Genomic DNA, 53,036 nt, shown 5'->3' with positions numbered 1-53,036 from the left:
GAAGCCGAAGTAATATTCTTATACTTAGCGGCATCAGATCAAACCATCAGCGCGGTGCTTGTACGAGAAGAAGGCCTAAAGCAGTTTCCCATCTACTTTACAAGCCGAGCATTAAGAGGTCCAGAAACAAGGTATCAACCTCTGGAAAAAATTGCTCTGGCGTTAGTAAATGCAGCAAGGAGACTGCGGCCATACTTCTATGCTCACAAGGTATGTGTCTTAACCGATCTGCCTCTTCGGCAAGTTTTGACCAAGCCAGAAGCATCAGGCAGAATCGCCAAATGGGCCATAGAGCTGGGAGAACACTCGATCGAGTACCTACCTCGGAAAGCCATCAAGGGACAAGCCTTGGCAGATTTTCTTACAGAGGCCAAGTTCGATCAAGCAATCCCTGTCATTGCCGAACAGAAAAAGTCTGCCAATGCCGAACTTGCACAGCCCTTGGAATCCGAAGTAGAGCCGCCAAACTGCTGGAGCGGATTCGTAGATGGAGCTTCAAACAAGATGGGAAGTGGAGCTGGTATTTTACCTCGTCGCTCCCGACGGACACGAGGTAACCTACTCACTTCGGTTCCTATTCCCCACTACTAATAATGAAGCCGAGTACGAAGCCCTCCTGGCCGGACTTCAGTTAGCGCAAAGTCTGCTCGTCAAATCTCTCAAAGTCCATTGTGATTCACAAGTCATAGTAAATCACATGTTGGGTACCAGTGAAGCCCGTGACGAGAGAATGAAGAAGTATTTGGACAAAGCGCAAAGCATCAGCCGAAGTTTCTCCTATTTTCGGATAATCCGCGTTCCCAGAACGGAAAATAGCCGAGCAGATACCTTAAGTAAGTTGGCCTCAGATCCGAGCTCAAAGGCGGAAGAATTAATGCATCGAAGCATTGATGAAGCCGAGGTACATTCAATATCCAGCTCGCCGAACTGGATGACGCCGATCTTGCAGTATCTGGATCAAAGACAATTGCCCGAAGATAAGAGAGAAGCTCGGAAGATCACGGGCCGAGCACTTCGGTACGAACTTCATGAAGGAGTCCTCTTTAGAAAGTCTTACCTCCAGCCGTTATTGCGGTGCGTAGGACCAGAAGAGACGGACTACATCCTCAGAGAAGTTCATGAAGGGTCGTGCGGTAGCCACATCGGAGCTAGAGCTTTAGCTAAAAAAGTTCTAAGATGGGGATATTATTGGCCAACCTTGGTACAAGAAGCAGTGCAGCTCGTCAAGACATGCCCGAAGTGCCAAATCCATGCAAATATCCCAAGAATGCCGCAGACCGATCTATCCACTATGCAAAGCCCTTGGCCTTTCATGCAATGGGGCATAGACATAGTGGGACCACTTCCTCAAGCTCCTCGGCAAATGAAATTCCTAGTCGTTGCCGTGGACTACTTTACGAAGTGGGTGGAAGCTGAACCATTAGCTACGATAACGAGCTCGAAGGCATTGGATTTCGTCTGGAAGAACATAGTGTGCCGATTTGGCATACCCCACATCCTCATCTCGGATAACGGGACTCAGTTCACCGACAAGACGTTCAAGAATTGGTGCCAAGAGCTGAATATTCAACAGCGGTTCACTTCGGTCTCTCATCCACAAGCAAACGGACAAACGGAGGTAACAAATCGTATCCTGGTGAAAGGGTTAAAAGCTCGGTTAGAACAAGCCAAAGGACAATGGGTAGAAAATCTCCCTCAAGTCCTATGGTCCTACCGAACTACACCCACAACCTCCAATGGTGAAACTCCATACAGTCTGGTGTACGGCACTGAAGCCGTAATTCCGGTGGAGATCGGCGTACCCAGTCCCCGAACTCTAAATTTCTCCTCAGAAATGAATGACGACGGACTGAGAGCCGAGCTAGATCTTGCCGAAGAAAGAAGAGAATTGGCATGCATAAAAGCAGCCAAGTACAAGGAGCAAGTAGCCCGGTATTACAACCAAAGGGTGAAGAAGCTGCAATTTCAAGTGGGAGATCTCGTCCTGAGAAACAACGAAGTAAGCCGAGCAGAAAAGCTGGGCAAGCTCGAACCCACATGGGAAGGTCCGTATCGGGTATCAGAAGTCCTCGGCAAAGGGTCTTACAAATTGGCTCACATGTCAGGAGAACAGGTACCCCGAACATGGCACATTTCCAACCTCAAAAAGTTCCATTTGTAAGAGACAGTCCGGTCAGTCAGTCTTGAGTCCTGTTTGCTCAATGTGCTTTATTTGGTTTACTTGGTCTTTATTTGTCTCTGTGCGTTTTGTTTGTGTGTTTTGTCTGTCTCTGTGCGTGTCGTCTCTTACAAATGTTACTGAGGTATCTTGTTCTTCGAAGACTGATCCCCTTCTTAGAACATATACAAGCTAAACAATTGTGAGTCAAAGCTTCTACAGAAGATACAAGACCACAATTCAGCTTAAACAAGCAGTTCGTCTGAAACGAGCTGCAACAAGCCCACGATTGTGCGTCAAAGCTTCTAAAGAGGATACAAGACCACAATTCAGCTTAAACAAGCAGTTCGTCTGAAACGAGCTGCAACAAGCCCACGATTGTGCGTCAAAGCTTCTAAAGAGGATACAAGACCACAATTCAGCTTAAACAAGCACTTCGTCTGAAACGAACTGCAACAAAAGTCCAATTCTCGCGATAAAACTTGCCTGAATTAGGACTAGGGAAAGTCCGATCCACGCGATAAAACTCGCCGAATTAGGACAAGGGAAAGTCCGATCCCCAAATTAGGACAAGGGAAAGTCCGATCCCCAAATTAGGACAACGGAAAGTCCGATCCGAGCGATAAAACTCGCCAAATTAGGACACAAACCAAGTCCGGTCAAAGAAGAGTTCACTTCATGAGACCGTGGACAAACATCAACTTACCCCATACTTTTTTCCAGAATGCCGAAGTGATTCACTTCGCTTTTCGGGGGGGGTAGTGATGGAGTACGTACTAAACAAGCCCAACAGCAGTAAAGCCCAAGACAGAGTATCAGTTCGGCATGACTAAAGAGTATCAGTCCGGCGTGACTAAAGAGTTCAGTTCGGCACAACCAAAGAGTTCGGCCCCAGCCTACAGCTCGGTGAAAGCCAACTCATCAAGCTCTGCTCTCAGGTCGGCATCAAGCTCTACTCTCAGATCGGCAAAAGCTGCTCGGCAATAATTCAGCAGTTCGGTCTCAGTATTCGACCGAACTAGGAGATAATGGACTCATGCAAGATTTCCACCTCCACTACACCGACGATCTATTTAGTGGTGTCAAGCAGTCATTAACTCATGCAGGATAGTGGACCCATGCAAGGTCGCCACGATCTCCACGACATCCACTACCTAATAAATGCTGCATGCCACGATCTTAGTTCACTGTATAAATAGAACCTAGGTCAGATAGATAAGGGCTTCTGCTTCTTCTTTTAAACTCTAAAAAAGCTCTCTAGAGAGAATATCATAAAGCAGGCCAGTGTTGTAAGCTGTAATTCGCAGATCAAGCAATACAAACCTGCCCCCATTTCTCCCCGTGGACGTAGATTTACCTCAGTAAATCGAACCACGTAAAACCTCTGTGTCGTAATTTATTTTTACGTGCATTAATTACCATCGAAAATTCGCCGCTTCATCAATTAGATTTGAACAATTTCCAAAACTTCAACAAATTGATTGCCATTGGAAGCAACCTTTATAAAATTGAAAAGATATATTAGTAAATTACCAATTATTCGTTGAAACAATGATTAAATTGGTCTACAAATAAAATAAATTAATAATAGTAGGGTAAGGGTGTGAAGAAAAGTCAACGAAATTTAGGCTCAAAGATATTTTGAAATTTAATTTGGTCGAATTTGAATTAGTATTGGTGGTACATACCTTTGTGTCGGTAATTTTATGGACCACGTGACTTTAATAAACTAATGAAAGGGTCTATAATTCTCGTCTTTGTCCAAAAAAATTTATAAGCTGAATATATTAAAAAATATACATACAGTCAAATTTAATTATATGTTGAGCTATCGTCATACGACACATTAACTCAAATACAGAGTTTTAGATAAACTTTCTGATGCTTGTTAAAGTTAAGTACTACTAATACTCATAAAATATAAAAATAAACATTGTTGTATAAACTCATTTTTTACATCGAATGAAATTTTCTATCCCCGCGAAATAATTATGTGCGCGTTCCACTTGTAACTGTTTATTTTAATAATATTTATTATAACAAAGTTTTATTTTTACCAACAGATGATTAACATTTATAAATTACTTTTTACCAATAAATGATCAATCAAAATAATTTTTAAAAATTTAACTGTTTATTTTATACTGATACATGATATTTTTCTTAAATTAATAAACAATCACTAAAAAAAAGACAATGACATTCTTTAATTCGTTTTGGGAGGCTAAATTGTACACTATTTACCAGATTATCCCCGTCGAACCTCACAGGCATCGAATTCTCTTTATCTTGTTATTTTCCGTTTATCGGTTCGTTAGGAATTTAGGTTCTTAACAACTGGTGCTCAGAAAATAACAGGATAAAGAGAATCCGACGCCCGTGAGGGTCGGCGGGGAAAAGAATCTGGGCGGCTGTGCGTGGGGTCCAACCCGTCGGGCAACGGCTACAGATCAGATATATGTTTCCGGCTATGCTTCAAACACCGTTCTCATTTTTTATATCCCAACTAAAATTAAAGGATGTAAGTAGAAGCGTCCCCCATAAAAATTAAGACGTAGTTAAGAACGATTCTCATTGTGTGCTAAATTTTAGATTTTTTCCAAAAAATTTTAATACAAATAATTGGGTCCAATATTTTTTTTCCTTGATGAATTTATTGTAATCATTTTCTCAATACAATGTTATGTTTCAATGTTTGTGTACATTTTTTTCTTGCCAAGATCAAAGGTGAGGCACCGAAGTAATATCTCATTAGCTAATTAAAGTTTCACCGATGTACAAATTGTTTTCATAATTGGATATTTCGTCCAGTCCATTAATTATTGTCCATACCTGCTAGATTTTTTATTTTGATATATTTGAGCTTTTAGCTAGTACGTAGCTAATTAAACGAAATTGGTAATATCAATTTGAGTTGATGGTACCTTAGTATCATAAAAACTTTATATGTATGGTTCTCATGGTTTGCTTTACAACAAGATATATGAGTACATATCTTTACCAGCATATTACATCAAGATTATCAATGTTCACACGGCGGACTTGCTGCCTCAATTCTCACCATATAACCAAACAAATATAAATATTACTGTGTGCTATATTTAGTCCACGTTCAGATTAATATTTTTTTTATTTGATTTAATTGTAGCTTACAATTAATATAAATGGATAAAACTAAAAAAACTAATGTAGATTAGTGAGAAAGGTGGTCGCGGATGGGGCTACTATTTTCAAATTTAGGTAGTACTATATTATATAATTGGTAGTGAGAGAAATTCAAAGTTGATTTATATAATAAGGTTTTGGACAAGTCTTAGTCCACGAAAGGTAGTGTGTCATTCTTGATCTCGATCTTGAGCACGATGGGTTGTGATTCAACAATATATAGAGTGATTGGACTACTATTAATTGGACCCATGCCATGACTTAGAGTTCTAATAATTGCCCCTTTTTGTATAGTACCCTACAACAACTTAATTGTTGAAAATATTATACATTTTCTAAGGTGTGCCACTCGATTTTGTCTTCAACGTGACACTACTTTTGGAAACTAAATGAAGGACATTTTATCCCTAACTTTGTTTGATCTTAACTTTTTCAACATGTTCTTGAATCTTCCTCAAAATTGAGTCACTCAACTACATTAGTTGGTTATTAAGCCTAGTCGATTAGAGACCGAGTTATCATCGATTGAGAATTTGATTAATAAGCTTACATTATTTGGTCTAATATAATTTTTTTCATAATGTAGAAACTATAAAGTAAATCTAAACTAGTACTCCGTATATGTTATACTGCAAAAATATGTTTCGTGTTGCTTTGTATTTATAAATCTTTATATAGAAAAAAATATTTGTTTTTAACTAAATTTACAGAAATTAAGTACTTTGTATGTAATAATTAAATAAACGAATCTTTCTTCTATAAACTAATAGATTAACTCGTGTTTATAGAAAATCCTTCAGTCAGTTTATTGTACAAGTGATTGTGATTGAATAATAATCGTGATGGAGTACGTACTAAACAAGCCCAACAGCAGTAAAGCCCAAGACAGAGTATCAGTTCGGCATGACTAAAGAGTATCAGTCCGGCGTGACTAAAGAGTTCAGTTCGGCACAACCAAAGAGTTCGGCCCCAGCCTACAGCTCGGTGAAAGCCAACTCATCAAGCTCTGCTCTCAGATCGGCAAAAGCTGCTCGGCAATAATTCAGCAGTTCGGTCTCAGTATTCGACCGAACTAGGAGATAGTGGACTCATGCAAGATTTCCACCTCCACTACACCGACGATCTATTTAGTGGTGTCAAGCAGTCATTAACTCATGCAGGATAGTGGACCCATGCAAGGTCGCCACGATCTCCACGACATCCACTACCTAATAAATGCTGCATGCCACGATCTTAGTTCACTGTATAAATAGAACCTAGGTCAGATAGATAAGGTCTTCTGCTTCTTCTTTTAAACTCTAAAAAAGCTCTCTAGAGAGAATATCATAAAGCAGGCCAGTGTTGTAAGCTGTAATTCGCAGATCAAGCAATACAAACCTGCCCCCATTTCTCCCCGTGGACGTAGATTTACCTCAGTAAATCGAACCACGTAAAACCTCTGTGTCGTAATTTATTTTTACGTGCATTAATTACCATCGAAAATTCGCCGCTTCATCACTGGCGCCGTCTGTGGGAAACAGAGAACCAAATTTGTGATAAAGCGAGTTTTTGATCCTCTTCTACCAAAAAAAAAAAAATGCATACCAGATCACATAACACCCGTGCCTCCGTCCGTGATAACCATGAGGAAGCTAATCCAGCAGCCCATAGGCCTGGAAAGCAGCCTCGTGAAAAATCTACTTCCAGTTCTCACGGAGAAGGAGCAAGCCGCTCAAAAGGTCCACACACCGAGTCTTCCCAACAGCCTGATTTAAATGAGGCTGTCAAGCTGTTCTTGGCCGAGAAGCAGGAGGAGTTCTTAACCTTCCTGCAGAAGAGCCAACAGTCGGAGAAGACAACGGCGGATTCTCCCTCCTCATCCAGACATGAAAGTCACTACCGCAGTAGTGACGTGTCTTCCAGGAGAAAGAATCCTCAACCCCGACATGTTCCTCCTCGGTACCGGAACCACAGGAGAACTCCATCTCCTCCGTACCGAAGAGATGTCGGGTTCGCCATGTACGGAGCATTAAAGACTCCATTCTCGGACGACATCACCCGGACTCCTTTGCCGCGGAACTACCGGACACCGTCAATGACTTATGACGGGCTAGAGGATCCTCATGACTTCTTGGGACGCTATCAATATAATATGGCGAACCAGGGTCTCAATGAGGTCCACATGTGCAAGCTGTTCCCCGAGTTGCTCATCGGGAACGCCAGAAGGTGGTTCGACAGCCTTCCTCAAGGCAGCATCAGATCCTACCGAGATCTCATGGATGCTTTCCACAGGAGGTTCTTTCAGAAAGCGGAAGCCCGAATCACTTCGGCTCAGCTGCTTTCTATACGTCAAGGTCGCGACGAAAAGATCAGCGACTTCCTGACGAGATTCCATAAGGAATGCCTACAAGTAGATAATCTCAATGATCTACTTGTCATCTCGGCATTCCAAAATGGAATCCTGCCCGGAGCTCTCTACAGAAAGCTCGTGGAGTGCGGTCCGCAAACAGCTCAAGAAATGTGGGACATTGCGGACCAGTTTTCTCGTGCGGATGAGGCAGACCGTCGAAAACGGTCGTTAGACAGCTCATCCCAAGGAGACAAAAGGAAGCCCGATCAAAGCGACCAGGTGCTTCCTCGCCGAACTCCTTTTGAAAGAATTCAAAGGGCACCAGTACAAGGCAGATTGGGACCACGTCTCAATCCTGAGAAGCCGCCCGCTCAGTTCGTACCATTAAACAAGTCAAGAGCGGAAATTTTCGAACTACATTCCGATATGTTCGAAAAACCAAAGCGGATGACGAAATCAGCCGCACGGCGACTTCAGGATCAATATTGCTCCTTCCATCAAACCCACGGTCACGATACCGAGGAGTGCCGAGATTTGGCTGCAGGTATTGACGTTCTTGTGAAAACAGGAACGTTAAAAAAATACCAAAGCAAGCAGCCGAAAAAGAACAAAAGGCAGAGAAGTGCGAACTGCAATCCTCAGGATCCGAAAAGACATGAGGATCCCGAAGACGACGACGAGCCGCAATACGATGGAGTAATCCTGACTATTGATGCTCTCCCAGCCGGGAAGACTAAGTCGTCCCTAAAAGCAGAACGCAGAGGTTCCAATCAAGAGGAACCAACACATAAAAGGCTGAAGAAAGACGAAGTGATTACATTTTCAGATGCCGATCCCGTCCCAGCCATCTCTCCTCACCAAGACGCTATTGTCATCCAAGCCGGGGTGGCAAACAAACTGGTCCACAGAGTATTTGTGGATACAGGAGCGTCAGTCAGCATTCTTTTTAAAGAATGTTTCGATAAAATGGAAGTGGATCCAGCTCGGCTCAGTCCGGCTCCACTTCCTCTGAAAAGTTTCGCCCAGGAGGACACCCGCCCTGAAGGTATTATCAGCCTTCCGATCACGGTGGGAAAAGCGCCTACAAGCTCCAATACGATGATCGAGTTCTTTGTGGTGAAAGCTCGGTCTCCGTACAACATCATCCTGGGGAGGGACTGGCTCAACACAGTTCGGGCCGTTTGCTCTACTTATCACCTCACCATCAAGATTCCCACTAAAAATGGGATAGCGGTCATCCGAGGTGATCAAAAGAGAGCAAAAGAATGTCTGCAGATTGCGCTTAAAAGTGCCGAGCAATCAGTTCGGCACCATCAAGCATAGCAATCACAGCAACCGGAGTCGGAGGCAAGCGAGATGACCGAAGTCACTTCAGAGCCGAACTCAATGACCGTTCAGTTATACGAAGATGATCCATCCAGAACGGTCAACGTCGGCTTCGCAGGAACGCCTCTACTCCGGGAAAAGACCATTCAGCTCCTCAAGGAGTACAAAGATGTCTTTGCATGGTCTCCGTTGGACATGACCGGAGTGCCCCCCGAGGTAATCACTCATCGGTTAAATATTGATCCTTCAATCCGGCCAGTAAAACAGAAGCAAAGACTCTTTGCGGCAGAAAGAAGCCAAGTCATCCATGACGAAGTCCGCCAATTACTAAAAGCGGATGTACTATTCGAGGTGAAATATCCTTCTTGGGTGGCCAATCCTGTGATGATCAAGAAAAAAGGAGGAGGATGGCGGATGTGCATAGATTTTACCGATCTAAACAAGCACTGTCCAAAAGATTGCTATCCCCTTCCGAATATAGATAAAAAAGTAGAAGCTTTGATCGGCTTCGAAATTTTCTGTTTTCTTGATTTATACAAAGGATATCACCAAGTGTTGATGGATGAGAGTGACGCTCCGAAAACAGCTTTCATCACCGATTTCGGCATTTTCGCTTATAAAAAGATGCCATTCGGTTTAAAGAATGCCGGAGCCACTTATCAAAGGATGGTAGACAAGCTTTTTCGGCACCTAATCGGGAAACAGGTTGAAGTGTATGTCGACGACATAGTTGTCAAAAGCAAAAGCACTTCGGAGTACGAAGACAACCTCAAATCCACTCTCGACGTGCTCCGGAAAGCCAACCTCAAACTCAACCCCCAAAAATGTACCTTTTTGGTAGATTCAGGAAAATTTCTGGGTTGTTGGGTTTCAAAGGACGGACTCAAGGCAAACCCTTCAAAAGTTCAAGTCATTCAAAACATGGCAATGCCGAAGTCCATACATGACGTGCAAAGGCTAACCGGATGTCTAGCCGCACTGAATCGATTCCTTTCCCAAGCAGCCGAAAAGCAACTGCCGTTCTTCAAAGTGTTGAAAAAAGCACCAAAGTTCGAGTGGGGAGCCGAGCAGAAAAAGGCCTTTGACGAGCTCAAAAGTTATCTAGCCGAGCTTCCTATTCTCTCTGCTCCAACCGAAGCCGAAGTAATATTCTTATACTTAGCGGCATCAGATCAAACCATCAGCGCGGTGCTTGTACGAGAAGAAGGCCTAAAGCAGTTTCCCATCTACTTTACAAGCCGAGCATTAAGAGGTCCAGAAACAAGGTATCAACCTCTGGAAAAAATTGCTCTGGCGTTAGTAAATGCAGCAAGGAGACTGCGGCCATACTTCTATGCTCACAAGGTATGTGTCTTAACCGATCTGCCTCTTCGGCAAGTTTTGACCAAGCCAGAAGCATCAGGCAGAATCGCCAAATGGGCCATAGAGCTGGGAGAACACTCGATCGAGTACCTACCTCGGAAAGCCATCAAGGGACAAGCCTTGGCAGATTTTCTTACAGAGGCCAAGTTCGATCAAGCAATCCCTGTCATGGCCGAACAGAAAAAGTCTGCCAATGCCGAACTTGCACAGCCCTTGGAATCCGAAGTAGAGCCGCCAGACTGCTGGAGCGGATTCGTAGATGGAGCTTCAAACAAGATGGGAAGTGGAGCTGGTATTTTACTCGTCGCTCCCGACGGACACGAGGTAACCTACTCACTTCGGTTCCTATTCCCCACTACTAATAATGAAGCCGAGTACGAAGCCCTCCTGGCCGGACTTCAGTTAGCGCAAAGTCTGCTCGTCAAATCTCTCAAAGTCCATTGTGATTCACAAGTCATAGTAAATCACATGTTGGGTACCAGTGAAGCCCGTGACGAGAGAATGAAGAAGTATTTGGACAAAGCGCAAAGCATCAGCCGAAGTTTCTCCTATTTTCGGATAATCCGCGTTCCCAGAGCGGAAAATAGCCGAGCAGATACCTTAAGTAAGTTGGCCTCAGATCCGAGCTCAAAGGCGGAAGAATTAATGCATCGAAGCATTGATGAAGCCGAGGTACATTCAATATCCAGCTCGCCGAACTGGATGACGCCGATCTTGCAGTATCTGGATCAAGGACAATTGCCCGAAGATAAGAGAGAAGCTCGGAAGATCACGTGCCGAGCACTTCGGTACGAACTTCATGAAGGAGTCCTCTTTAGAAAGTCTTACCTCCAGCCGTTATTGCGGTGCGTAGGACCAGAAGAGACGGACTACATCCTCAGAGAAGTTCATGAAGGGTCGTGCGGTAGCCACATCGGAGCTAGAGCTTTAGCTAAAAAAGTTCTAAGATGGGGATATTATTGGCCAACCTTGGTACAAGAAGCAGTGCAGCTCGTCAAGACATGCCCGAAGTGCCAAATCCATGCAAATATCCCAAGAATGCCGCAGACCGATCTATCCACTATGCAAAGCCCTTGGCCTTTCATGCAATGGGGCATAGACATAGTGGGACCACTTCCTCAAGCTCCTCGGCAAATGAAATTCCTAGTCGTTGCCGTGGACTACTTTACGAAGTGGGTGGAAGCTGAACCATTAGCTACGATAACGAGCTCGAAGGCATTGGATTTCGTCTGGAAGAACATAGTGTGCCGATTTGGCATACCCCACATCCTCATCTCGGATAACGGGACTCAGTTCACCGACAAGACGTTCAAGAATTGGTGCCAAGAGCTGAATATTCAACAGCGGTTCACTTCGGTCTCTCATCCACAAGCAAACGGACAAACGGAGGTAACAAATCGTATCCTGGTGAAAGGGTTAAAAGCTCGGTTAGAACAAGCCAAAGGACAATGGGTAGAAAATCTCCCTCAAGTCCTATGGTCCTACCGAACTACACCCACAACCTCCAATGGTGAAACTCCATACAGTCTGGTGTACGGCACTGAAGCCGTAATTCCGGTGGAGATCGGCGTACCCAGTCCCCGAACTCTAAATTTCTCCTCAGAAATGAATGACGACGGACTGAGAGCCGAGCTAGATCTTGCCGAAGAAAGAAGAGAATTGGCATGCATAAAAGCAGCCAAGTACAAGGAGCAAGTAGCCCGGTATTACAACCAAAGGGTGAAGAAGCTGCAATTTCAAGTGGGAGATCTCGTCCTGAGAAACAACGAAGTAAGCCGAGCAGAAAAGCTGGGCAAGCTCGAACCCACATGGGAAGGTCCGTATCGGGTATCAGAAGTCCTCGGCAAAGGGTCTTACAAATTGGCTCACATGTCAGGAGAACAGGTACCCCGAACATGGCACATTTCCAACCTCAAAAAGTTCCATTTGTAAGAGACAGTCCGGTCAGTCAGTCTTGAGTCCTGTTTGCTCAATGTGCTTTATTTGGTTTACTTGGTCTTTATTTGTCTCTGTGCGTTTTGTTTGTGTGTTTTGTCTGTCTCTGTGCGTGTCGTCTCTTACAAATGTTACTGAGGTATCTTGTTCTTCGAAGACTGATCCCCTTCTTAGAACATATACAAGCTAAACAATTGTGAGTCAAAGCTTCTACAGAAGATACAAGACCACAATTCAGCTTAAACAAGCAGTTCGTCTGAAACGAGCTGCAACAAGCCCACGATTGTGCGTCAAAGCTTCTAAAGAGGATACAAGACCACAATTCAGCTTAAACAAGCACTTCGTCTGAAACGAACTGCAACAAAAGTCCAATTCTCGCGATAAAACTTGCCTGAATTAGGACTAGGGAAAGTCCGATCCACGCGATAAAACTCGCCGAATTAGGACAAGGGAAAGTCCGATCCCCAAATTAGGACAAGGGAAAGTCCGATCCCCAAATTAGGACAACGGAAAGCCCGATCCGAGCGATAAAACTCGCCAAATTAGGACACAAACCAAGTCCGGTCAAAGAAGAGTTCACTTCATGAGACCGTGGACAAACATCAACTTACCCCATACTTTTTTCCAGAATGCCGAAGTGATTCACTTCGCTTTTCGGGGGGGGTAGTGATGGAGTACGTACTAAACAAGCCCAACAGCAGTAAAGCCCAAGACAGAGTATCAGTTCGGCATGACTAAAGAGTATCAGTCCGGCGTGACTAAAGAGTTCAGTTCGGCACAACCAAAGAGTTCGGCCCCAGCCTACAGCTCGGTGAAAGCCAACTCATCAAGCTCTGCTCTCAGATCGGCAAAAGCTGCTCGGCAATAATTCAGCAGTTCGGTCTCAGTATTCGACCGAACTAGGAGATAGTGGACTCATGCAAGATTTCCACCTCCACTACACCGACGATCTATTTAGTGGTGTCAAGCAGTCATTAACTCATGCAGGATAGTGGACCCATGCAAGGTCGCCACGATCTCCACGACATCCACTACCTAATAAATGCTGCATGCCACGATCTTAGTTCACTGTATAAATAGAACCTAGGTCAGATAGATAAGGTCTTCTGCTTCTTCTTTTAAACTCTAAAAAAGCTCTCTAGAGAGAATATCATAAAGCAGGCCAGTGTTGTAAGCTGTAATTCGCAGATCAAGCAATACAAACCTGCCCCCATTTCTCCCCGTGGACGTAGATTTACCTCAGTAAATCGAACCACGTAAAACCTCTGTGTCGTAATTTATTTTTACGTGCATTAATTACCATCGAAAATTCGCCGCTTCATCAAATCACAACCTAAATAGATGTAGGTAATCTATCGTGAACTGATGCAGTGACGACTCTGAAGTGAGTTTCCATTTTGGATGACAGAAAACATCTGGTGTGATATACTTAACATTCAATTGGTTCACAAAGAAACAAGTACATCTATGTTGGTTAAACTAAATGTGCGGTCTCAGCAATTATTCATGTTGGAATGAGAAAATTAATTGATTGGAGAATAAGAAGGCAATGGATGAAATTATGGCAAGAATATCGAAGGAAATCAATTAAAGATTATGGAAAATCAAATAAAAGGATATTAGTATAATTAGAATATATTTTCCATGTATAGCTAGAATTAGAGCCTATAAAAGGTTGTGTAATCATTGAAAGAATAAAATTAAAAGTCATTCACAATGTAGTCTTTAAAGTTCTCTCTATCTTTTACTTTCTGCAATAATCTTTTATTTTCTGCATTGTATTTTCTAACATGGTATCAGAGCCCTGGTTCAGGGGCTGGGCCTGTGTGGCTCGGGGTTCGGTGGGTTGCGCTTGCAAGTTCTTCGATGTCTCTGCGTGAGCTCGACCAAGACCTGTGGTGACCTGGTGACCTGTAACATGGGGCACAGACATGTGGTCTTGGTCTGGTGGTCTTGGTTTGAGGAGAGGATTGTGGTGAAGCAAACCATATCCCACATCGGAGAATGGACTGCAAGCATATAAATGGGCTATCCCAACTCCATTAGTATGAGGCCTTTTGGGGAGTACTCCAAGAGCAAAACCGTGAGAGCTTTGCCCAAAGCGAACAATATAATACTAATGTGGAGTTTGGGTGTGCACCACCGGGTCCCAACAGTGGTATCAGAGCAGGTTCGATCATAGGAATCGACAGTGTCTCTATATATATATATAAAAACCCAAAAAAAACCAAAAAAAAACCTCAAAAAAAATCTCCTCTCTCACAATCGATCAAATTCTAAGAGATGGGTCGCGGCAAACTGAAGATGGAGTTGATTGAGGAGGAGAAATCAAGAATCCTTACTATGAAGAAGCGAAAGAAATGGCTAATCAAGAAACTCCACCAACTCACCACGCTCTGCGACGTCCCCCCATGCATGATCTTCCACGACCCCACCACCAATTCCACCTCAGTCTGGCCGGAGGAGGATCCCGACCAGGTCTGCAGCCTCATCGAAGCCTACAAGGCCAAGAAAAATGACTCCAGTGGCGGAGTAAGGGAGTACTTGCTGTCGAATTTCTTCGACCAGTGGCAGAGGCAAGCCGAGGAGAAGCTCGAGAAGTTGCGGAAGAAGAATGTGGAGGGCATGTTTCCGACATGGGACGATCGCCTCAACTTCATGGATGAGGCCTAGTTGAGGGAATTGGCTGCCACAGCGCACGGCAAGGCTGAGAACCACAGCTAGCAGAGGAGGAGAGAAAGGAAGCATTGTGGCGAAGGAGGTGGAGCCAGTAGCAAGGCCGCAATGGCTGATAGAGAAGCATTGATCGGCGCAAGAAGCCAACCACGGAGGAACAGAGCAAAGGCTCCATGGAGTTCAGCGATTACTCGCTGATTTGGAGGTGGCAGCGAGCCCTAGATCCGTAGATAAAATCTGAATTCACGGTTTGTCCGGCCGAGGGGGAGAGGAAGAATGCGACCGAACAACTCCTTTCCAAATCGATGATGGTCGTGATGGCCAAAGATGACCGATGATGAGAGGGCGAGAAAGCTGCAAAGGCGCAGGCCACATGTCGATGGAGCCAGGAAAGATTGGTAGCAAGACAACCCGGAAAGGTAAAGTAGTCGAAGAATTATCCGGCAGAGGGAGAGAGACAATACCCTGCCGGAAGAGATGGAGTTGCCAAGAGGGCGAGTAGTAATAGGGCAAGACGAAAAGAGATGGAGGTCCATAAAGGTGAGAGGTAATTCCAGTTCCGTCCACCCCATTAGAATGTGTGAGGATAAAAAATCTTGATTATGATATCACCTCGAGCTTTGAGGTCCATAAAGGAGAGAGGTTGCTGAACCATTCCATATCAAGATCATTCTCGAGGTCAATGTCATCAAAATGGAACGATGCAGAGAAGTGGATTATGAACAAGAAAAATGCGCAATCCAATATCTCAAAGAATGCCAACATCCAATATCAGGTGAACAGACAACCAGCTGCGAAAATGGTGAGAGTTGTGCCAGAGCCATCGGTGAAGAGTGTCAATTTTTGCCAACCTGCTTCGCAGACAGGACCAGGGAAATTCGCATTGATGGATGATTCAAATATGCCTTGCACCAAGAGTGTAATCGACGAAACAATAGATCCTGCCATACGATCAGTATCAATGAGAGACATCGGAATAGAAGTGACTCCTGTTCCGAGCCAAGAGCCGTCAAGGAGTTCTGATTGAGATAGAGGCTTGGGAGTTGCCGTGAAGAATGACAAAAAAAGAAATCTAATGATAGGAGTGACTGTAAATTAAATTCACTCCAAAGAAGAATTAGCTCATCGACATGAGTCAAAACTGTCTGATGGCTCCTAGATATGAGTTAAAACTATCTAAGATGGCTCCTGGATACGAGCTAAAACTATCTAAGATAGCTCCTAAATATGAGTAAAAATTGTTTAGACAAGCTCCGGGACACGAGTTAAAACTGTCTAGATTGGCTCCTTGACACGAGTTAAAATCGTCAACAAAATTGAAGAACTCCTTGATAAGAGCCTAAACTTTCAATGAAGAAAAATTGAAGAACTCCTTGAAACGAGTTAAAACTTTCAAAGATGAATAAAGAGCTCCTTGAAACAAGTCTAAACTTTCAATAACTCTTTGATACGAGTATAAATTATCAATGATGAATTGAAGAAACTCTATGATACGAGTATAAGCTGTCAATGGAAATTGAAGAACTTTTAAATACGAGTATAAACTATTTATCAAACTAAAGATAGTGCAAGTTAAGTGTCGAAAAACTCGATACTCAACTTGAGGGGGAGTGTTGGAATGAGAAAATTAATTGATTGGAGAACAAGAAGGCAATGGATGAAATTATGGCAAGAATATTGAAGGAAATCAATTAAAGATTATGGAAAATCAAATAAAATGATAATAGTATAATTAGAAGATATTTTCCATGTATAGCTAGAATTAGAGCCTATAAAAGGTTGTGTAATCATTGAAAGAATAAAATTAAAAGTCATTCACAATGTAGTCTTTAAAGTTCTCCCCATCTTTTACTTTCTGCAATAATCTTTTATTTTCCGCATTGTATTTTCTAACAATTCATTTTAAATATTTACCAATAAGATTGAGCTTATGGTAATGGTTCTACACTACTACTTTTAACTTATTAGATGGTAGTATACATATACTTTTGCAACCATGTATTTTTATTTCTTTGGGTAGTGGTAATTGGTATACGAGAAACACTACTATTGGTATACTTCATTGAAACGTGTTTGAGTGTGCTATATGACTTTGTTCCTAAGAGATGGTTAGACAAGACGTTATTATACATAAACTTAGCTCGTTGAAAACTTGAAATATATTCTTATATACGTAGTAATAAATAAAGACTTCAGAGCTCTAATTGTCACATGCATATTGTCTAACTTTAATAATAGATATTGTTGTCATGCGTGTACATTTTAGTTCTTGGTTAAGAGTCCGCAAATGGTGCATACATACATTCCTCAGCTCATTAAATAATTGAAATAAGATTATTAACATCATAACTGAAGAAACTTATAGTTGAGATTTATAAATGGAGTGAAAAATATAACGAGGATGAAGATGAAAAATGTAAAAAATGAAGTTCGGTGAAGGAGGTATTTATATGTGGCAATAAAGGGTGTTGGGAAGCTTAAAAAAGTACACTAAAAAAATATATATATAAAAAAAAGAGGCAAAATTCGATCGGGTTACTATATTAGAGAGGGAAGGTATTTTTTTGATTAGAAATTTTATAATTATTCAAATATAATAAAAACTAATTAAAAAACATTTAATAATAATAATAATAAATAAAAAACATTATTCAAATCATCCTAATCACTCTCCTGTATATGCATAAATTACTTCATAGTACATATACTACTAATAATTAAGATGGTGACGACGTCAACGTTTGGGAAGTAAATTTAGTTGCTATAGGTTGCCTTTGCCTCTGAAAATTGACAAGTGCATGCATGGTATACATACGTTAGAATTAAAATATACGGGGTAGTCGTTATTTATAATATTAAATGATTAAGCATTCATCAGTCATTATTTATAATATTAAATGATTAAGATTTCATCAGTCATTAACTATATACCTAGATGGCGAAGAGTAATAACCTCAAATTTAAAAGCCCATGTGTGTATGAATTAGTGCGAGCTCAATTAGATAAGCCCAAAGAGCTAGTTTCCCAATAAATAATGAATCAACCACAAGGGATGAGAGGCTAGTCCCATTTGCAATTGAAAAACAACCAATTTATGTAATTTCAATGTCTTTCAGAGAAATAATAGAAAATTCTAGCTTAGAGTGTATAATCAATGAAGATACATTGCATGCTGACCTTATTCTCATGATGAGCATCAAAATCATACTTGGCAACCACCATGTGTAGAACTCCAAGCTTTTCCACAGGCATAGCAGAACTCATACCTACACCTGTTGAGGCCTTTTCAATTTTAGAAACGGAAAACATAAATAAACAAGAACACATATTTTAGGTTGTATAATTAACCTGCACGTAATGTGCAGGCATCCTTCATTTTTCTCGACGTAGAAGTTGCAGCCGGGGCATCTCCGCCACTTGTTGGACTTGGCAAGATCATGCACCATCAAATCCGCTTCCTCTCTCTCGTCCTTCCCTAGCTTCGCGAACCCCTCGCAGTCCACCCCGGCGTGCCACGGCGCCACGTTGCACCTCGCGCAGAAGAGCCTCCGGCAGAAGGGGCACTCCGCCTCGGCGATGACCCCGCCGCCGCCGTCGTTGACCAGAAGCGCCGAGCAGTTCTTGTAGGGGCAGTACACGCGCTCCCCCACCGCGATGGCCGCTTCGCACAGCACCTCGTCCCACGCCGCCGCCACCTCAACCGGCAGCACTGCCCTGCACGCGGCGGCGTCTAGGGCGCCTCCGCAGCCAGTTCCCGGGCAGGCGAGGGCGTCGAGGATGGCGCGCTTCGTGACCTTGATGGAGACGTGGCGGGAGATGCAGTCGTTGCAGAAGCGGTGGGTGCAGCCGGGGAGGGGGAACATGCCGTCGCGGTCTTTCTTCTCGGCGCAGATCTCGCACAGAGACTGCGATGACTCTCCGCCTTCTTCCTCCGCAGCGGGTAATTTGGAGGATTCGGGTGGTTGGTTGAGGAGGGAAGAGATGATGACTTCCTGGAGCTGCAATTCATGGGCGAAATCGTCGTCGGAGAGTAGGGATCCTTGGTTGGATTGGGGATTCTCGGAGGTGTTGATGACGATTGAAGCGATGTACTCGTCGTTGCAGGCAAGGGCGAGGGCGAGGGCGATCGGTTCGGATTCCATTTCCGTTTCTGTTGAATCTTGAGAATGAAATTAGAGTGTTCCTTTTGTTGTTGTATGGAAGCACTAATCGGATGCTTAATTCCAAAGGACTTTGCAGTTATTGGCACTAATTGTATATGTAAGTGGGGATTTAGAGCGATTTGTGGTGATAGGATATTAATCACTAGGAATTAGGAGAGTAGTTTTGAGATAGATTGGATGGAGAAGAAATATCGAGTGATTTTAGACAGAATTCGGTTTTCTTCGTAAAGGAGAATCATATAATCTTTGTTATTCATAATGAACCCCACACATATTATACAAAAGGATCTTTCATAAACTAGAAAAATAAATCAAATCCATCATATCATAACAACTAAACAATAAATAAGTTAAATAATTAGTATATAGAAAGATATCCACTTCAAATTAAGACCCATTTTCTAGGATAGGCAGTAGTTTTCTCATTTATCACGGTTATTTTTTTAGTTAAAAAAAAACCCAATACTATACACACTATTTTATTCCAATAGCTTCGAATATGAGAATTATTTTTGTATGAATAACCACTCACTATTACAGTTGTTTCTTAAGCACGTTGCTAATTCACACCCACGTTTGTCATTTATTAATATTTATGGTTATGTTCGAAATTAATGTATATGTTAATTTACTAAGGCACAAAGCACCCAATAAGGATGAATTTTCTTCATGAAAATGGAATTCTCTATGTAAACAGAAATATGGCCCGTGTTACTAGGTGGATGCATCGTTTAATTTGGGTTGGGTGTAATTCCTAAATTAAATCCATTTCTAGACAACAAATAGCCGCCCCATATAAGTAATTTGCTAATACTCTACAAACTGCAAAACACTTATAAGTCTCAATCTCAATCTCAATCTCAATCAAATAACTATTTAATCATATATATTAGTCTAATATGAAAGTACATCAATATTTGAATGCCTAAAAATGGTATCTGCCTATACAGATATTCTAATTTTTTATTTGACAGACAACTCTAATACAAAATATTCTGGTGCTCAATGAAATTAATTAAATTAGAAGCACTATTCCCACCGAAAAGTTTCTTTATTTTAGGCAGACTGCAGTGCATCCGCCGTAATTATAATTTTAGTTATGATTAATAATCTAATCAACAATCAATAGTCTATATGATTATCATACTAGCTTGCAATTCAGATTTCAGCGACATGTTTGTCTTTCCCTTCTCTTAATTCGCTAGTGGAGTACGTAATAATATGTGATATGGCTTAAAACATTTAAAAAAATGATGAAGTTTAAAAGTTTAATCAACAAATAATAGATTTAATATTGCAACACCACACCAACATTTGTGTGTCTTGAAAACCCCATCACATCACAATATAATACAAGAACTTGTTTTTTTTTTGTTAATATGGCTTCAAATACTTGCAGCGTTATCAGTTTGGAGAAGGTGTAGTTGCTGCTAATATTGCCTTCAAATCCTTTCTCAATATTTTTCCAGATGGATTTTTGGGGATGGCGTCAATGAAAAATACTCGGTTAATTCTCTTGTAGAAAATAACCTGCAAAAACCAATAATTTTCATTATATTCAAATTCCATTAATAAATTAAAAAGAATCATTAATAAAGTGTAACTAAAATAAAATAAATAAATAAATAAATATCCGACCTGTTTGGAAATGAATTGCTTGATCTCATCCTCAGTAATAGTGGATCCATTTGATTTAACAACAAAAGCAACTGGCACTTCTCCTGCTTGTTCATCTTTCATTCTGCATGATATAATTAACTAAGATTTAAAATACATTCATCATGCATTTTATATCAATAAATGGAGTGTTAGAAATTAACCATTTATCCTCTTAGAAAGCTTTATAAAGAAAAGGTACAGGGTCATCCATTCATCCATAGAGGAGTCGGAATCACCGATTTATCGATATGAGTGGGACTTACGGGACAACGGCGGCGTCGGAGATGTTGGGATGGTTGAGGAGGAGGGCTTCGATCTCGGCAGGGGCAACTTGGTAGCCTTTGTACTTGATTATTTCCTTAAGACGATCAATGATAAAAAGCTCATCATCTTCATCAATGAAACCTATATCTCCTGTGTGTAGCCATCCTTGTTTGTCAATTGTTCTCTCTGTTGCCTCTGGATCATTTAAATAACCTGCAACAATGTTTGTTCAAATTAATTTATTGCATGTTAAATAATTCTAATTATTGCGACTAAATATTTTTTATATATTGTTTTGAATAAATAAACGGAAGGAATACTATGTGGGATAGTGATTTTCATGAGGGTATGTGTCACTACCTCACAATAAATAACATAACCACCACCAACTTTATTCTATGCGTCATGATGATGTATGTATGATGTTACTAACGCGATTTTACATAAATACCCTCTAGATAAAAAAAGTGACATTTCATAGCAGTGTGTTCATATTAATACACAAATTATTCAGACTTGTCATATTCTGAAATTAAGTGTAATTCAAATATGAAGTATAGTGGGATGGAAATTAGTGTACCTTTCATGATTTGATCACCACGGATGCAAATTTCACCAGGCTGGTTGCGCCCTAACGAAGCACCACTTTCCGTGTCAACAATTTTCATCTCTGCATTTCTTACCACGGTCCCGCACGCACCTGATTTTATCTCAAATGGCTCTTTCGCAAAAGCCAAACACATCGCTAGCACCGGTCCGGCTTCCGTCATTCCATAACCCTGCAGCACATGTCATCATTTAATTAAACTCCAAAATATTTTAAATATTGTTACTTGTCACAACTCAATCCATAATTCTGTCTCTCGAATTTTGATCAGTAAAAAAGTGTTACGCAACTTTTCTATTACTATCATATTTCATGAAAATTAAATTATTGTGGCAAACTTTTTGTCACGTGTCGATTAGGCTTACTTAAATACTTATTTCGTTTCTAATTGTGTGAGATTTGGGGCTCTCTAAATTTCCCTTTTTTATATTCAGCAATAAACTTATTACTATTTAATTAACTAATTGAGTTACTCGTTTCTTTCTTAGGTAGGAAAATGAGCCACTCAATACACACTAATTTGGTGCACTGTCGACGTGTATTAATTTGAATACACTACTTACTATACATATTCTTTAAATGATAATGGGTGAGAAACAAATAAACCATTTGCTGTAGAGTATTCAACATCAATACATGGACATATAACGCATTAAATTAATAATGCGGCATGATTTGATATCATATGTTTTCAATGTTTCTCTCCTAAATTTAGTTAGTCACACTCACACTCACTTCACATTTTAGAGCGTCGCCATATAAAGAATAAAAATAATGTGTAACTGCAAAACAAATTTAAAATTTAAAAACACAGAAATAAAAGTAACATTATAGTTTTACTGTATTTGCTTACCTGTCCAAGCTTGGCATTAGGAAACTTATCCCTCACCGCCTCCTCGAGCTCCTTCCCCAGCGGCGCCGCCCCCGACATCACCGTCCTCACCGACGAAAGGTCGTACTTATCCACCACCGGACTCTTCACGATCGCCAGCACAATCGGCGGCACGAACGGCCCGATCGTCACCTTATACTTCTGAATCAGCTCCAGAAACGGCTCAATTTCGAATTTCTGCATCACCAAAATCGAGGCGCCGGCGCGGAGCCCGCACAGCAGGATCGAATTCAGCGAGTAAATGTGGAAGAACGGCAACACACAGATCATCACGTCGTCGCTGTGTATATACAGATTCGGATTCTCGCCGTCGACCTGCTGCGCCACGCTCGTGACCAGCCCCTTGTGCGTGAGCATCACCCCCTTCGGCAGCCCCGTCGTGCCGGAGGAGTACGGCAGCGCCACCACATCGTCGGGGTTGAAATCCACCTCCGGAAATTCACTCTCATCCGCGGCAATCAGCTCCGAGAATTGCAAATAATCGGCCGGAGCCGCTTCCGGCGGCGGCGAGTCCACCAGCATAACCCTAACGCCGCTATCCTTAGCGAAGCCGTTAACTTTGGCGACGTGGCAGGCCTGCGTTATGATTAGCTTAGCGTCGGAGGCCTTCGCCTGCTTGACGACCTCGGCAGGGGTAAAATAGGGATTTGCCATTGTTGAGACGGCGCCGATGTAGGACGCGCCGAGGAAGGCGAAGACGAACTCCGGCGAGTTCGGGAGGAGGATCATGACGGTGTCGCCGTGGCGGAGGCCGAGGCGGCTCAGCCCAGCGCCGGCTCTTCGGGAGAGGGCCTCCACCTCCTCGTAGGTGTAAACATCGCCGGAGCCGCCGTTGATCAAGCAGGGCTTGGTTCGGTACTTGGAAATGTTCTCGAAGCAGTAGGAATGGAGCGGAAGGTGCTTGGGAATGTAGATGTCGGGGAGTTTCGATCGGAAAATGACGTCATCTTTTCTTGCTGCGGTATCCATTCTTTTTTTTTTTGGTTTTGTTTTGCGTGTGTGGGTGGAATCTGAGGGGAAATGTTGGTATCAACTTTTGTTGTGTTGTAGAGTTGAACCTGAAAATGAGAGTTGGGATTTGAGGTATATATCTTACTCGAAGTTGGTGAGATGGGGACTTGACGGGGAATTTGGGTTGCTCAGGGGTAAATTTGGGAATTTGGTTTTCTTTTTTTATGGCTATGTGATGGTGTGGTTGGTGAGAAGAGTTGGGTGGGCCTTGGTGAATAATTTCGAATCGCTCTTTCTATAATTGGTTTATGAAGAAATGGCTAATCCTTCAAATGGAAAATACTAGTATGTGTATTACAATTATATATGAATTTTCAGATTTTTTTTATTGAACTTGCTTTATATTAGTATGTCTTATTACAATGAGAGTGACTATTTAATTTTTAGTTTGTAGAGTGAATGAATGCATAATTGAACCGTGATTAAAGAGTATCTATCTGAGTAAAATGTTAAGATAGAACACATCATACCATATATATAGATGGGTTGTTCAGTTTGCAAGATTGTAAGTCAAAGCCATCATCCTCTAACTATAATAGTTCCACAATTTAATCATAGATGTACAATCATATTATAATGAGTCATGCCAACCAAACGACAGTTTGCTTAGGAGTGCACTTTATATCTTATATGGTTGACAAAGTCTACAATGTGATATAAGATTCTCCCTAATCACAAAAGTAGTAGTACTAAATTCTAAGTACAGAATATAATCTTAATTTGACAATTATTCCACAAGATTATGTCTTTTCATAAAAGCTATTGGTAAACGCTACAGTTTCATCCAACTAAAAGAACGGCAAAGTTTCATCTAACTACAAAAAAATAGTAGTCAATTCAATTTACTTAAGTAATAGTACTAGTAATTTATCAATATTGTCCATCGAGTATATATATATTGTGTTTGTTTTACAATACTAATTGAACATCAAATAGAAACTTGATGGGAAAATTGGAATAAATGAAGGGAGAGGATCCCCTGCTATGCACAAATCACAGCATGGCCCTGCTGCCCCATACAATACAATTTTTTATTATTATTTTATTTATTAAAAAAAATATAAAATTTAATATTTAAAGAATGTTTGTGAGGGGCAGCAGGGCCTGCTGTGATTTGTGCACGGCAGGGGATCCTCTCTCATAAATGAAAGGGTTGATTGGTCAAATAAGATTGACAAACAAAAACTAGTAATAGTACTAATACTTTGTCAATGGAGAAGCCATCAATCAAGCAAGACCAGCAATTCTAGTTGAACTTCTCAAAATCGCATACAAGCTGTATTATTTAATTTATTTATATTAATTCGAAACAATATTTCTACTACTTACACAATCAAATTTGTTGTTATAAAATTTAATTCATATTATTAAATGTGTTAGTTCCAAGTGTACAATTGAATCATAGAGCAATTGATGAATATTTATGAGAGAAGGCATATGAGTTGACGTAACCAAATGGTTGGTGTGAATAATGTAGGTAAGGAAGGTATTATGATTAAAGATGTGATATTTTACAAGTAGGATCAACCTAACAAGAGATGAGAATTGACGGAGGATGGGATGGGGTCTTCTTGAACGGGCGATCAGCGTAGTCGTTGTTACCTACTACCACGACGTCGTATTGGGTACCATTTTGTCTATGACGTGGCAAGTTGAATTACTAGGAAACAGTGTCGGATCTTTTTCAAATATTGGTTAATTAGGTTTAATTATAATTACGTCAACCTTGCAATTTGCCAGCCATGCCCAATTATTTTAATTTGTTATATTTATGATCACCTGCAAAAAATTTTTTGGTAACATGACCTGCAAATTTATGATCACCTGCAAATTTTGGCTTATTCATGATCGTTTTTTTTATTTCAAACAAATTGATGCTTTGTATCCGGTCTTAATTCATGATATTAAAGACTGAGTTATGATCAGATATAGTAGCTGAACATTTTGACATGAATGTTATACACTTGTACTACAGAAAAAGTCTTTTACAAGCACCAACTACAATAACGGCAGAGGCGAAGCCAAAAATTAAACTTAAGAGAGGCAAAAATATACATAAGCAAATAATTTGAAAAATTGAGAAGGGGGCATTTAAGAAGGAAGTATTCAAATTTAAAGAAAAATTAGTATAGAAGTAAAAGTTTGAGTAGGGGCAATTGCCCCACTACAAGTCCATGGGGATCCGCATAATCGTAATGCTTACGTTTATGTTTTCAAATGCTATTGATCGAAAGAAAATGAGATAAAAAAGGAGGGAAGGAAAGAAAAATACTAAGTGTACAATAAAATTTAGCCCAATTTTACAGGTTGATGATCATTATTGTTGGAAAGACAAAACATAAAGAGCCGTTCCTCATTTATGGGACTTGAGTTCCAATACAATGTTGGGTTCCCAAGTGTGTATAGTCCCAATCTCATTTATTGGGGGTCCTGAAGGGTCACATTTATCCCTATAAATACTAGTAGAATGATCAAATGTAAAACAAAAGATAAGCAATAAGAATTACCTTCTTCTGATCCCTTTAAACGTTTCTTCAATTATATTGAAAAGCGAGAATTTATCTATTGAATTGGCATGCACGAAAATACAAGGACACAAACTGATTAGATGCCCTAAACCTATGCTTGTCGTTGAACATGCAATTCCCGCTACCTAATCTACCATGAATTTAAAAATTATGAAAATGTATTTATATTTTATTTCAGTTTTCAAAATTACAAATTGCTACCATATATAATTAAACAGTACTCAACCTAATAAACACGGTTTAACTATTAATTTATGATTTATTATTTTCACATATTATATTGTACATTTCACGTTTCACACTATAATATTAATCACACGCGTAAACTAGTTGTGATTTTATTAACTCTGGATCAGAAAAGTTGCTTTTGTGACCGAGTCATTCATCATTGATTATAGAATAAGACACAAGTCAGACTAAAGGATATAGGTAAATAATATGCTGTATAGTTTTAGCATTAATTGGTTTGCTGATTTAATAAAAAAAATTAGTTCAACAATTTTCTAAGTGTACGGTAGATGTGCTGCAACAATCATATGTTATTTTAATCATTTTTGTTTGATAAACAAGAAAAAAAAAACAGAGAGGAAAGGATCGGAAAAAGAAGGAAGAATATAATAAGGGCTAATTTGGAAACATCTTACCTGACAAGCTAATAAACCACTCCCAAATAGCTTGGAAACATACTATACATTTATTTAATTAAAAATTCCAAAGACTTAATTTTACTACTTACTTAATATAGTGAGAATTTTAAATGTAGGATATATCAAGATGTGTCTACAAATTATACTCCATACCTTCATGAATCATGATTTTAACCCACCAAGATAAAAGGGAAAATAATCATCCTTCAATAGATAAAATAAGAATAGAACTAAAAAAGAATGTATGAAATGATTTTTGTACGGAGTAATAAGTAAAAGAAGTACTCCTACTATAGAACTAAAAAGTAAACGATTAATATTGCATGAATGGGCCGGGCCCTATTTTATGAAGCCCACGTTTTGAAGACCCATTAGGCCTGAATGTATTTGTGTGGGTCTAGACGTCTTGTAAGTTTAAGTTGAGTATTGATTTATAAAATTGATTTTGGGAAGAAAGATACTAGTATAAGAAATTTAAAAGCATTACCTACCAATAACGAAATGCTATATTTTAATTGCAGACGCTAACATTTATTACAACACAAGAATTTAAATTCATCATTGCGATTAAAATTTGATTCTGAAAATAATATAACCACCAAAAGTTTCGATTATGCTATTAAAAGTTTTCTTTGTGGAGCACGAATTTGGCTGGGTTTGGGTGAGAAATTTTAGTTGCCTTTTTGAGATCTCTCATCGTTGCTGGTGCCCCACAGTAAAATACTCCTGCAAAAATGGCCAACAACAATTTTCTTAATAAACCAAGTAATTAAATGATGATTTATGAATTCATTTACATTAAGAAAAACAATATATGAATGTATATGAACTTACCAACTTTAGAACCAGGATGATTATTTGAAATTGTTTGAAAGACTGTGTCCCAATTAGGCCTACCAAAGTGTGATTTAACCTTAGTCCCAGCAACAAAATCAATTCCACTTTTAGCAAGGATTATTGATTGAAGCTTAGAAATTAGGAGGGAACGAGCATTCCCTTCTTCATACACATTTGTGCAGTAATTGTGCATTTCTATGACTCGGTTATGGTCCATTTCGACAACCTCATTCATCACGCCCTTGAACCAATCGAACGTGCCCTGCTCTTTAGTCACCCAATAGAAGTAAGCCTTTTTCGTCTTGAATTGATCATGTTTATCACTTCCCGACCCCTTCTTTCTCTTAGCCATTGGGGTGGGCAGGAGAGGGCTGGTTCCGCCCCTGCTTCCCTCCTCGATCGCGTTCTCTTCGTCCTCCATGGCTTTTATATTGGTGGCAATGTCCTTCACCACGCTGATCATTGGGGTTGCCCCGATCCCTAGCCCTATTAGTACCACAATTTCGTATTTTTTGTAGTCTTGTGTTGGTGCTCCGTAAGGACCATTGATTAGTATTTTTGGAACACTGTGGGATTGAGACATTTAGTACCAATGTATGATAATGGTATTGTGATTTGTGCAATTTTTTTTATAATTGTTTTGTACTATTATTAATCCACACAATTGTATTAGAATGGGTTGTGGAAAAAATCGACTTACTTGTGATTATTTTCTACATCAATAAACTTGGTTGACTGATGTCCACTTTTTTCTGTAGGTGGCGGCCGAGGTACCTTACAAGGAATGAATAAGCAACACATTTTAATTCTAAATAAACAATAAGACATTGCTAGATAAATTAAGTATTAAAAATACTTTGTAGAAACTGCAGTTAATTCACTGACTCGTGAATATCAGTTTGCTGACTCATGAATATCAGTTCTTGATAAATTTATAATGCCAACTAATATTAATATATCAGTGATTTGATATAATTTTTATTTTTGAAAGTTGACTTTTAAAAAATCACTTTATATAATAAGAAATTGTTAGACTCCTCATCCAAACAAGACAAAAGCCAAGCAATAGGATAAAATTACACATCATAATTGAGTGTATATAGTCAACTCTCAAATAAAATAAAGAACTTTAAAATATATAAAAAAAACAGTAAAAAATAGAGCAATGAAATAGAGAATCTCAAGAATATTTAAGAGGGGATAACAATTATCAAAATGAGCATATATATGAGTTTACCTTTGAGATGAATACTTCCTGAATTTTTTTGGTCCAGTCACCCGCATCCCGAATGTGAACACTTAAATAATCTTCTCTAGGAGATGAAGTTATTGAAAAAGGGTGCCTGCAATTATTGAAGTAATCTAATTATTTTAAATAAGACAACATTAATCATGTCCAGAGTGCAGTTTGTCAAACTGGTTGCTACACATACAATTACCTGTCAATTCATGGTAGGTAATCTATAATGTACAGAGTTTGAGTTTGATCCTTACCAATAATTATATATATATACATATATAATAGTACTCCTGTACAATAAAAACATGTAGATGATCCCATATTCATGACATGTTAATTTATCATACTACTTCGTTACATTTCATAATAATAATAAAAAAAAATATTGAGACACATACCATTCAAATGGAGAAACGGCTGAACAGTTGACAAAGATATACTGTCCACTTTTATATTTGAATATTTCTTTATGAGGCTTCATGTGCAGTGCTAACACTTTTCCGGGGTAGAATGCCACCTTCATCCATGAAATTAATTAATTGAAATACATCCAAGTCTATGTCTATGCACTTTCCGGGGTAGAATGCCACCTTCATCCATGCTAACATTAATTATATATGGTGTAATTTGATGCAATATTTATTTACCCCAAGGGTCTTCACTGGCTTGACGCTGGATCTGAAGGCTCTTATCAATCTTTCTCCAACATAAATTGTGATAGGAATGGCAACATACATCCAAGTCTATGCACAACACACACACACACACATATTGACATATAGTCGGATAACTCAATCAAAAAATATCTTTTTAAATTCTAAATAGAAGAGTGAGAACTCACAGTTTTGTTGTACCATTCATGGGTCATATATAGGTTGATTCCATGAAGAATGAGAAGGGTATAGACAATGATAAATAAGTGGTGTGAATACCAAAAGGCATTGAACCCTGCAAGCTTGTCCAAAGGCTTGGGTAGATGCACTTTGTTTCTTCTAAAAAATGGTGATGCTAGTGTGAATGCTATAGCCATCAAAACCACCATCACTATCCCTGTCACACCCTCATTCCCTTTTACATAATGCCAATAACTCTTTGGCTGATCATCTCCAAAGTATGGTGCCATCTTCCTGTACTCCTCCGGGCTCGCGTGGAGGAGTCGCGGAAAATCGCACGCTAGATGGCTTATCCCGTGTATTCCAACTCCTATTCCGATCGCCGTGGCAACGATCTATAAATTCAATATTTACAATCAACTTTTATTAAATTGATTGGAATTAGAACTAGAACCCAAGCTAAAAGTAGTACTACTAATTAAATCTGTCCAAAATAATTAGTTTAGTTGTGGATGACACAGGTTTAATTTATGAAAATTTGTTGAAGAGAAACATAAAGAAAATTAGCGGTTGAAGTTTGTTAGTAACAAATGGGACCCCTAATGAGAGGAAAAACTTACTGATAAATACATAGAGACTAATTTTAGTGGACGACCAAAAATAGATAAACAAAGACTATTTTTCGTGATAAAAACTTACCATATGGAAATTGATATTGTCATCAAAGGGAAGAACCTTGCCTAAGCTAGTCCGGTTCCTGAGCCAAGTGATGGTGTTCCGGCACATCGGGAGCAGAACGAGCGCCATGTTGAGCTTGAGCGTCTCGGCTGCGCCTTTGGCCATACAAACGCAGTGCCCCATCACCTCGAAAGCCGCCTTGTTTTTGTACTGCACATATTTGTAGGCGAAAAGCGCTGCCATAACTCCAATCCACAGCGCCAGCACCCACACCCTCCGCCAATTTTCATCCACAAAATAAGCAGCGCCTTTGTAGAACCGCTTGATGAGCGCCTCGATTTTCATCGGCTGCCTACGGTTCTCACTCGGCAGCTTGCTCAGATTCCGACTGTAGTCCGCATCCGGTTCATCCGGCTGTAGGAGCTTCTCCAAGTCTTGTATCTATGTATCGATTATTAATTAATTGGAATTTAGGTTAAGTTTAATAGTTAGATAATTAGTTGAGTTGAGTAATTGCAGTACCATGATGTAGCCGAGCTTGTTGGGGTCTAATTCTTCCATAATTACTTTTGCATAAGTATCTTCCTCTTTTTTGTTGACTGACAGCTTGTTTGCTTTAGCACTCAGGCTTATAATCTACGTGAACAACTTATTAGGATCATCGACTGTACATTAGTTTAATACATACAGTTCATATCATATATACCTCCCGGATTTCGTCTTCAGTGATTCTTCCATCTGCATTTTTATCAACCCTGGATTCATAATTCAAATTGCATTAATTTATATTACATACATATATAGGGTTGGAAATGAGAATGTAAGAGTAACGTTTACATTTCAAAAAAAATTTGAAGGCCACCATCGAAAGTTGGGTCAGCAATCTGTTCCCAGAAAATTCTGAGCTGTTCTTTGTTGATGGAGTTGCCGGAGATATCCCACTTCCGGGCAAGCACGTCGAAGAGCTCGCCGTCGAACGTAGACGACTCCTTCATTCCTATACACACATAAATTTATTTACTTCTATTTTACTAATAAGCTCATATAATTTCATTAATATTATACTATACCAATGCATTTGCCAAAATCGTCGCGTGACAACATTCCATCATCGGATTTGAGTTTGTTGAAGCGCTCCTCGACGTGGACCCACGTGCCACCGGTCTTGCCGATGAACTTGAGCCCCGTGAGGGCCCGTGAAGCGACGGTCTTGGCCCGGTCGAGTTTCCGCGCCGGTCGCCTCACGGATACCAAACGCTTCACCTCTTGTTTCAATCCAAATGAAGACTTGTGTTCCTCCCCATTCATACCATCATTGTTTGGCATCTCTGATTCTCTATTATTATAAACTAATGATAAGAGCAAATGATCATACAAATTAGCGACTGAGATTTTCGATAATTGATGCTCTTGGTCCTTGGTTTTTTCAGGCACTGAATTTATACGCATGAATTTGGTGTGTGAACTCACCAGTTGTTGTTAAGATGTCTAATTTTTTTTTAATATGTTGAATTAATAATATATTATTTACAAAGATACGTTGAAATAATATGATATGCTAAGGATTGATTTATTTCGGTTTATAAGCTAATCGACAAAAATTTCCACTAAAAATATTGTGATCGACCATTACTGTCTACCTGGAAAGAATAGTAAATGGTGATTATTTGGGGTCATGTATATGACTTATTAATAGAATACTTGCGTAGTCTAACAAATCCAATTGTTGGAAGATTTTAAAATCATACGCTAAATAATTATGTTCAAGAAAAGATGCTCCTAGTTTATAATACTTGTGTTCAATATAATAGGATCCACTTAGGTTGCTATATAACTACTCCATATTAAATTGATAATTATTATAAAATCTAGATTATCCAATCTTAAAATAAACAGTTAAACATCAATTTTCACTCACGTCAACAAGTTGTTGTAACCATGTCCACCGGGGAATAATTGGTAGTCCACTCAAGTAACTATCTCCGTCTTAAAAGTAGAAATATTTTCATTTTGGGTTATCCCTTTAAAATAAAAACTTTTTAGACTTTCTATTTTAGGACGTGGACCCCACAATTTACTCACGCTATTTCCAGTTACTCTAACTATATTTCCAGTTACTCTAACTATTCTTTATATCTCTCTTACTCACCAATTTTGCATTAAAACCCGTTTCAAAAGTTTTCGTTTTTCAAGAAAGTAGGTTGTATATCAACTTTGTTACAACAGTTAAATTTGAGTATTTTATACATACGTCCTATGTCAACTAGCTATTGATAATACTTTTAAGATATTTTATACATACGTCCTATGTCAACTAGCTATTGATAATACTTTTAAGATATTTTATACATATGCCTCATGGGTTTTTACGTTATGTCAACTAGCGGTTTGTAATACACTTCAGCTAATTTCGAATATTTTACACATACGCCCAGCTATTGTACATCCCAAAATAGCAAAATCAGATTATTATTTTGTGTGTGAGGGAATATAATTTTTTAATCTATACATGTAGGCTAACTTTTGTATAATATTTCTAATATTATTCATAGTATTTTAATATAAGTAGCATTCCATTCATGCGCATCACGTTGCATATCACTAACTCTCATTATTAGAATGATCAATTATTAATGTTTGGGCATAATAATTTCTTAGTAGAAGGATTGATTTAATTGTGGCGCCGCATTTGGTGGGATCACTGTCTTCTTCGTGAAATACTAGTACTTTATTGTAGCTCTATCTTGTTGGAGAAATTCGTCGGGGTGGATATATATATATTTGGAATCTTCTAGTTGTACGATGTCATTTATAGACAACATTGCTTCAATTAATTATATTTTTTTCCATACAATTGTTATCTGTATAATGAGTCTAAACAATGTGATCTACGTGTATATTTGACGTCATTGTATCCGTCATTTTAGCTTGATTGAATAACTTCATGAGTGTACATGTACATATATGACACACTTGGATTTTACATGGTTTTAGAGGGTGGTTTTGTATGAATTTGATCATATTTCATCTATTATTAAGCGTGTTTACATCTACTTCTGTATTATGTTGATATATTGACCATTTTGCTAAGAATATGTAGAAAAAGGTGCAAAATAGGTGGATGTGCAGCAGTCTTGGCTTGAGACAATTTTACTGGAGATTTTGAAGTCCAATCAACCCCCAATGCACATCATTCTCTTCGTCTTCGAAAGAGCTTCGTGTAGGTACCTCACACGCCCCAATCGGAGTTCGGATGAGAGAGATATGGCCGTTTTACGAACACTGCGCTGTCTAGAAAATCTCACTCGGCCGGGTGAATTATTACCCTGTAAATCCACCCGGCCGGGTGTCTCAAATGGAGCAGAATCTGGTCGAAAATCATCACCCGGCCGGGTGAATTTTAACCTTTATAATTCCACCCGGCCGGGTACGTTGTTTTGACGTATTTTTATGCCAAAAACGAGATTTTTGAAGGGGATTAAGAGGAGAAGAAGCCTAGGGTTCATTCCACACCACACCTAACGCCTCATACACTCACACACCACCCCAAGCACACCTTTGAGAGAGAGAATTGAAGATTGAAGACTTCCAATCGGGAGATTGAAGTCACCTATCCATCGATTGATCTCACAGGAGTCTTACTATCTTTACTTCATGTATTTGTTGAATTCATTTGTTTTGAACATGGTTTTCTCTATAAACATGAGTAGCTAAACATCTCTTGTAGAATTCTTGGTGATGATGCACTGATTTCATAGTTTTTATCCGATTGATTTTGTTCTTGCCTTGCTCTTGTAGTTATTTGATTATTCTTGGGTTTATTCCTTTCAATTGCTTGATCACCACTTGATTGTGTAGGATTAATTAGATTAATCGGGAGATGAAATAATTAATCCGGAAAGAAGAATAATTCACACCTTAATACAATAGAATTCGGGAGAGTTGAGGTTTTGAGTGAGGTCATTGACCTAATCGAGCTTTTGGGAGTTAGGAGTTTAGGATTAGAAGGGGACTTCGATCCTAGCACCTAATCTACAGGTTTCTCACCTCGGGAGGGGGTTTAATCTATAATTGTGGTCGGCTTAGTAACTCTAGAGACACCAAAAGGTAAAGCGAATTGACTGGATAAGAGCTTGGAATTGTGCATCGGATCCTTGAGTTCTGCAATTTTCTCCATATTATCTTTTCACATCCTTTTTACACCGTGTTTCCTTGTTCTTAATTGTTACTTGCTTACTATATGCTTTTATTAGTTGTTAGAACAAACCAAACTTTTCTTGATTGTCTAGATAGTAGTTGATTTTTGTTCGTGGTAGTTAAGTTGATGCAAAATTGTCTCTGTGGGATACGATACTCTTGCTTACTAATTGCTACACTAGCCCCGTTGCGGGTATCACTTGTGTTAAAATAAGTCGAGTCAATATATAAATGGACTAAAGTCCCTTTTTGATCCTTAACATATAGCGATTTTTTGATTTTGGTCCAAAACATTATCTTTTGAATTATTCGGTCCCTCACAAATAAAAACGGGTCACATTTGGTCCATTTTGGACGGAACCGTCAAATTTTTGACGGTTTTAATTAGCGGGTCACAAATCCGTCACTAATTTTGTTTCTTTGAATATATTCAACCCCACCCGACTCTGGATGCAGAAATGGAGCGGGCAATCCACTCGAGTCTTCAACAAATAGTCGATTTGAAGGTTTGTGAAGTGTTGCTTCACCACATTCAGCACTCCATGAATCTGAATCAGTGGAAACCAAAAAACCAAACATATACCAAACTACTTCTGTATTTCCAGCATTTCCCCCAAATCAATGAAGCCCTAATTCTACCTACATTTAACCTAATTCGTTGATTCAATCGCCAGAAACCAACGATGTTCAAAATTTCAAAATCAAGCACATACCAAACTACCTGAACATCTAATTCTACTAAATCACAATGCAATTTCTCATGATTCACAGAATTCAGAAACAAAATCACCAGAAAAAGAACTCACATTACTCTTCTTCAATTTGGAATCGCCTTCGGTGGAAGATCTGTTGTGCCCTTTCAACAAATCAAGGTTTCCCTTCGCGTTCAAATTCGCGGGCTGAAACTCGTGCTTCGCCGGAACGCCCACGGAGACGGATCCCCCAACCTGCCATACGTGGTTGAGCACCATCCTCCCCTTCTCCGGCAGCACCACGGTGGCTAATAGCGTGATCGCTGTTGGTGAAGGATTGCTTCGTGCACGTGGCGGATTGTGATTGGGTGGGCGGGATTAGGAGGAGGAGGAGGAGAAGCGCGGTGAGGAGGGAAGGCGGAGGTGGCGACGCCATTTTAGTGAAGCTGAGACACAGAGAGAGATTTGGAGAGAAAAGATTGTGATTCTATTGTTTCTTACAATTAGTTAGTGACGGATTAGTGACAGATTAGTGACAGATTTGTGGCGGATTAGTGACGGATCATTTTCTCTCCATTAGTGACGGATTTGTGACCTGGTAATTAAACCGTCAAAAATTTGAAGGTTCCGTCCAAAATGGACCAAATGTGACTCGCTTTTATTTGTGAGGGACCAAATAATTCAAAAGATAATGTTTTGGACCAAAATCAAAAAATCGTCATATGTTAAGGACCAAAAAGGAACTTTAGTCTAAAATGTGACAAGTTTGATTGTATCTACATGGTGAAGTTGTAATTTCATCATGGACTAGGGTCCAGTCACATTTTGCTAAGCCCAGTTGGAGGATGGTCTTCTCAATCTTAATTATTTCATTTTAGGGACTGACCTATTCAAATATGATGTCTAAAAAGTTAGATAACCTATTGAAAAGAGGAGTGTCTTAAAATCAGTTTATGATTATCATTTTTATGGCACCATTAACCATAAATTTTAACACTTTCCTGAAAGTAAAGTTAATTGTAGAGACATATGAAACGATCTTAGTCGAAATTAAAAAAAGTATAAATGATAGACATGCATTAATACAAACATGCAAGTAATTGACATTGTACATCGATCATAACTTCCACGCCGTTGTATAAACCAACTAATGATTATTGAATTAAAGAGAAATCTTTTAATCTTTTATAGACTTATCAAGAAAAATGTTGTTCACAATTTTTGCAGGAGTAATTATTTTGCGGCTGTGATAAGTCGTATTCTAGGCCTCGGTTACTGGTCAGTATGATGTGCATAATTGGATTATATCTGCAAAACAGTTGTTTAAGTGTGCAGGTTGAGTGTTCTAGCCAGTAGGCAAAGCTTCAGATACTTCAGGTGAAGAGAGCGTCAGAACGATTACATACTGACCAGTATGCATGCAAAAATGGCTCGAGATGGAGAAGAAGGATAGCTGAGACTGATCAACCACAATTAAGGGCAAAGAAGTCATCTCGCCACGAGGTTTTACCCTAAAATCAAGGGAAAGCCTCCCTATAAAAGGAAGCCACTTGGAGAGAGAGAAAAGGGGGGGCACTCATTCATCATCATCACTCTTAGGTAGAATTCTCTCGGTAGTTCAGTCCTTCAGCCCAGTCCAGAGTCTCATTCCTCGCCGCAACCAATGATCACCTGAGTTCCAGAAGTTCCTGGAGTTCCAGACGTTCTCATCTCAGTCAGCAAGATCGTAGTTAGAAGTTCCAGAAGTTCCTGGAGTTCCAGACGTTCTCATCTCAGTCAGCAAGATCGTAGTTAGAAGTTCCATCGCCTGGAGTGGCAGAAACAATCTTTATTCGCTTTCGTAGTTTAAATTGCTTGTTTTTCTTTACACTGGATGCTTTGTTGCTTTTGAATTCCGCCGCTTAGAAGTACTTCGTTTGAAGATCCGAACATGTTTGATGCTATGAAGGTGTTTTCTGTTCAGTTTACTTCGCCGATTTCTTTTCCCTGCCTAGTTAGTATAGATCTAGCGTTTTCGGTTATCTCTAGTGTTGAATCGCAATTTTCAGTCTAGTAGTTAAATTCTCTGAGTTAGCGAGTTTGTTTTCTGTTTGATTGCGTTTGAAGATAGTTTCATGCAAGGTTCAGTTGATTGTTTCATATCATCGTTCATGTTGACCAGTAGGCAGAGTTTCGATTTCGGTGTTTGATTTTCGATTTGGCATCTTTGATTGTATATCTGAGTTCATGAGTTATTAATCTGTGTTTTAATAGTGCTGAATCTGGTTTGTTTTCTGATTTTAGTTTGTGTTCGTTGAAGAAGATGATGTCCATATCAAATGTTGGGGACCACTTGCTTTTTTAAATGCTTTTTGCTTTTCGTCCTTCACTTTTAATTATACCCTGCAGACCTGTCAGGCTAGTCACCACAACTACCACTACCTTCTGATATTCCGTTTAGCCCAAAATAGAAACCCAATACTTTTCGAATATTTCCGTTTCACCATGTCCACGTACACCGTTGCATATCAGAATCTTTTCACACCCCTAGCCAGTAGGATACCACTTTCAATTTCTTGTCTAAGTAGAGACTCAACACAAGCGTGGTGCTAACCAAACCCTCCAGAATATCACCACAATCACTCCAACCGTCACCATCTCTGTGGGATTCGACCCCTACCTTCACTATACTACCCAGTAGAAGAGAGTTGAGGAATTATTGATACCAGGTTTTAGGCTTAGCAGGGGATTGTTTCATCCTGATCAGTAGGATACATCCTTGTTTGAACGACACCTACGCAAACCTGCTCTTTCAAATGGCGCCGTTGCTGGGGATGGATGACGTTATTAGTAGCTATTGTGCGTGATACTTTGGCGTATATACTGTGGATAACTTTTTCTCTTTCTTTTTATTTCAGTTTATGAGAAGCAGCTCGGCTCCTGACCAGTGGAGGCCGAAGATACTTCAGCGAGGATCTATACTCTTAACCACTCGATCCGGCTTGTCGACGGCTTTGTCTGACTTAGGTTCGAGTAGTGACGAGGAGCAATACACTATAGAAGGACCAATACCGGAAGAGATACCAAGGATAGAGGGAAACCCGAGAAGGATGGCCGCTCAAGGATAAGAAGATCCTGAGATCGGGACGCTGAACGCACATACCGAGAGAGAACCACCTCAAGCCATAGTTGTGACCCCAGGGCAAACTGCCTGTGATGTGAAGCCTCATGTAATCGCAATTCTGCCTACATACTGCGGGAAGAGTTACGAAGGGCCTTACGAGTTCCTTCATGAGTTTTGTAAGATTTGTAGGGCGCGGAGGAGGCCAACAAGGGCGACCGAGGATGATTACAGATTGAAGGCTTTGCCGTTCGTTTTGAAAGGGGAGGCAAACACCTGGTTCATGCGCCTGCCCCTCGACTCCATTGAGAGTTGGGCCGATTTCAAGTCAGTATTCCTAGGCGAGTTTTTCCTGTCATCCAAGACAAGCGCGCTGAAGAGGGAAATAACTAGTGTGAAGCAAGAGTACGATGAACCCTTGAGCGATTATTGGGCGAGGTATATGGGCCATTTAGATGCATGTCCCAATCATCGCATGGAGGACATTGAGCTACATCATACCTTCTATGAGGGGATGAACATAACAACCAAGGACCTGGCCAATTAGTCGTCGGGAGGAAGCTTCACACAACTACGGGTCAGCGAAGCAAAGAGGGTCCTAAGGAAGCTACTGAGTGCGAAAAAGGAGTATGACCATTCAAGGGATGGATACAACCGAGAAAGGGTGGCAAGTGTCTCGTCTACTGACCAGGAGCAGAAGCTTGAACAGAAGATGGATTTGAAGATGGATGAGCTGAAGAAGTCACTCCTGAGCGCAATCGAGAAGAATACACCGCCGACTTCCCCAGTTGGGAACTACAAGGGTGCAGAACAGGGAAACCAAGGACCGAGCTATGATCAGCCAAACAACTTGGTCAGTATGGAGCAAGTCAATGCTGTCGGGTACTACAATTCTAGTGGGCACTGGATCCAGGGGAGACAACGGGACGCACCATGGAGGGATCACCCAAATTTTCGATGGGGAGATGGGAACCAAAATCAAAACCAAGGTCAAGGTCAGAACCAATATAACCCCCACTCGAACCAAAACCCCAACCGTGGGCTAGCAAACCCGGACCACCAGTTTAACTGGTCAGGAAGGAACCAACAATCCCAAAACCAATACCCACCAAACCAGAACCAAAACCATGTTTATGTACCACCCCACCAGAGAAACTTTCAAAATTACCAAAATCAGCCGAATCAAGCACCCCCAACACCATCAGAACCAAAATCATTTCCCAAACCAGAACCAGAACCAATATCACCAAGACCAGTATAACCCTCCTGGCCAGTATAACCAATACCCACCTAACCAGAACCAGCAAAACTTCCAAAATTTCCAGCCCAACCAAGGTTCCCAGTATAACCAGCACCAGGGCACAAATCAGTCACAGGCGATCCATGGAGGACATGATGGGAGAATTGCTCGCGTCGCAGAAAGGTATCAAGGGCGAGTTGCAATCCCACAACGAAGTAGTGCAGGGGATGCAAAATGCCCAGAAGGAACATAAAGCGAACATGGATATGATGAATAGACAGTTGGCCCAACTGGCCAGTTCGATGGGTGAAATAAGAGGAAATGCAGGGAAACTCCCGTCTACAGTCCAAATACCTGAAAAGGCGAATGTGAGTAAGGTTACATTGAGGTCAGGAACTACTTATGATGGACCTCGACCGAAACAACCAAGTGGAGAGCCGAGTGAAACGAAAGCAGGGGATGATGAAATGCAAGTGGAGGAGGAAGGGCCAGCTACAGCAATCCAAGAACCAGAACCAGTGGCGCCTCCCGTTCTGAAACCTAAACCTGTCAAGAGGCGGTTAATTTTGCAGGGCGGTCCGAAGACGGAACGACCGAAACCAACAAGAGTGTCTCAGAGATGCCTGGGTAAATGGGCAGCAAGTAAAGCCAAGGCAAACACCGCAGAGAATCCGATGGAAATTGCAAGCGAAGAGGAAAAGGACACTCCCAAAAAGTCCAGGGATAAGCCTATACATGCTACTGCCTTAGAAGATACAGCAGTTTCTCCAGTACAGAGCGAGCAAGGCGAAGAAACTGAAAGGGTGGCTGAGGGTCTGGACCTCGCACCCGAGTCAGTAGGGCCTGATGGATCTGAGCAAATCGATGCTCGTGTCCACGGAGAGACCACTTCTACTGCCCAAGATGAGTCTCTACTTCAAGCGGAGGAGGAAGCCAGATACAGTGAAGAGAGAAAACGAAAGGGGAAGTCCCCTATGAAGAAGAAGTCCAGCAACAAGAAGCCACGCACGGTGAACACTGGAATAGTCATCACTGAGGCTGCTCGGAGAACACCACCGAGCCGACGGGAATTGAGCGACAGTGAGTATGCGGCCAGCGAGGAATCAGCCTCCGACAGCGATATCTATTTGGAGGATGAGGAGTGCGCCGAACAACAGCTTCTGGATGATCATCGGGAGTTAGTCCACCCACCGGTAGAGAGATTAAGGTACCGGAGGTGGACAATGGACTTCATTGACGAGATAGCGGAGGAGATGAAACTTTTTGAAACCAAGAAACTGCATGATACTTTTGACAGCATGGATGATGGGAATAAGGACGTCAAGTGCGGGAAGGTAGTGCATTACCCCTCTTTGGATGAGTTGGGTGTTCGAGAGCAGTTTCTAGCCTATTTGCATGCACTAGGGTTTGAGTGGTTGCTGCCGAATGGAAACCCAGATATTTGTGTTAGGCTTGCAAAAGAATTCTTCACTACATTCAGGTTCAGGGTAACCACAGATTTAGATGAGGTGTCTATAAGTTTTAGGTTGTTTGGAGGAGAGATCAGTATGAGTCTGATCGAGTGGACGGTACGGTTGGGGATGTGCAGTCTTGAGGAGGCCATAGGGCTAGATTGGAGAAATAGGGAGCGAGGAATCCCCCGCAGACATGTCGATTTTGACCCACAGGAGGCTTGGGCAGAGTTAACTCATCCAGATGCTGGAGAGTTTGTTTCAACCATCTCTCGCTCAACCCATTTCAATGACCTCATTTTACGTCTAGTGCAACTCCATCTAGATTTCAACTTGTTGGGCCAGTCAAACTCAGCCGTCCGTACCTCAATGACGGAATTGTATCTGCTGTGGTGTGCAAAACATGGACGGAGATTGCATCTAGGTTTTTGGACTGCGTACCAATGCCATTTGATCGCCACCCATCCTGCCCGAAATCTCACCCTATGCAACATTCTAGGAATATTTGTCAGGAAGAACATTATCGTCACAGAAGCTGAGGATTTGTCCCCGCTGACCATGGTACGCCCTCCTGGGTTGTTTGACATACCACTCTTCGTCCGCACAAATGCCGTGTACACGAGAGAAGGTGTTCCGCATTTCTACTCAATGGGACAGGAGGCTATACCAGCTGGTAGAGCTTCTGCGGGACAGGGGATGCAAGCTCAGAGGTTGGCGACTTTGGAGAGGACCGTGGCAGATATGGGGGGGAAATCGACAAATGAGATCGAAGATGACCCGCTTAGCGTCAGTGATGGAAGGAATTCTAATGGAGTTAGTTCAGAGAAGGCAAGAGGAAGCGACTGGACCGAGTGGCCATGGAGGCCAGAGTGATAAACTACAGGTACCCGAAACAGAAGCTGCAGAGACAGATGAAGGAAAGGCTGAGGTGCCGGCGGATGCCGATGAGCCGGCGATGGAACTGAGAAGGAACAACTGGAGGCACCACCTGCGCCGCGAAGGAGCAGGCGACACCAATAGACCCCCCCGACGAGTTAGTTTTCTTTTTAGTTTTTAGTTTTTAGTTTTTCGTATGTTAATTGTGTTTTGCTTTGTTTAGGTAGTATAATTTGTGTATGTGCGCAACCCCCCTTCATAACACTTAGCCTATTCCATAGTCTAAGTGTGAGAAGAAAAGGGTTTGGTTCTGTAACGCATGTTTTGTTGTTTTTATATTTTCGTAAGCATGTTGGCTCACACTTAGCCCATAGCATGGTCTAAGTGTGAGAAGTTTATGTATATATGTGTTTTGTAATTGTTGGTTTCTGTTTAGGTTTTACATTCTCCCACTTAGCCTATTATATAGTCTAAGTGTGAGAAGTTTTCAGTTTTAGTATGTCGTTATGCTTGTTTGTCTGTGTGTCAACATACTGGCCATTACCTTTTCCACTTCACAGCCTTATCTGAGGGCAGACACTTGTGAAGTGGGAGGGGGGACGCAATGGCCAGTATGATGTATGTGTATATGCGTGGTTAGTGTTTGTGCTTGTGTTAGTGTCTTGTTAGGTCTAGTTTTTTTTTTCCTTTTGTGTGTTGATTGGGTTTAAAACTCAACTGTCCTGAGCTGATGGTGAAGGGAATTGAGGGAGATACGACATGCTGGAAAACAGAAACCACCCCCCTTAGTACCTCCTAGTCAGTATGGACGATGCGAGTATGAAAGAAAATCCCACCCTTAGAGCCAAACACGAAAGCCCTCTTTAAATGTGAGTTAAAAGCCTAAAGTGGAACCACTTTCCACTAATTCAGAAAAGAAAAGAGTGGCTGCCACAAGGTGCCTAGGGTGAAGTGACTGCGTGTAGCAACACTGAAGGCACTAGAAACCCCCCCCCCCTCTTCCAAAAAAAAAATTTCCAACCCTTAGAACCCCACTTTCTAGCCATACACATACCCAGATATAACCCCTAGCCACTAGGACTGTGTGCGTGCAAGGCATAAGACGAGTAAAGCTCACTGGCCAGAAAGGTGTACAAGAGAGCAGAATCCAACTGGGCAGGAGTGATTGAAGGCTCAAGGAAGAAAATCGACCAGTGAGTCGTCCCAGGTCCAAAAAAAGAAGGAATACGGGTGGCAAAGCCACAAGGAAAGAAAGAAAAAAAAAGAGAGAGAAAAGATGAAGGAAAATGGTCAGAAAAGCTGGGCCACACAAAAAAATGAAGAAGGCATAAGGGTGGCGAAGCCACAAGAAGCTACTGACCAGTTAGAGATCAAAACCAGAAGCGCCAGCCAAGAAAAGCAACTAACCAGAGGCCCAAGTGCACACAGTTCCCCCACCTCAATAAAGTAGAAATTTTTAACCTAGAGCCTTAGGAACATCCACCCCAAAACATTACAAACCAATAACCCCGTTACAAACCTTTAAGCCCTTCAGTAGCTGCACGTGAGATCTAAGTCCGAAGCAATCGTGGTTGAGCATATTGAGAGAATGCAGTCCTAACATTCCCGGAGAGGTATGAGTGGCTGAGTGAACCTAGTGTTTGGCCGAAAGTTTGGGCGATCTTGACGAGCGGATATACTGACTGGGAGAGAAAGGGGGGGCGGCGGAAGTTCAAGGCTGTCTAAGGCCGGATTGCACCTGATCCCGAGGGGAGGGATGGTTGAAAATATAGCCCAATTACTGTGTTAATGTGTCTAAGTGTTTTAGTTTTCTTTTATGTGTTTGTCTTTGTTATGTGTTTTTCTTTGCGTCGTAGTATAGAGTCTAGTTTAGGATTGAGTCGGTCAGGGGAGTAACCAGGCTAGAATTTGACTTATTTCTTTTTGTTTGTTCTTCACGCTTGAGGACAAGCATGTGGTAAGTGTGAGCAGTTTGATAAGTCGTATTCTAGGCCTCGGTTACTGGTCAGTATGATGTGCATAATTGGATTATATCTGCAAAACAGTTGTTTAAGTGTGCAGGTTGAGTGTTCTAGCCAGTAGGCAAAGCTTCAGATACTTCAGGTGAAGAGGGCGTCAGAACGATTACATACTGACCAGTATGCATGCAAAAATGGCTCGAGATGGAGAAGAAGGATAGTTGGGACTGATCAACCACAATTAAGGGCAAAGAAGTCATCTCGCCACGAGGTTTTACCCTAAAATCAAGGGTAAGCCTCCCTATAAAAGGAAGCCACTTGGAGAGAGAGAAAAGGGGGGCACTCATTCATCATCATCACTCTTAGGTAGAATTCTCTCGGTAGTTCAGTCCTTCAGCCCAGTCCAGAGTCTCATTCCTCGCCGCAACCAATGATCACCTGAGTTCCAGACGTTCTCATCTCAGTCAGCAAGATCATAGTTAGAAGTTCCATCGCTCGGAGTGGCAGAAACAATCTTTATTTCGCTGTCGTAGTTTAAATTGCTTGCTTTTCTTTACACTGGATGCTTTGTTGCTTTTGAATTCCGCCGCTTAGAAGTACTTCGTTTGAAGATCCGAACATGTTTGATGCTATGAAGCTGTTTTCTGTTCAGTTTACTTCGCCGATTTCTTTTCCCTGCCTAGTTAGTATAGATCTAGCGTTTTCGGTTATCTCTAGTGTTGAATCGCAATTTTCAATCTAGTAGTTAAATTCTTTGAGTTAGCGAGTTTGTTTTCTGTTTGATTGCGTTTGAAGATAGTTTCATGCAAGGTTCAGTTGATTGTTTCATATCATCGTTCATGTTGACCAGTAGGCAGAGTTTCGATTTCGGTGTTTGATTTTCGATTTGGCATCTTTGATTGTATATCTGAGTTCATGAGTTATTAATCTGTGTTTTAATAGTGCTGAATCTGGTTTGTTTTCTGATTTTAGTTTGTGTTCGTTGAAGAAGATGATGTCCATATCAAATGTTGGGGACCACTTGCTTTTTTAAATGCTTTTTGCTTTTCGTCCTTCACTTTTAATTATACCCTGCAGACCTGTCAGGCTAGTCACCACAACTACCACTACCTTCTGATATTCCGTTTAGCCCAAAATAGAAACCCAATACTTTTCGAATATTTCCGTTTCACCATGTCCACGTACACCGTTGCATATCAGAATCTTTTCACACCCCTAGCCAGTAGGATACCACTTTCAATTTCTTGTCTAAGTAGAGACTCAACACAAGCGTGGTAGCTAACCAAACCCTCCAGAATATCACCACAATCACTCCAACCGTCACCATCTCTGTGGGATTCGACCCCTACCTTCACTATACTACCCAGTAGAAGAGGGTTGAGGAATTATTGATACCAGGTTTTAGGCTTAGCAGGGGATTGTTTCATCCTGATCAGTAGGATACATTCTTGTTTGAACGACACCTACGCAAATCTGCTCTTTCAGGCTGTCAATGGTGGAAGAACTAATTTGTGATTTTTCTCACAATATTTTCACCAAATAGTTGCACAAAGAACACTTTTAGAGGGGATTATTTGTTGATAGAATTATCAATATATATGATTTTTTGTCTTTTTATTTCATTTATAAGTAAATACGTAGGTTATTTTGTTTGATGAGCTCAGACGAGGGTCATCCTTGAATGAGCAAAAGACATATGATGGCGTCCAATTTGAACATAAGTAATTGATAGTGGAGTTTAGTATTGGGGTTGGTGGTTCCCCAGTCCCCACCTTCATTCAATTATAAATGTATATTATTTGTGTATATAGTTAATTTTAGTGCCATTCTTTTGTTGTTTTATTTATTTTTTTCTTTTTGGCTTCGGATAATGAGTAAATGAGATTTTGACTTTTTTAGTGTAGGATTTTCCTGGGAATTTCGTTCGATTTGTGCCACGTGTCTTTACATATTCATCAGCATTTCAAGATGTTGTCATGTTACTTGTTCATCAGCATTTAGGGAGTACTTTATTTTGAGGAGAAAATTTGGGCTCAATTTAATTTATAGGCATATATGGAGGATTTATTTTCCATTTCATTTTCTTTATATAGGTTTTTTTTAAAATTATTTTCTCTGTTTTCATTTTGGTATTTTCCAGATTTACCCCGAGAAGCATCAGACCTTTGTCCCAATGGAGAAGAATGTAGGACAAATACATATAACAAACAAAAACAACTGAGAATCTGAGATTGCATGTAAACATAAATCATAGGGATTTGTGTTTCGAAAATGCAATGTTAGAATAATATTGAGGTACAAGATGCAAATCAATGATGCATTAGAACTAGAGATGGAAATGCCAATGAGGATCTAGGGGGCAATTTCTTTTTTAATCAAAAAAGTAATAATAATAACCCCTTATTTCCAATTCTTCCTCCCTATCACTCTCTAATTATGTCTTTCCTATCCATATCATTTTCAAACACCCAAATGTAAACTTTCCAGCAATGCTGGGTAAACGTCAAATGAAAGCATTGCCTTTTTAAAGTGTCTTTAGACATTCCGGGCATGGAATTATAGGAGTTGTGGTGCTGGGCGAAAATCGATGAAAATGATGATGTGGAAGAGTGTAAGGAAGGGTATATTATATATATAGCTCTATTTCACATTTAGTTACTGTACTATTTTTCCATAAAATATCTGCACGTTGATCAAAATAATATAGATTCTTTATCTTTTGAATTCAATATTGGTAAATAGAAAATAACTGATTAAGATAAATAGCTAGTTAGAGCATTATACTCATAGAGTTATGCTTGATGAAACTGCTCTGCAATTGATGTTTCATATTCCGTGTTCATATAAAAATAAAAACGTAAATACGTACAATAATCCAAATTCCAACATCTTATATCATGTACTACTACTATATAAACTACATATATCAACTGGCCTGATCTGATCGTTAAAGATAATCATGCAAACAAAACCAATAGTACAAATTATTCATTCCAAGATCACAAACTTACAGCAGCATCCACAGGAAAACAAAATATTCAAATAAATATACAAGTGTTCACATTAAAATATTGTCCAAAAACCAAATCAACTCATGTGCAATACATACACCAAACTGCATCACTAATGCATGATGTATAAAATAGTCACACAAAGCACACTATCTACTCTAATTTTCACTCACAAAACGACTTTTACCATCTTTCAATTTTCTTAAACACGTCTTTTATGTGGCACAACTAGGCCACACTGTTAGAAAAATTAAGAGAATTAGCCAAAAAATAAAAATAAAAGATGGCATTAATTATAATTACAAACCTAAGTAAAATGGTGCTATAATTGCAAAATAGGTTAACCAAACCCAAAACACTCTTCTTAAAAAAAACCCTACTCCCCAAACAACTCCACACTACTAACCCCATTCAAATCCTCCATAGAAACAGCCTTGAGCTTCTCCATCATTCCTTTCCCCCCAAACATGGCGCCCGACACGCTAGCGATCCCGGGATTCTGGCTGTTCAGCACAGAGAAAATCGTCGCCGGCTCAAACCCAGCATTGAAGCAGAAATGCAGCAGCCCTTTCGGAAACACGAACACCTCCCCCTCCCCCAGCCGCTTCTGAAACACCTGGTTCGTCGAATCGACGAACCCGGCCGCCACCATCCCGGCCCTCACGAACATCATCTCCGAGGCGCGCGGGTGGGCGTGCGGCAACACCATCCCGTCCACGTCCATGTCCGTCCTGGCCGCAGAGAGCCCCAGCGTGTTCAGCCCGGGGAACTCTGCGGCCGTGGCCAGGGTCACGGACGACCTGTAGAAGTTGTCTGTGTCCCCGGCCGACCCCAGCAGGGACGACTTGAAGTCCGACGCCGCCACGTCGGATGGCGCCTTGCACGGGTAGCCGTTGAAGAACATCTTCTGGTTCGCAGCGTCGCTCGGGCAGACGTCGTAGAGGTTGTCGCCGTCGCCGCCGATGCAGGGTCGGATAATGGAGGCTAGGAGAGAGGCCAGGAGGAGGTGTAGTAGTGTGTGGTGTTTCATTGTTTTTTGAAGGTTTTTTTTGTGTGTTTTGGAATGTGGTGATATGTGTATATATAAAAATATTGGGATGTGGAATTAATATTGAGTTTGCAGCTTGTGGAAGTTATTTAATGTAGATAGGCTTGGAGTTCACTTCACTTAACTATTGCTTAAGGTGTAAAAAACACATTTGCTTTAGAAAAAGATGTGATCCATTCATCTGTGAGGTTGGATGTTGCAATTGAAAAGTCCCATATCACATATTTATGTGGAGGCCATCGATGAAGAGATACATATATAAGAGTTGTAATTGAATTTGATTCTGTAGGGATCAGACTAGATCGGGTTCACTAATTACCAAGACCTCTTTATTCTTGAATAGGGAGCTCAGTCAAACTCCAACCAAGCGACTGATAATACATTCAAGATTACAACCAATCTCAAATACAGATTACAGAAAAGTAAGCTATCTATTACACATGTTCACGATAGCTTCCTATCTCCAGCTCCTTCAACCTGTACACTAAGTAAACGAGTCAGTAACACAAGAAAAACAGATCTTCTCAGATCTGTCACAAATAGACAAGAGAACTTAAGTACATATGAAAGAAACAACAATCAACGGCTCAGACACCCGCCGATGATACAGCCTATTCTCCAAAACTCAGATCCAAAGGAGTACCGCCGAATCAACCGGTGAATCACCTCACACTCCTGATTCCAGGCCAACACAACCCCTAAACACCAGATCTAACCGTTCAAGAAACAAAACCTCACAGAACACGCTCCAAAACAAAACCCTAGTTCACCAACTACTCAGCAACCGAAGTAGTTGCCTCCCTAGTTACTGTAGCAAGCTCCTCTACACTTTCAACCGTGAGAGAGCATCAGAAATCCGGCGGAGAACCGTCGGAGAAGAAGAACAGAAGAGAGGGAGCGAGAGAACAGAGAGAGAGCGTCTGAGAGTAGAGAGAGAGTGAGAATATGAGAATGAATGAGAAAGACCAAGGGTCTCACTCTCATAACAAACACAAACCTGGATCCAACGGCTGGAGACAAGGATCCGAGTGAGAGGGGCACGTGGCGGCATCCAGGAGTGAGAGGTGAGTGAATTGGGTCAGGCCCAATTAAGATACACATGGGCTACAAATAAACCAGGCCCAAATGAAGTCCACCAATATTCAACATACTCCACCTTGGACTTCCATTCTGTGAAACCAGCTAGTATCAACCGGCTAAGGTTTAATTCATCACAGCCTATATGGCAGCCCCCTCAGCCCCAAAGGACAAAGTCCACTGGCTTTTTGGGAACCACCAAACTGTCTCCAGACACCAGAGGGACTAAACCCATTAGTCTAGGAGGGCTTCTTGCCTCAGTCCTCATACCAGCTTTACCAAGGAAGGTAGGATGACTGAGGTCTTTTTATCCCCGGGACATGCAACTATCCTAAATCAAAATGCAGGAATTTAATGCAGAAAATAAGTTTTTCAGCAGGCAAAGGTTTTGTACCCATATCAGCAGGGTTTTTATCAGTGTGCACCTTATGCAGAAAAACTTCACCTTTTTCTACTATGTCCCTAATGTAATGGAACCTTACATCAATATGTTTAGTTCTATCATGAAAGACAGGGTTTTTACATAACTGTATTGCAGACTGTGAATCAGAAAACACAGAGGGAGATAGCTTCAGAAATTTGAGCTCAGTGAGAACTCCCTTTAACCAAACTGCTTCTTTCATTGCTTCTGTGATAGCAATGTACTCTGACTCTGTAGTGGACAATGCCACTATATGCTGTAATTGAGACTTCCAACTGATACAAGAGCTGCAAACAGTAAACACATAGGAGGTAGTTGACTTCCTCTTATCCATGTCATTAGCATAGTTAGAATCCACAAAACCAGTTAAAGAAACACCATCTTTACACTTAGAATAACACAATCCATATCTTGCAGTATGTTTGAGATATCTCAGTAGCCATTTCAGAGCTTCCCAATGCACAGATCCAGGATTTGACATATATCTACTGAGGCATGAAACTGCATAGGCAATATCAGGTCTAGTACTTACCATCAAATACATTACAGACCCAATTGCATTAGCATAAGGAATCTTCTTCATAGCATCAATATCAGACTTGGTTTGAGGACACTGATCTTTACTCAACACAAAATGAGAAGCCAGAGGAACAGAGACAGGCTTTGAATCAAACATGTTAAATTTTTTAAGAATTTTGCACACATAAGGTTCCTGATGCAACACAAGGGTAGAAGCCTTCCTATCTCTGAAAATATTTATCCCTAAGATCTTCTGAGCATCACCTAAATCCTTCATGTCAAAATTCTCACTTAAAGCAGACTGAACAGACTTTATAGTTTTCAGACAAGGTCCCATAATAAGCATGTCATCAACATACAGTAACAAGAACACAGGCTCAGGGGAAACAAGATCCTTAACATACAAGCATGCATCAAAAGTGCTTCTTACAAAACCCAATTTATGCATACAACTGTTAAACTTAATATTCCATTGCCTAGGAGATTGTTTCAAACCATACAAAGCCTTTTTTAGTAAACACACATGATTGGGAAACTTGGGATCAACAAAGCCTTCAGGCTGTTTCATGTAGATAGGTTTATCTAAATCACCATGCAAAAAGGCAGTTTTGACATCCATCTGTTTTAATTCCCAATTAAAGTGAGCACACAAAGCAAGCATCAATCTGACAGTAGTGAATTTAACAACAGGAGCAAAAATTTCAGTGTAGTCTACCCCCTCTTGTTGAGTAAACCCTTTTGCAACTAATCTGGCCTTGTACCTCAGACCCTCCACCTCATTTTTCAGTTTGTATAGCCACCTGCAATCTACCACAGATGCTCCAGGAGGCAAAGGCACAAGTATCCAGGTAAGGTTAATCTTAAGAGAATGCATCTCTTCTAACATAGCCTTTTGCCATTGATTCCAAAACATAGATTTAGTTGCGTGCTTATAAGATTGGGGTTCATCCCCATCAGACTCATGCACATTAAAAGCCAAATTAATAAGAGCAATCAAGCCAACAAATCTGGTAGGTTTTGAAACATTCTGTCTTCTAGCTCTATCCCTAGCTAACACATAATTGCTCAAGTCAGTATCATCAATGGCATTCTGCACCCCAGAGGGACTTTGCATAATATTCTGGACAGGAGAATTATTCCTTACAGGACTAGCATGCATATTATTATTATCAGCCATGTTATCCACATTTTGAGGCACAATATCATTTAAATTTCCCTCATTGGGTGTCTCATCAGGTGTAAAGACTGGGTAAGTGTTCCAGAATGGCTGCTCCACCTCACTTGGAGTATCATTCTGATTCTCCACACCAGTGAGTGGCTCTGTAGACTCCACCTCCATAAGAGGTTCATTGTCCACAGATTGTGGAGTTTGGTCAACTGTCAACCTTAGGCAAGGGAATTCAGCTTCATTGAAGACAACATCCCTGCTAATTATGACCTTAAACCCTGGTTCATCCCTTATCCAGATCCTATAACCCTTAACACCCTCAGGATATCCAAGGAAAACACCTTTCCTAGATCTAGGCTCAAGTTTATCAGTTTTGTTATGCACAAAAGCTGCACAGCCAATCACCCTGAGATGAAAAAGAGATATAGGTTTACCAGTAAACACAAATTCAGGACATTGTCCATTGAGAGGCACAGAGGGAGATCTATTTATCAAGTAAGCAGCAGTCAACAAAGCCTCACCCCAAAATTTCTTAGATAAACCAGATTTACTAAGCATGCATCTTACTTTATCAAGCAAAGTCCTATTCATCCTTTCAGCCACCCCATTTTGTTGAGGTGTATAAGGAACAGTTCTATGTCTTTTAATACCATATGCAGCACATAAGTCATCAATCTGTTTATTGCAGAATTCCAAGCCATTATCAGTCCTGATTGCTTTAATCTTCTTACTAGTTTGAGTTTCAATCAAAATCTTCCTGGTTTTTAGTTTCTCAAAGACATCATACTTATGTTTCATGAGAAAACACCACACCTTCCTAGAGAAATCATCAATAATGGATAGGAAGTACACTGAACCAGAGTGAGAAGACACAGAGGCAGGCCCCCAAACATCCATGTGCAAATATTCCAAAATACAGTTACTCACATTAGTAGGCACAGGAGAAGGGAAAGAGACCCTGTGCTGTTTACCCAGCACACAAGTATCACAAAAAGGTAAACTATCAACCACATCAGAATCAGATAAAATGGCATGCTTTTTCAGAATGTTTAAACCTTTTTGACTCATATGCCCTAGCCTCTCATGCCATAACATTGTTTTATTACTTTTAACCACATTAGCATAGGCATTTTCACATGACAGAGGCAAAGCATTGCAGACATATAAACCACATTTCTTGCTGGCCTTAAAGAGACACATAGATCCTCTGCAAATTTTCATGCCACCATCCCCCCACTTTCCCCCCATCCCAGCAGCTTCAAGAGCAGTGCAAGACATCAAATTGTAGCATAGATCAGGGACATATCTCACATTTTTCAGACAGAGCACAAAACCATTGTCAAACTTTAAACACACAGTGCCAATACCATGAATTTCACATTTCTTATCATCAGCCATAGACACATAAGTATTAGTAACAGGTTTTAGCTCAGAAAAGACCTCCTTGTAAGGACTAACATGATAAGTGCAACCTGAGTCACAGAGCCAGTCATTTGAGGTAAAGGGGCAATCAGGAGAGGCATTAATAAACATCAGATCATGCACCATGAAAACACATTCATTATCAGCATCATACTTAGCCACATTAGCAAGATTTTCAATTTGAGTGTCATTATTGGAGTTTTTCTTCCTTTTAGGCTTAGTGCACTCCTTTTTATAGTGTCCTACTTCCCCACAATTGAAACACTTCCTAAAAGATTTAGGATCCCTGCTATTGGATCTAGATCTATACTTTTTTCTAGACTTAGAGTTGGAGCCTGATCCATTATTAGAGTCTTTACCCCCTCTAGTTTGAGATCTACCTCTAACATTTAGAGCCTTATTAAAAGCACTCTTATCTGCAGCTCTTTCCCTTAATTCCAATTCTTTAGATTTTAAGGAGCTCACAATTAAATCAAGGGGGGCAGAATCCCTGCCATACTTAATGGCAGCTTTAACATCACTATAGGAATCAGGTATGGCATTCAT

The 53,036-nt window shown here is 40.6% G+C and overlaps 5 protein-coding genes across 5 annotated transcripts; 1 reads left to right on the top strand and 4 right to left on the bottom strand.

The window, feature by feature from the left end:
• Positions 1 to 14,558: 14,558 nt before the first annotated feature.
• On the top strand, positions 14,559 to 14,948 carry LOC121749171 (MADS-box transcription factor PHERES 1-like). Its single transcript, XM_042143763.1, has one exon. It carries the CDS (start codon positions 14,559 to 14,561, stop codon positions 14,946 to 14,948), a length of 390 nt encoding a protein of 129 aa, XP_041999697.1.
• Positions 14,949 to 18,153: 3,205 nt separating this feature from the next.
• LOC121749170 (probable E3 ubiquitin-protein ligase RNF217) lies at positions 18,154 to 19,278 on the bottom strand. The gene is made up of 2 exons (XM_042143762.1): positions 18,300 to 19,278; positions 18,154 to 18,223 (listed from the first exon to the last, which is right to left on the bottom strand). Exons 1-2 carry the CDS (start codon positions 19,091 to 19,093, stop codon positions 18,154 to 18,156), a joined length of 864 nt encoding a protein of 287 aa, XP_041999696.1. The 5' UTR covers positions 19,094 to 19,278.
• Positions 19,279 to 20,381: 1,103 nt separating this feature from the next.
• On the bottom strand, positions 20,382 to 23,606 carry LOC121748855 (4-coumarate--CoA ligase-like). The gene is made up of 5 exons (XM_042143403.1): positions 22,498 to 23,606; positions 21,618 to 21,816; positions 21,037 to 21,250; positions 20,753 to 20,855; positions 20,382 to 20,644 (listed from the first exon to the last, which is right to left on the bottom strand). The coding sequence occupies exons 1-5, from the start codon at positions 23,503 to 23,505 to the stop codon at positions 20,519 to 20,521; spliced, it is 1,650 nt and encodes a 549-aa protein (XP_041999337.1). The 5' UTR covers positions 23,506 to 23,606; the 3' UTR covers positions 20,382 to 20,518.
• A 3,604-nt stretch (positions 23,607 to 27,210) lies between these two features.
• Positions 27,211 to 31,701, bottom strand: LOC121746637 (respiratory burst oxidase homolog protein C-like). Its single transcript, XM_042140541.1, has 12 exons — positions 31,381 to 31,701; positions 31,148 to 31,307; positions 31,017 to 31,065; positions 30,833 to 30,946; positions 30,332 to 30,751; positions 29,641 to 30,027; positions 29,447 to 29,542; positions 29,198 to 29,316; positions 28,797 to 28,902; positions 28,260 to 28,333; positions 27,557 to 28,125; positions 27,211 to 27,448 (listed from the first exon to the last, which is right to left on the bottom strand). The coding sequence occupies exons 1-12, from the start codon at positions 31,634 to 31,636 to the stop codon at positions 27,342 to 27,344; spliced, it is 2,457 nt and encodes an 818-aa protein (XP_041996475.1). The 5' UTR covers positions 31,637 to 31,701; the 3' UTR covers positions 27,211 to 27,341.
• A 15,192-nt stretch (positions 31,702 to 46,893) lies between these two features.
• Positions 46,894 to 47,951, bottom strand: LOC121747194 (germin-like protein subfamily 3 member 4). Its single transcript, XM_042141195.1, has one exon. It carries the CDS (start codon positions 47,863 to 47,865, stop codon positions 47,212 to 47,214), a length of 654 nt encoding a protein of 217 aa, XP_041997129.1. The 5' UTR covers positions 47,866 to 47,951; the 3' UTR covers positions 46,894 to 47,211.
• Positions 47,952 to 53,036: the final 5,085 nt, after the last annotated feature.

Source organism: Salvia splendens, chromosome 9 (genome assembly GCF_004379255.2).
Source record: "Salvia splendens isolate huo1 chromosome 9, SspV2, whole genome shotgun sequence".
Taxonomy (NCBI): Eukaryota; Viridiplantae; Streptophyta; class Magnoliopsida; order Lamiales; family Lamiaceae; genus Salvia; species Salvia splendens.
This window is presented reverse-complemented; position numbering and strand designations above follow the sequence as displayed.

What these genes read in the sequence shown, in the direction of transcription:
- LOC121749171 (XM_042143763.1), top strand. Translation starts at nt 14,559, where the DNA reads ATGGGTCGCGGCAAACTGAAGATGGAGTTGATTGAGGAGGAGAAATCA.
- LOC121748855 (XM_042143403.1), bottom strand. Translation starts at nt 23,505, where the DNA reads ATGGATACCGCAGCAAGAAAAGATGACGTCATTTTCCGATCGAAACTC. An exon ending in TCCGACGCCGCCGTTGTCCC is followed by an intron (nt 20,856 to 21,036) that starts GTAAGTCCCACT and finishes TATATCATGCAG; the next exon opens with AATGAAAGATGAACAAGCAG. An exon ending in AGCAATTCATTTCCAAACAG is followed by an intron (nt 20,645 to 20,752) that starts GTCGGATATTTA and finishes TGGTTTTTGCAG; the next exon opens with GTTATTTTCTACAAGAGAAT.
- LOC121749170 (XM_042143762.1), bottom strand. Translation starts at nt 19,093, where the DNA reads ATGGAATCCGAACCGATCGCCCTCGCCCTCGCCCTTGCCTGCAACGAC. An exon ending in TGCCTGCACATTACGTGCAG is followed by an intron (nt 18,224 to 18,299) that starts GTTAATTATACA and finishes AGGCCTCAACAG; the next exon opens with GTGTAGGTATGAGTTCTGCT.
- LOC121746637 (XM_042140541.1), bottom strand. Translation starts at nt 31,636, where the DNA reads ATGCCAAACAATGATGGTATGAATGGGGAGGAACACAAGTCTTCATTT. An exon ending in CTTCAAATTTTTTTTGAAAT is followed by an intron (nt 31,066 to 31,147) that starts GTAAACGTTACT and finishes TTATGAATCCAG; the next exon opens with GGTTGATAAAAATGCAGATG. An exon ending in ATGAATGGTACAACAAAACT is followed by an intron (nt 29,543 to 29,640) that starts GTGAGTTCTCAC and finishes TGTTGTGCATAG; the next exon opens with ACTTGGATGTATGTTGCCAT.
- LOC121747194 (XM_042141195.1), bottom strand. Translation starts at nt 47,865, where the DNA reads ATGAAACACCACACACTACTACACCTCCTCCTGGCCTCTCTCCTAGCC.